At 42.0% G+C, this 72,089-nt stretch overlaps 1 protein-coding gene and 1 non-coding gene across 2 annotated transcripts; one reads left to right on the forward strand and one right to left on the reverse strand.

Annotated features, from left to right (window-relative positions):
• Positions 1-23,358: 23,358 nt before the first annotated feature.
• On the forward strand, positions 23,359-27,405 carry LOC103188154 (beta-2 adrenergic receptor). Its single transcript, XM_007908023.2, has 3 exons — positions 23,359-23,678; positions 23,806-23,906; positions 24,382-27,405. Exon 3 carries the CDS (start codon positions 24,414-24,416, stop codon positions 25,716-25,718), a length of 1,305 nt encoding a protein of 434 aa, XP_007906214.1. The 5' UTR covers positions 23,359-23,678; positions 23,806-23,906; positions 24,382-24,413; the 3' UTR covers positions 25,719-27,405.
• Positions 27,406-48,010: 20,605 nt separating this feature from the next.
• Positions 48,011-48,082, reverse strand: trnas-uga. Its single transcript has one exon. It is a non-coding gene; the product is annotated as a tRNA-Ser (tRNA).
• Positions 48,083-72,089: the final 24,007 nt, after the last annotated feature.

Below are 72,089 nucleotides of genomic sequence, written 5' to 3' on the forward strand. Positions count from 1 at the left end.
TTATATATAACAGAATATATTAATATATATAGAATATATATATAAAGAATATAAAAATGATCTAAACTTCTGCACAAAGTTACATTTTTAAGACAATTATTATAGATTTATTATAATGGCTTTAAAATTTATGACCAGGAGAATTTCAGGCCATAAGCATGGACTTGGCACCCTTCTGATAAATATCAGAGAGATTTGGGAACACAGACCAACGTCCTACGAATGTGATGTCCAGTGACCTGGGCCACAATCAGTCCAGTTGTTTTTTCTCTGATAAGGAAATGTATTCTGTGTTAATTGTTTCCTTTGTGCATTTCAATCTTTTTTAAGGTTAAATTTAGGCTTTTGAAGTGTGATTATCTTGTGTCTACACCATAAAGGTGTGCATTGGAGCCGTGTGCAAATGTGTCTTATTACTCCTATTTTCATCAGACCCCAGTCACTTTGGCCACATACATTCAAGTGTCAGGGGAAATAAATGGACTTGCAGCATATCGCAAATACAGCTGTCACTCAGTGACATGATGGTCTGAAGTGAGATTAATTGTTGTAAATGGAGGGCATTGTCATTAACATTGGTGTTTTTTTGCAGATGCTGTTACAATGCATAAAGGACAGTGGGATGGAAGGTCAGTCTCTCCAGCCTATTTTTAAAGACATCAATAAGACTCACCATCACATTAATTGTTTACAAGCCATATATTGCAGCATTGTGCCATTTGTCTGCTTCCATCACCCAGGGTCAAACCTCAGATGGCAATGTGCGATCGGGCTGAGATGAAAACTAATTAAAGAGAGGATGGCTGTGCATGTAATCTTACAATTTATGGCACAACTCAAATTCAGGGAGTTTTCTGTTATTTGTTGCTATCTTCAGACCTGATGAAATACCAAACAATGCTCTTGACAATAGTAAGAATGATTCCAGTGGTAGTAATAGTCACTCTTTACATCCCTGTTAACATAACCAGTCATTAGATTGCTTTTAGCAATCAACACCCTGTCAGAGAATAGAGTATCTATGCAGCAATCAGGTAACAACAACACTGTTTGTACTGAGGTAAGGATTCCTCAGCCCTATGTGTTGAAGATTCCAATCTCAATGGGTTCCCTCAACCCTTCATCTTTTCAAGGCCATTAATAATTACACATCTCACCCAAATCCTCTGGGAATGGTGAAGCTTGTGCCTGGGAATAATAATATTATTATTTGATATATGCGTTTGATATAGCAGCTTATCACGTCTTTGAGACGTCTCAAACTGCTTTACAGATACAACGTAACAACAATAAGATTACATTTGTACAGCACCTTCATGTTGGGAGGATGTCTCAAGGCGCTGGACAGTCAGTGTTTCGGGGAGGGTGGAGGGCACCCCTGGAAGGAGAGTGATTGAAAGCACAGTCGAAGAGGAGGATCTTGAGATGGGTCTTGAAGGAGGCAAGGAAGGGTGCGAGGCAGAGGAGTGCAGGATAGAGTTCCAGAGGGTGGGGGGAGAGTGGCAGATGGCCCGCCCGCCAATGGAGCCTGCTGAATGGAGGACTGGGTAGGATAGTAGGGGATTAGGTCACAGAGGTAGGGGGGAGCAAGAAGCGTTTTGAAGGTGAGGACCAGGATCTCGAACTGTACCCTTTGTGTGATGGAGAGCCAGTGGAGCCAGGCGAGGATGAAGGTGATAGGGTTACGGAGCCTGGTTCTGGATGATCTGCAGCCTGTGGAAGGAGGAGTTGGGGAGGCTGACAAGCAAAGAGTTTGCGTAGTCAAGCCTCGATGTAATGAATATACGAGGGTTTCAGTGGCCTGTGGGGTGAGACAGTGGTGGAGCCGGGTGATGTTGAGGAGGTGGGGGACGACAGAGTGGGTCATGGCACGGATGTGGGGTAGACAGGATAGTTGAGGGTCAAACACGAAGCCAAGGTTCCAGACTGGCTTAGTAAGGTGGAGTGGTGCAACCCATGGATGGTGATGCTGTCAGCGCCTGAGGTGTGGAGGTGCTGATGGGAGCCAATCAGTTTTGTTGACATTTAACTAAAGAAAGTTAGCTTTTCATCCAGGAATTGATGTCTGACAGGCATTCTGTCAGGACAGCAGTGGTCCTGGAGTCAGGGGTGGACGCAGACAGGGTGTGTCTGCATACATGTGGAAGTTGACCCATGTCTGTGGATGATGTCACTAAGAGGGAGCATATAGATATTGAAGGAAGGGAACCAAGGACAGAGCCCTGAGAAAACGTCGCACAAGATGGTGCGGGGGCTAGTGGAGAAACTGTTTGTGGAGATGAAGTGGAGCTGGTGTGGGAAGTGCATCAACAACAACAACAACAACAAGATTTCATTTATAGAGCGCTTTTCATGTCGGAGGATGTCCCAAGTATGATCTGAACTGATCTGATCGAAACCTTGGGCAAGTTTCCTTGCTCCATATGCCTGATAATAATCCTCCAAAAAAAAACAATATAAAAATTGGTCTTGTTGAATCCACGACTGTTTGTGTGACACTGCTGTGTGCAATTGGCTGCCGCGTTTCACCCACAAATATACGGTAAATTCACATTACAGCATATTCAATGAAGCGCTTTGAGACGTCTAGACGTGAAAAGCGCTATATCAAATGCAAAGATTATTATTATTATTACCTGTGAATTGACTGTATATTTTGTGGGAGGAATTAACTGGCCAGGCATCTCCCCAGTAATCTCTTCAGTAATCCAGGACACACTGTGTGGTGTAGACATATCTTCAACACTGCGAACCCAAGTGCTAATTGCACTTTTTTGCCTTTAGGGCTACTTTCAGCTTAAATACAATTGCCAACATGCATTAGCGTGACCCAGAGGTACATCTAGAAGATCATGTTTGGTCAATGAAAGATCAATCCATTGGATCTTTAGGAATTCAAAATCTAGTCCCAGCTCTTTGAGCACTTAACATGGGAACGCTTCACATTTTGCCTTTAGGGCTACTTTCAGGGCTATACAACAATAGCAAAATTAAATTTGTATAGCCCCTTTCACATCAGGAGGACGTCCCAAGATGCTGGACAATCAATGTTTCAGACCTGAGCTGAGGGTTGGGGTTGGGGAGGGTGGAGGGCAGGGGAGTAAGGAGGTTGACCAAAGGCACGGTCGAAGAGAAGAGTCTTAAGATATGTCTTGAAGGAGGCAAGGGAGGGGCGAGGCAGAGGGACCGCGGGATGGAGTTCAAGAGGGTGGGGCAGAGTGGCAGAAGGCCCGTCCGCCAATGGTGGGGCGGGTGAGGTGGGGGCCTTGAAGCAGGCCGGAGCCCGCTGAGTGGAGGGAGTGGGCAGGTTGGTAGGGTTTAGGAGGTTGTAGAGGTTGGGGGGAGAAAGGTCACAGAAGGCTTTGAAGGTGAGGACCAGGATTTCTAAAAGAACATAAGATTTTGTTACTTCGCCATTTCCCTTACACATTGTTTAATTATATTTGGAATAGCTCACAATCCAAAGTATTTTTTAGCCAATTTATGTACAAATCAGAAATTAACAACAACAACTTCCATTTATATAGCGCCCTTCATGGGGGTAGAGTCCCAGAGCGCTTGACAGTAGCGGTGTCTGACCCCGAGCCAGGGGGAGAGGGAGGCAGGAGGTGACTGTAAGCATGATCAAAAAGGAAGGTCTTTAGGTGGGATTTGAAATTGGTGAGGGAGGGGGCAAGATAGATGGATTGAGGGAGAGTGTTCCAGAGTTTTGGGGCACAGTAGCATAAGGCATGGCTACCTATGGTGGAGCGGAGGGCACGAGGGACAATTAGGAGGCCGGAGCCAGCTGAGTGGATGCAGCGGGTGGTGTAATGGGAGGTGAGCAATCGAATAGGTAGGGAGATGTGAGGTCATGAAGGATTTGAAATGAGTGAGAAGATCTTGAAATCGATCTGTTCAGTAATTGGGAGGCAGTGGAGCCTGGAAATGACTGATGTGATGGGGGTACAGTGCTCTGAGATGACGTCCGGCGTGGAGGGCGCTATATAAATCCAAGTTGTTGTTGTTGTTACAGAGTTTTATGGCAGGTGAGAATGTGGCGGCAGAGTTCTGAATTAGTTGTATTTTGTGTGTGGTGGAGCTGGGGAGACCAGCGAGGAAAGCATTGGAATAGTGTAGCCAGGAAGTGACGAAGGCGTGGACAAGGGTTTCGGCTGCTTTGTTGTGAGGTACGGATGGAGGTGGGCAATGTCATGGAGGTGGAAAAAAGTGGTCCTGGTCAGGGACCGGATATAGTGTAGAAGGAAAAGCTGGGATCGAACCTGACGTTTAAGTTGCCTAACAGGTATGAAGAGTCTGAGGGAGAGCTTGGGGAGGTTGAGAGTTCAGAACCCGCAGGAGAGAAGACATTTACCGGAGCCAATGAGTATGGCTTCCATCTTGCCGATATCAGCTGCAGGAAATTTGTGCTCATCCAGGCCTTGATGTCTGTTAAACAAACTGACAGGACATCAGTGGACTGGGAATCGCAGCTGGAGGAGAAGTAGATTTGGGTGTTATCCGCATACATGTGGAGGTTGACCCCATGTCTGTGGATGACATTGCCAAGAGGAAGGGTGTGGATAAGGAAAAGAAGCAGGCCAGGGTGCGGGAGGGGAAGCCGTTTGCTGAGATGTATTGTTGGTGGTTAGTGAAATATGACTCAAACCATGCGAGTGGTGTCCCACTAAAATCAGAGGCTGATTTGTGTTTTAAGACCTGAGGTAAAAAGGAACAAGACTGTAACTAATAGCTGAGGTGGTGCTTCAACCCTGAATGTATCAATGACTATGTCTGCTGATTCTATGTACGTTTTCCCAATACAAATCTAACATGGCCTTATTATTCCTCTAGTAAAGTATAGAAACATTGCATTGTCAGAGGTAAAGTATTTCATATAAAACGTTAAACATGAGGTCCTATATGCTTGTTTAACAGGACGTTACGATCCCATGACACCACAAAAAAAAATCTTACCAGAATTCTAGCCAACAGGCACCTAAATTCAATAGTCATTCACCTCATCTACCTGTGGGACCTTACATGAGCAACTGGCTGCTGCATTTGTCAGTCAATCCATGATTGTTTGTGGGACACTGTTGTGCGCAATTGGCTCCTGCATTTTGCCCAAAAAATATACAGTCAATTAACTTTACTGTCTATTCTGTGAAGCGCTTTGAGTCGTCTTGCTATATCAAAATGGAAGTTTTATTTGCTTACAATACAAATCACTAAGATTGATGGTAAACTGCTTCGAGATATTTTAACATTATAAAGTGTTATAAAAATGAAATGTTTTCTTTATTAAACAGCTTGTTTTCCTTGAAACAATTAATAAGGTTATTTTCTATCAAGCGCAGGCTGATGAATAATAATTAATGTCACTGGACTTTTGTTTGCTGTGGTGCTGAAATCAAGTGGTGCTGAAATCAAGTGAGCAGTTAGGTGTGATGTGCTGCTGCTATATAAACACCACAGCTCTCTATATAGCATTGGACGTGTTTCACAGCAGGACTATGAGCAGGAAACGCATAATATTAATAATCCTTGCATTTGATATAGCCCTTTTCGCGTCTTCTAGACGTCTCAAAGTGCTTCACAGAATACACCGTAAAGTGATAGGACTGTTTTGATAAGGCAAAGAACAAGACTTCAAGATCAAATTCATAGGATAGGAAAATATGTGATCATAATATAATAATCCTTCTATTTGATATAGATGTCATCTCACAATGCCTCAAAGCACTTCAAGGGATTGTATTGTAAGGTATAATAACTATATTTATAGGAAAGCCTGGCAGTCGATTTGTGCACAGCAAAGTCTTACAAACAGCCATGAAGTGAATGACCAATTTTATTGTTAATATTTGTCACTATACTTCACGGTAAATCTTGTGAAGGGCTTTAAGATGTTCTCTCGACGTGAAAGGGGCAAAATGAGATGCAAGAATTATTGTTACTATTATTGTTATATCTGTGAATCAGCAATTCTTGGTATGCAATGCTGAAGATAACTTTCTGTGCTTTATTTTTTCAGAAAATTAGATTGCATATTTCATTTAGTTCAAACTGCTTCTATTGTGGTTAATTCTCGAGCAAGCAAAGTGGAGACATCACTTTTAGGGATTTATTTTGCAGGGAGCCATTTATTTTCCATGCTTTGAAGGATCATTAAACAACTTTCTGAAAAAAGCTTTGCTTATCAGTGCTAGTCCAATCGCTCACCTAGACCTGAATATAACCAATGATGAATCTTCTATTTACGTGGAAATCTAAATAAATAATACATGCAAATATGCAAATATTATTGAATGCAAATATTATTTAACATAACATAACATGCAGGAGCAGGAGTAGGCCATTCTGCCCTTCGAGCCTGCCCCGCCATTCAATCATGGCTGATCTTCTAATCTAACTCCAGCTAATAACCTAACCCTACCTTATCCCCATATCCCTTAATCCCTTTTGCAATAAGAAATCTATCTATCTCAGTCTTGAATATGTTCAAGGACTGAGCGTCAACAGCCCATTGGGGGTAGTGAGTTCCATACATTCACCACCCTTTGAGTGAAGAACTTCTTCCTCAACTCAGTGCGAAAGGGCTGCCTCTGATTTTAAGGTTGTGACCCCTGGTTTTAGTTTCTCCAACCAGGGGAAACAATCTCCCACTATCTACTCTATCATGCCCTTTGATGATCTTATAGGTTTCTATAAGATGCCCTCTAATTCTTCTATATTCTAGAGAATATAGGCCCAAATTGGTCAGCCTATCCTCGTAACTCATCCCCTTCATCCCTGGTACTAACCTAGTAAATCTACGCTGCACCCCCTCCAAGGCAAGTACATCCTTCCTTAAATAAGGAGACCAAAACTGGACACAGTATTCCAGGTGTGGTCTCACCAGGGCCCTATACTGTTGCAGCAAGACTTCCCTACTCTTATACTCTAATCCTTTCATAATGAATGCTAACATACCGTTCGCCTTCCTAATTGCTGCTGCACCTGCAGACTAACTTTCTGTGATTGGTGTACGAGGACACCCAAGTCCCTCTGGACGCTAACACATTCCAATCTCTCCCCTTCTAAAAAATAACCCGCTCTACTGTTTTTGCTACCGAGGTGGATGACTTTGCACTTCCCTACATTATACTTCAAATACTGTGTGTATTTCAAATACACGCGGATAAAGATGAGCTTTTGTCTAATTCTGTTGACTTGGAAACGAGCCCATTGTTTATCCTGGTAGTGTTACTCGAACATACCAGTCAACTTTAGTTCTATATTTGCTCCTATTCTGGAACATAATCCAAGGTTTAATACAGGTGATTTCTTAAAGGTTTGGGTTTAAATTCACTGAATCACAGTGAACTTGATATCATGCATCCTTAACTCGCTCTCGAGAAGATTAAATAGACTTCTTCACACTCAGTATTAATGGTGCATCACAATCAGACTGTAGGAGTCAGAGCCATCAGGAAGTGAAAGGTGGAATCATGTTGTCCTCCCTCCAGCGCAGGATGACTCATTTTCACACCATGTGACCAGAATTGAGAGGTGATGAGATTCAGGAGCTAGTGATGGGCAGTGAACTGGATGTGACCCTACAGTATTCTGCTAAGCAGTAATCAACCACGCAACCTGTTGGTTTGCCCTAGTCTAATAAACCTTGAAAATTGAACAGGGTTGAAGTAAATGAGTCATGCATCATTGTTACCTGCATGTGCCAGGCAGTAAGCTTGTAGCAATTAAACTGTCTGAGCTTATACATCAGGTCTTGAAACCATGATGTATAAAAGTGAGTCACTTCACCCATAATGTTATACCTCAAAGTAAATAATCTCTTTGGCCATGACAGAAAGTTTTTTGGGGGTCAGCCGAGTATCTGATACATGCTGAATCCCAGCACCATGCCTTAAGAGCATCCAAACCAAACCAAGAGTTCCGTACGTCCCAAAGCATCCAATGTGGTTGTTTTTGAACAAAACACAAAATACTGCAGATGCTGGAATTTGAAACAAAAACAGGGAGAGCTGGAAAAACTCAGCAGGTCAGGCAGCATCTATAGAGAAAGGAAAGTGAGACATCGTTTTGGGTCCACGACCCTTCGTCAGAACAGGAAACTTGTTTTTGAGATGGGTTTTATAAACAGGAAGCAGGGAGAGAGCAAGTTAGACAGACCCTTTGATGGAGTTTCAGAGAGCGAGGGTCGAATAGAATGAAAGCCCATCCACAATGGTGGAAGTTACATTTATATAGCATCTTTCACATTTAAGAAACGTCTCATGGCACTGTTAATTCCCATTTTATTTTGTTATTAGAACTTTGTTATAAGTGCTCTGAGACGCCACCCCGCGTGAAAGGCTCTATATAAATGCACGTTGTTATTTTTCTGTTATGAATGAATGCAAGTTTTAGTATACTTTCAAACATTGGAATTAATGATTCATAGATGTATGTAACACGTATTAATATTTTTCTGTGCCAGAGGCAGATTATTGTATCTGAAGTGAGTTTGGGCACAATATTTATTCTGGGAATCAGCTTCTCTTTAATATTTTGTGTTTATAAATTCACAGAATTATTCTTGATAAGTTTTACCCAGGCTGCTGTTGGATATTCCTTTAAGAGTAAATCAACTATTAACAAAAGGGACAATAAGAAGAAGGGCTGGAAATACAAAAAGGCATTGGGAGTGGGGCACAGCATTTGACTTAGAGTGGTGGATTATTGAGAGTTTGGATTGATAAATGAAGCTACTAACACACCCTTATATAACACATCCTATTTAAGAATATATGAAATTTACAAAGGGTTGGGGAATCGAGCACAGAACAGCATTCCTGGGATATCCACAGAGCAATGGTATGGTGGAGAGAACAGTGCAAACAATCAAGAAAATGTTGAGGAAAGCAGAAATCACAAAAGAAAATGAACACTTAGCAACACAGATAAATGAAAGATCACTGGCATAAATGTTAATGTCAAGACAATTAAGAGACAGATTAATAGGTGTAGAAAACAGACTAAAACCACAACTACAAAGAAAGAGAAGAAATGCAAAACAAAAGGGAGAAGGAAAAGAGAAATGCTTCAAAATAAAGGAGAAGGGATGGTTCAGAAAGAAGAATATCGGAACAGAGGGGCGGACAAAAGGGAAAATAATAAAACCAGGTAAACAACCAAGATAATATTGGATAGAAGACAATAAAGAAAACCAATATAAGAAGAACATCATGGGAGATGAGAAAAGAGCTACGGATGACAACAAGGATGAACAACCAAAGATGACCAAAGATGGACCAAAATTAAAAAAAAACTATTTTAACAATTTATTAATTTCTTCAAATAATCTTTTTGTTTCTGGAGTAACATTGGGAATTCATATAATCCATGGGAGTCAGTGACAATGGTCTGATGATCAAGTTACTGACTTTGGATAATATTAATGCTGTATAATCTTATTATCAACCCAACCTACTGCCTTCCTAATCAATATCTGATTCATCCGCAGAAGTCAAATGCACCATTAGGCTTACTGCAGAATCATGGTAGTTGAATTAAAAGGCAAAACCTCATTAGTCAGTATAAAAACTGTAGAATAGTTTTACATTGTAAAGGAGAAAAAATTTAGTCACTCAATCCGTGACTTGTGGGACGCAGCTGTGCGCAATTGGGTGTAGTGTTTCGCCCACAAAATATAGAGTTAATTCACTTTACAGTATATTCTGTGAAGCACTTTGAGACATTTCGATGGTGCGCTATATCAAATGTAAGGATTATGATTATCTGCCATAGGTGTGACGAGAGTAGGATTGCTCATTAATGTGTATCCATCAATCTACGGCTCTAACACTTGCTGCAGGCTTGAGTGTGAGAATGCTCTGCATTGAGTCTTTCTTATTCCCTTCCTTTCACAACCTGGCTTTTATCAGGCACCTCCTCACTCTGGCACAACTGAAAGAAGAGATTCATTTAAAATAATTGAGAGAATGTAGAAAAAATACAGATCGCACATGGTTGAGGAACAAATGTTTTAGAAATCTTGTTTAAGACAGTAGTACAATAGCCTTATTAAAAACCAGAAGTACACCTGCGAAACACAGTTACTACACTTTATAGTAAAGTCTGTGAAGTACTTTGAGACACCTTTCCAACGTGAAAGGTGCTGTGTCAAATGTTAAGACTATATATAGCTTTATGATGTGCAGCACTACAGTCTGTGCTGGAAATGAACAGTATAGGCTCATCCTCTTCCAATATCTGGTTTGTTCAGCACCCAATTGTACAGGACGTATATTGTATCACTCGTGTTATGTCAGTGAAATAACATGTTCTAATCAGAGCTTTTGTTTCTACAGTGAAATAACACTGAACAGCAGCACTTGTCTGTTCAGTATCTGTTACATGGTGGAGATTACTATGATAATAATAAACAAAAACAGAAGTCGCTGGGAACACTCAACAGGTCAGGCAGCATCTATGGAGAAGGGAAAGTGAGTCAACGTTTCGGGTCCATGAATGACCCTTCGTCAGAACTGGGGCATGTTGGGATGGAGAGGCTTTTAAGGGCTAACAGAGAGGGGGGGAGACTGGGCAAGGAAGACAAAGGAGAAAATGGAGCAGAGGACAGGGGGTGATGAGTTAAAGAGGTGTTAATGATGTTAATGATACCAAAGGTGTGGATTGCAACAAAGCAGGGGAATAGAGGTGTTAATACTGCAAAACAAAAGGGGGGGAAAAATAATTTTCCCTCGGTTTGTTAATACTGTAAAACAAAGCCTTGAAAGCCTTTCCATCCCAACATGCCCCAGTTCTGACGAAGAGTGTGGACCCGAAGCGTTGAGTCACTTTCCTTTCTCCGTAGAAGCTGCCTGACCTGCTGAGTGTTCCCAGTGACTTCTGTTTTTGTTCCAGATTTCCAGCATCTGCAGTATTTTGCGTTTTATGATAATAATTATCCTTGGTTTCATTTAGCACCTTATCATATCTCCAAGGTGACTCAAAGTGCTTCACAGGATTTGAAGTGTCTATGTATTTTGTAGGCAAATGCGGCAGCCAATTTGCACACAGAAATGCTCCACAAACAGTGGTGAAATAACCAATCTTATCTTATGCCTGCTGTGTGCCTCTCACTAATTGAGCCATTTAAAAAAACATCTGCTTTCCTTTCTAACACTCAGTGGGCCAAATTAACAGATTCTGTAGTGCAAATGTAATATTTTACAGTGTCTTATCTTTATCCAGCTCATCACAGTTGCACGGGTTGGCTATTATGCTTGCTAGAGAAGAATGCTTTGAGGGCATAATAGACTATTGCTTTCAATTAATCTGAGCTGCTTTCCCTTGATATGTTGTGGGAAACTATTTGCTCACAGGTTTTTCCTTTTGAGTGGAGGTTTTACAGTATTTGCTGGTAAGAGAGTGGTGGTAAGAGAGTAGCCCTGTCTGCAGTCATAACGACTTTAATGGGATTGAAGCTTTGAGATGTTCACTCAAGAGGGACAGCAATTTCTACTCATTGTGAACAGAACTGAAGACTTGGGAGGGAGGACCCATAGACAGAAATGTTACCTGAGAAGCTGCAGCATTTGTGTGCTGGCCATGGTTTTTAGGTCCTTCAGCATCCTCCAAGAGTTCAGCACAATTGAAATTGTTTCTGACCAAATGCACTGATAAACACTTGGGTTTTTATTGTAAATAGAAACAGACTTTAATAGTCCTTATCCAGGAAAATGAGTGTAAGTCTGACATGTTTTTTCCAGACAGTAAGAAATAAGAAGGTATCGCAGTCCTTGTAATGCAAGGGTCACCTGGTGGTTAGATACCTTGCCCCTCCTTCCCCTCTTTTAGATCACGACTGAAGACCTTCCTCTTCGACTGTGCTCATGGTCACCTCCTCCCCATTATATCCATATTCATAGAGTAAAGTCAATTTTCATCTGATCTTCTTGATATTAAAACAGAACTATGGCTTGGATGGCTTCTCATTGAAGTCAGGACCTACTTTGAGTCTTTTCAACTAACTTGTCAGATTAAGGGAATGGCTTACCTCTTAAACGTTTCACCCACCAAATATATACAGCCAATACACTTTACAGTATATTCTACGAAGAGCTTCGAGATGTGATAAGGCACTATATGACAAGGATTATTATTATGTCACATCAGATTGGTTATGAAACGTACATTTTTCACTCCATTACATGTTCATAAAGTTTTTTTCAAACTTAATTTACTTATTCATAAATCAGTTCATAAGACTGAAACCATCAAAGTACATGTATACACATATTACTGTTCCTATGTGCCTTATGGACAGGAGAGGATGCAGCGCAGGTCTAATGGAGATGGTTGCAACAACAAACTTGCTGATCTGGTCTCTCAACTTTTTTGATCGTAAAGAAAAATCATCTGCCAACTACAGAGTCATGATAATCCAGACTCCTCACAGCTTCAGACACATCGATCTTCCTCACTTGCTGTTTATGAATTAGTTCAGCACACAAAAGAAAAAAAACACAGTATCTACAACACCAAATTCTACTTCCCAATGCTACCTGCTAAATGGTTTGAAATTGAAATTGAGATTTCATTTGATTAGTGGGATAGCTTATCTACACGCTATGTAATAGCCTATTGATGTTTTCTTTTGTTAAAATAAAGACACAATGGACCTGAATGATAATGCAATATCTTTCTTGAAGAATACTGATCCGTTTTCAGTCCCAATAATGTAGCCATCCTAAACATAGATATTGGGTCCAAGATGCTTTTAACTCCCATCTGAATCTAACTCTCGCAAAGTAAAATACATGAATTGCCAATTCTCTGTTCTCACTGAAATAATTGGATGATTGCGCTTTGCAGGTAAGAAGGTTTATTAGATGAAGAAAGATGCGAGATGATGTTGTAATCTTGGATCAATAAGAATTCTCTTAGCTTTATCCCCAGTGCAACCCCAGCACTGCGTTAGAGTGTCTGCCTCGACTGTGAATCATAGAATTATACACAAAAGGAGGCCATTTGGCCCATGGTGTCTGTGACCCGTTCTTTAAAAAGAGCTATCCAAATCAATCCCACTCCTCCGCTCTCTCCACATAGCCCTGCAAACTTGTCCTCCCCAAATGATTATCTAAATAATTATGAGAGATGATGTTGTAATCTTGGATCTTGGACTGTGTGCGTTCAAAATCCTGAGATAAGGTTGCCTGCCTCAGAGGTGAGAGTGCTACCAACTGAGCCAGGCTGTACCTAATTGCTGAAGTGATCTTAACTGTTAAGTGCATTGCTCTGTCACTGGCAATGTCTGATGGTACATCCATCTCCATAGATGCCGTCTATTGAGTGACTGTACATTGGCTGCTCATCACTTCCTTGACTGAATGTCAATGTGACAATGATGCAGTGATGAGGAAAAACTGAAAAGTGATGTGAAAATGGAGCAAAATGAAGATAAATCTTCATAAACCGTAATTTATTTCATCTGTGCATTATGGAGTAAATGGGCCAAATAAAATATCGAAGCAACAGATGTTAAATGACTGAAATTGAAATCTCATGGAACAATGTGAAAATGAATCTGCAATCATAATTGTGCTGATTGAAGCTTGGGCAGGAATTTAAAATATTTCCATCATGACAAATGGGATTTGTTAGATAGCCCAAAGTCAGGAACTGTAACACACACAATCTGGAGTGATGTCAGAATAATGGGGAAAAATATTTGATATTTGATACAGTAAACCTTGCAAATGTCTGATCTGTATAAATCGTATAATTGCCTAAGTTGTACATTTACCCAATTCCTGTTGAATTTCCTATTATTTATGTTTCACATTACTCATACTTTGGATAAATCATATTAAATGTACGGTTCCAACTGACTTCTGTGAGGTTTATTGTAGTGCCTTTTACGTCAAGGAGCTTCACAAGATTAAGTGCAACGTGTAGTGACTGTTTGTTTTCTATGAGAATGCCTGAATGCAACAGATAAATTAAGATAATTTATTTAAATGTAGTTTCCTACGAATACGCAGTTGCTGCACTTCACAATAAATCCTGCAAAGCATGATAAGACATAACAATAATAATCCTTGCATTTGACATAGCATCTTATCCACGTCTTCGAGATGTCTCAAAGCATTTCATAGAATATATTGTAAAGTGAGTTAACTATACATTGTGTGGGTGAAGCATGGCAGTCAATTGCGCACAGCAGTGTCCCATAGACAGTTGTGGATTGAGTGACCAAATTATAAATTTTTTTTTGGAAGGAATTATTACCCCCGGAAAAACTGTATCAAATGCAAGAGTTATTAATATTTAATGATCAACCTAACCACTGGCAAGGTTAACCTTGTAATTGCAAGTCCTTCTCTTTTTTTGTGTCAGTCTACATCCTGCCCCAGTTTTCAGACTCACACCGATATTTGTAGATCTGTTTTTAATTAAAAAAAAACGAAATTTGATTAATCCCAAATAAGTCACAGTAAAACATGGGCAAAATCGAAACATATCAATACACAAACGTGGCTTTGATCAATTAATTTACTACACCCCACAAAGCCACCACATTCTGCAGCCGTTAGCCTGTTATACATAGCACCAACTATAAATGATCACAAAATTGATCTATAAAAATCTTGGAGCAGTCTCTCCCCTGTAAAAATCAGTCTGATTAAGATGCAGGAGGCTGTTACTGATGACTCAACTGCATTGATTTGTTTCACACCAGTCAGGGAACATCAATTGTACATATTGAAATGCACTAAAAGTCCAGCAATGGACAGCGTGAAACTGAAATTAACCTGCAATTTGCTCGGTATAACATTGGACAATGAAGTTATTATAATAATACTTGCATTTAATATCACGCTTTATTACATCATCATGACGTCTCAAGATGCTTCACAGGATATACTGTAAAGTGGAGTTACTGTGTATTTTGTGGAAGAATTGCAACAGCCAGTTTTGCGCACAGCAATGTCCTACAAACAGCAATGGAGTGAATGACCAATTTTATTTGAGAACACTGGGAGAAACTCCCTTCTCTTTTTAAATTGCATTATGGGATACTTAACATCCACCTGAACAGGCAGACAGGATCTTGGTTTCATATCTCATCTGACAATACAGCAACTCCTCCAGCGCTGCATTGAAGTCAGCTTAGATTGTTTTTATATATTTGTGGAGTCCTGTAGCTCAGTGTTAGAGCACTCGCTTTGCAAGCGAGAGAGACCTGAGTTCAATTCCAGGCAGGGCGAAACCTTGGGCAAGTTTCCTTACTCCACACGCCTAATAATAATCCCTCCAAAAAAAAAAAACAATAATAAATTGGTCATTTTCAATGCACGACTGTTTGTGGGACATTGCTCTGCGTAATTGGCTGTCGCATTCGCCCACAAACATGCAGTCAATTCACTTTACAGTGTGTTCTGTGAAGCGCTTTGGGACGTCCTCCCGACGTGAAAAGCGCTATATCAAATGCAAGGATTATTATTATTATTATTATTATGTGATTTCATATCTGGATTTGGGATTTGAACGCACAACCTTCCGACACTGAGCCAGGCTGACACAGGTTACATTTATATAAGCAAAAAGCAAAATATGCTGGAAATCTGAAATAAAAACAGAAGTTGCTAGGAACACTCAGCAGGTCAGGCTGATGAAAGATCATCGACCTGAAATGCTAATCCACTTTCCTCTCTCCGTAGATGCTGCCTGACCTGCTAAGTGTTCCCAGCAACTGCTATTTTATTTTCCATTTTAATAAGATTTGTTTGTAAGATGCGAGAATCTATCTGCCCTGACACACAGCAACTGCCCTGGGACTGTTAAGAGGCAACAGAATTTTCTTGTCTTTGATACACTTACAGAAAACCCGATCATGACAAAAGATGCACTGTTTTTAATCAGTTAATGCAACACCACATGATGGATAGAAAGAAACATTAGCTATATGTATGGACGTGGAGTTTCGTACATCAGTTTTCTGAGAGTAAATAACTTTACTCAAAATGCCCCCCTCCCTGCAAATCTCCCGCTCTGTCCTGCTCTCTCTCCGCCCTCCCCGCCTCCTATCTCTGCTTGACCCCCCCACTGCCTCCCTCTGTTCCAGCCTGGAAACCTCCGCCGGGCTCATCGAGGCACTCGGCGTTGGCTGTCCAGCAGCAGCCACACCGACTGCTTAATTCCCCACTATCGCCGCAAGCCACCCCGGACCCTGACTCCGGGGGCTAACCTCTCTTCCCTCATCTGCATCCCAACCCTTCCTGCCAACCATTCCCCTACCACCTCCCATCCCACACACCCCCCTGCCAACTTTTCACTCCACATTGGACTTCAAAATACCTACTCCATCTCCAACAAGACCCTGGCCATCAATGAACTCATCCTCGATGAGAACATTGACATCATGGCACTAACAGAAACCTAGATCACCCCAGGTGACACCTTCCCCCTCACTGAGGCCACACCACCCGGCTACACTTACCACCATGCCCCATGCCCCAACCATCGTGGCAGTGGTGTAGACCTCATATCCACGGCATCACTTGCCCTATCCCCCTACTCCAACGGCTTGTTCCCCTCCTTTGAACACCTTACCCTCTGCCATCCCTCCCACCTCTCTCTGAAAATTTTCTTACTCTGCCGCCCCCCCAAAATCCTCTCCCACCTTCATCTCTGACATCTCCACTCTCTTTGCTTCCCTCTGCCTCTGCTCCGAGTGCCTGGATCACCCGGGGCCTCAGCGTCTCGGATGTCACCATCACTGACAAGGCCATCTCTAACCACCTTTTCCACGTGAATTTCCACGTGTATGCGGATGATACCCAATCTACCTCTCTGCCTCCACCCTGAACTCCAGGACTACTGGCGTCCTGACCGACTGCTCAGCATCAGCCTCCACGGCTGCACAATCATCCTCACTAAGCCACTCGGGAACCTGGGTGTCTTGTTTGACCCTGAACTGTCCTTTCTTGCTCACATCCACTCCATGACCGGCACTGCCTATCACCACCTCCACAACATTGCCAGACTCCGCTACTGCCTCACCCCTCAGGCTGCTGAAACCCTTATCCACGCATTCTTCACCTCAAGGCTTGATTACAGGAACTCCCTCCTCATCGGCCTTCCCAACTCTTCCCTTCACAAGCTGCAGATCCCATCACTCCCACCCTCGCCCAACTCCACTGGCTCCCCATCCCCCAGAGGATCGAGTTCAAGATCCTCGTCCTCACCTTTAAGGCCATCCAAGGCCTTGCCCCCTCCTACCTCTCTGACCTGCTGACTCCCTACCAACCTGCCCGTTCCCTCTGCTCATTAGGCTCCAGCCTGCTCCATTTCTCACGCTCGATCCGCCCTACCATCGGTGGCCGGGGTTTCAGCCTCTCTGCCCCCACACTCTGGAACTCCATCCAACAGTCCCTTCGCCTCGCTTCCTCCCTTGCATCCTTCAAGGCTGGTCTCAAGACCCTTCTCTTCAATCGTGCCTTTGGTCACCCTCCCACCTCTCTGCCGTCCCTCACCCCTGCAGCACCCCTCCCCAATACTCGGGCCCCGACATCTGACTGTTCAGCACTTTGGGACGTCCTCCCGATGTGAAAGGCACTCTATAAGTGTAATTTTGTTGTTGTTGTTGTTGTTTCTATGATATCTGCGCTGAGATGAGTGGGCAAATGTCAACTTGTCTACAGTCATATAATTCAATATCCTAGGTAAATCTCAGGGCAGTGGTGAATCGTGATAATGAAATCAGTCTTCTGTGATAGAGGTAAAAACACCAATGTCCCCAGTCATTGCAAAGCAACTGTACCTTATATACGCACTTCAACATACACTCTCTCACTCACACACACCTTACGCCAGTTTCTTCATATTGAGACCAATCTTATTGAAATGTAACTTCATTGGAGGTTTTATACTCATGCCAGACAGGTTCTGCTGTAAATATTGGCAGGAATGGAAAGATAAACAAACTATTTTCTAACCACCATTTTCTTCCTTCATTTCATCTATTCCGATGTACACACATCGATCTTTGACTTTTGATGTGTCAGCAATAGATTATAGGTGGTACATTCAGATAAAAGAAAGTATGTATGTGTGTGAGAGACTGTCTGTGCGAGAGAAAATGTGTGTTAGAAAGAATGAGAATGTGTTTGTGTGAGGGTGTGTGCAAGCGAGAATGAGTATGTGTGTGTGAGAGATGTGTGTGAGACACAGTGTGTGAGGGTGTGAGCGTGTGTATGAAAGTATGTGAGAAAGTATATGCAGTCTGTGTATGTGGGAGAAAGTATTTAAAAGAATGTTTGTGTGTGTGAACAAGAATGTGTGTGAGAGTGAGTGTCCATGAGAAAAAGATAGAGTATGTTTAGTCCTTGTATCTTTATATATGTTTCTTTGAGCTCAGTTCAGAAATTCACTATAGCCATTTTCCTCCTTGGAGTTAGGTAAGCAGGGACTCCTTTGAACTGAAGTGGCTGAATGTTGGAATCGAGCCAACTATCAGTGGCGGTCTCGGGAGTCCGGTTCCTGAGCCAGATGGGTCTGCAGTATTCTAGGGCACTGCTGATAACAGCTCAACCAGCCGGCCTCATCAGGAGGACCTGGAAGGGCAGACCAGTCACCTGGGGGCAGGGAGTCATCCCCCTCAGATTCCGGTAACCCTGTAATAATAACAAATACACTTGTATAGTGCCCTTTATGTCGGAAAGCCATCCCAGGGGCACTGGATAGTCAGGGTTTTTTGTACCCGAGCTAAAGGCCTAATGGGTAGGGCGGTCCCAGCTGGACAAGCAATGGGGAAGCAATGTCAATGGCAAGCTATGCGGATTTAGCTGGTTAGATACCAGCAGTATCCGAACATTCACTCTGGGGTACCCAAGCCTTGGCTCTTGCCAACCTGCACCTAATACTTTCCGGGATTAGGTAATCAGGAATCGTCCCTCCAGGGAGAGAGTAGACATTCCATTTCAACAATCTATCTCTTTATGTTTATGTGAACAAGTAATGCTCCTGGGCCTAGGTACCAGAACTGACATGATTTTGATTGATGGAGCGGAAAGGCTGAGTGAGTGTGTGTATAGAACAGGATTGTAGACACAAAAAGTGAGTGAATAATCTGGAGTTGTCCCCAAAATCTCAGTTTTGGTCCTGTGATTGTAGTAACTGTTTATATATGGCATTTGTTTATTGTTGTGTTCAGTCACTACACTTGACAATTACATGTGAAGTACTTTGAGACATTTGACGTTATCCAAAATTAAAAAAACAATATTATTTATGTTAACATATAATAAACAATATGTTGATGCAATAAAAACAGAAGTCGCTGGGAACACGCAGCAGGTCATGCAGCATCTATGGAGAGAGGAAAGTGAGTTAACATTTCAGGTCAATGACCTTTCGTCAGAACTGGTTGAGGTTGGATGGGAACAGATTATAAGGAGAAGCAGAGAAGGAGGCAGAGAAAGAAAAAAATGTAAATGGAGGACAGGAGATGATGAGAACAGAGATGTTGATAGTGCAAGGTAAAGAAGGCAATAGTGGGAGATTATAGAAAGAAACGATGAGTCTGAGACCCAGAGGATATGTTATGGAAGAGGGGGAGAGGGGAGGCAAGGCTGAGAAAAGATGGGAACTGTGTTTAAGGTCTGAAGTGGTTAAAATCAATATTGGGGACAGAGGGCTGTAAGGTGCCTAGGAGGTAGATGAGGTGCTGTTCCTCAAGTTTGCGTTGTGCTTCGTTTGAACAGAGTAGGAGGCCATGGACAGAGAGGTCAGAGTGGGAGTGGGAAAGGGAATTAAAATGGCAAGCGACTGGAAGCTCAGGGTTGCACTTGAAGATGGAACAGAGATGTTCGGTAAAGTGATCACCCAATCTGCGTTTGGTCTCCCCAAATGTAGAGACCATGCCATGAGCAGCAAATACGTTGTATATGTTGGCATGGGAAGGTGCCGGGGAAAGAGAGCAGGTGCTAGTGGTGATGGAGGAGTACGCCAGGGAGTCATAGAGGGAGCGGTCCCTTCGTAATGCTGAGAGGGGAGGGGATAAAAACTGTGTTTGGTGGTGGGATCGCACTGGAGGTGGGGGAAATGGCAAAGGATTATTCATTGAAGGTGGAGGCTGGTGGGGTGTGTATTATTTGTCAATCCACAACACAGTTTAGATTTAATAGCTCCTTTATTTCAACATACACTTCAACACTGTACCCAGTCGCTTTCCCAGAATCATTTTATGCTTGCTGCTTGCTTCTCATTGGTCAATGTCCAATTGCCAATTTAGCCTTAAAGCAATATGCAACATCTTCCTTTTAATTTCTTTTCTTTTTTTCAATCTTGTTTTATCATTGAATTTCAATGTGGAGAAATGTGAGGTAATGCATTTTGGTAGAAAGAATGAGGGGAGGCAATATAGGCTGGTAATACAATCTTAAGGGGGGTGAAAGAACAGAGATCTGGGGGTGCAGGTAAATGAATCCTTGAAGGTGGCAGGACAGGTAGATATAGCTGTAAAAAGGGCATATGGGATACGAGGCTTTATAAATAGGGGCATAGAGTACAAGAGTCAGGAGGTTATGATTAACCTATATAAAACACTGGTTAGGCCTCAGTTAGAATACTGTGCCCAGTTCTGGGCACCACACTATAGGAAGGATGTTAAGGCATTGGAAAGGGTGCAGAGGAGATTTACGAGGATGGTACCAGGAATGAGGGACCTTGATTATGAGGAAAGGCAAGTGAGGTGACGATTATTCTCATTGGAGCAGAGAAGGTTACGAGGAGACCTAATAGAGGTCTTCAAAATCATGAGGGGATTTGATAGGTTAGAAAGGGAAAAACTGTTTCCACTGTGTGTCGGTGACTTGAGGTCACAGATTCAAAATAGTCTCTAAAAGAAGCAGAGGGGAGGTGAGAAGAAATGTTTTCATGCAGAGAATTGTTCGAATCTGGAACACATTGCCTGAAAGGGTGGTCGAGGCCGATTCGATAACTACTTTTAAAAACGTGGTGGACGGGTATTTGAGGAGGACGGGTCTGCAGGGTTATGGGGAAAGGGCTGGGGAGTGGGATTGACATTACATTGCTCTTTTCAAAGAGCCTGCACAGACTCGATGGGCCGAATGGCCTCTTTTTGTGCTGTACGATTCTATGATTCTATGTGGTCTTTTTATTTCTCTTCCGCACCTTGATCTTCCTTCTGCTTTTCCTATTCTTCAGGTATTTTCTTTATTTTTCTTTGTTTGATCTCCCATGAGATTCGTCTACAAATCTTTCCTTTTTCATCCTTTGCCCAGTGTGATCTGGGGTTCTTGTCTTTCCCTCAAACTTTTCCCTTCATCGTTTTGTTTTTAAGTTTTTCCTCTGAAACCATACGACTTCTCTTTTTTTGAAAGTTTTTTCCTTCTGTGACTCTTGCTCTTGTTTCTTCCAATTTCTTTTTCTCTGTACCTGTGGTCTTGATTTTCTTTCCTCCCATATTAACCCATCTCTTAATCTTCTGAATATCAACACCTATGCCAGTAATTGTCCCTGGTCATCTATCAATATATTTCTGCAGGCTAGCAACGCCAAATGTTTATCTTCTTTTGAGTCCTCTGCTTTCTTCCACATTTTCTTTTTTGTCTGTTAATTCTTTCCATCATCCCATTGCTTTGTGGATATCCTGGTGACGATGTTCTGTGGTCTATGCTCCACTGTTTCGTGATTTTTTTATATTCAGCACTGGCAAATTGTGGCCTATTATCACTTATTGATCCCTTGGTATTCCATACCTGGCTAATATTTCTTTAGTCTTGTCTATTACTGTTTCTGCAGTAGTATCATTTAATTCTGCATATTCACTATATCTCAAGGTATAGTCTGTTATTAGTAAATAATTTTTCCCATTATAACAGAACAAATCTGTTCCTATTGTTGTCCATGCTCTGTTTGGTCTCTGATGCCCCATTAAAGGTTCATGCCTTTCTCTGTTTTGATGTCTCACGTATGTCTCACACTTTCCTCTGTAGAGCTCGATATCTTTACTTACGATTGTTTACTTGTGATTTATTCACTTGTGATTTATTTATATATACCCGGCCAAAATACTACTTTTCTTGCTCTACTTTTAATGTTCCATAATTGCAACTTTTGCTTCGGGATCTCAGTACCGCACAGTACTGATTGAATTATTCTGTGGGTCCTTGCTTTCTTGTTCCAAATTTAATTTGGTCAATTGTTATGTTATTTTCCCCACAGCATCTTTCCTTTATAATAATCATCATCTCCTCCACTGGCATGTCCACCTTGGTCCTCTCTAGGGTTGCAAAATCTTCCCTTGCTTCCTCATCTGCCACATTCAAAAAGATCGCAGATGTGCCGTCTCTGTGGCAGTTTCATTATATTTGATGCTAATCTGAAAAATTTAAAGTCTCTTTCAAACCGTTGCCAATTGTGCCGTAAACTTCCAACCAACTTCAGTTGTCTTGGTATCTGCACATACAGCATTCACTTCTGCTTCTCTCTGCATTTTGCTTTTCAATCCGTATTCAATCTCGTAGTCTATTTCACCGCAGGTTCCATTTTCACTTTAAACACTATGTAATGTTTGTTAATCCACTACAGTTTATATTCAATAGCTCCTTTATTTCAACTGTATACTTCAAGACTCTGCCCAGTCCCTTTCCCAGAATCATAGAATTATGCAGCGCAGGATTATGTCTGTGTCCGCTTTCTTAAAAGAGTTATCCAAATCAATCGCTCTCCCCATAGCCCTGTAAACTTGTCCTCGCCAACCCGTGTTTCCTGCTTCTCATTGGTCAATGTCCATTTGCCAATTTAGCCTTAAACAATATGCAACAGTGTGGAAGGTGAGGACTGGGATGACCCTATAATGGTTCTGGGATGACTCCCTGGTTTACTCCTCCATCACCACTAACACCTGCTCTCCTGCCCCGTCCCGGGCCACCGCAGATGTTACACCTGCCCATTCACCTCCTCCCGTACCACTGCCCAGGGCCCCAAACAGTGCTTCCCGGTGATACAGCGATTTAAGTGGACTTCCACCAACCTCGTTCATGGCATGAATTGGTTACTGGTGGAAACTAGATTTGAAATGTTCACCACACTCAGGGTAACAGTAAGTGACCAGCGGCGGTGCTTTGGTGAATGCATATCCCAATGACACTGCCTGTCTGCCTGTCTACGTGGCTTCACAGCTGACTGACCAGGGCGTGGATCATCGGTTGTGAAATGTGACCCTTCAGTGATAAAGCGGCCAATAGTGTCTGTGCTGTGTTTTGAGTCTGTGCACTCGCTCCCTCTCATACACTCTCTCAACACTCTCGCGTTCTCTCACACACTCTCCGTCTCTCTCTCTCTCCCTCTCACAATACTCTCTAATACTCTTTCTGTCACACACACATTCTCTCTCACACGCACACATTCTGTTCCACGTACCCTGTGTCGCACACACGCTCAGATACACGCTCTTTCATACACACACTCTCATACTCACACTCTCTCTCTCTCACACACACACACACTGGTATTGTTAATCCAACGTGGGAAATCTTTTGGAACAGGACCTTTGTATTGCGAAATGCCGTATAAAGGGGGACGCGGTTTCAATCGACTGATATTCGGGCAGCGAGTGAAAGTAACGCCAGGCTGTCTCGTTTTACATCGGAATTCAGAACAAACCTTAGAGGCCGGTACAGTATACGGCGTGTCGGTCACTGTATATCTTTCTAAACATCTGACTTCATCGCCCTTTGACATATATCCAGTAGTTCCTGTTTTCTGTCTCTCTCGCCCTCTGTCTTTCTCTCTCTCACACAGACGCTGTCAGAAAAAATCTCTAAGCACCAATGTCACAGGTTGGAGGAAGCGATAATGTAGATTTACAAAATCAAACAAAAAAATCTGATCAAAAAGCACAGGTATGTGTTTCACTTTGTGACTGAATCCTTAAAACTGAAATAAGGCAGCTCATATTCTGTGCTTGAATTGCAACAGTCGACTCGAATTCCTCCTCTGAGCAATCAATCTTTTGCAATATAATAATAATAGGAAAAAAAAGAAAAATATTTGCCAGTTTTTGAAGGTTGGCTTATTAGCAATTTTTTTTACCAGGTAAAGCGGATGTAATAACACACACAATGATGTGTTGAGTGTTTTGAAGCGGACAGCGGTACACTGCGATTGGTCAGGAGCCGACCTGACGTTCCTTATTCGCTCTTATAAATAAGCGAAAAAAAACGCATTTTCATAATAACTTCCGTCACCAGAGAGAAGTGCTATGTGCGAGAGAGAGAGAGCGAGAGGCTGGTGGGGCGTTCGGCCGGATACTGCAACTTCTTTAAAAATGTTTTTTTCTTTTTAATTAAATAATCGATTTTTTTGCGAATACTTTAGAGAAATATAAGGAGAAATAACACCTGTGGAAAATGGGATCGCAGGTTACAAACGCTGATGTGCAACCGACAACTGAGGGTTTCTACTTCAACGCTACTCAGAGTGCAACCAATAGCATCAACATCACCTCCTCCTCTTCTAATGACGGTTTAAGCCCAGATTTGAAGATCGTGGTCAGTCTCGTCATGTCCCTTATCGTTGTGGCCATTGTCTTCGGTAACGTGCTGGTCATCGTGGCGATCGCCCGCTTCCAGCGGCTGCAGACAGTCACCAACTACTTCATCACCTCTCTGGCCTGCGCCGACTTGGTGATGGGGCTGATCGTGGTGCCCTTCGGGGCGGTGCGGATCGTCACGGACGAATGGCATTTCCACAACTTCTGGTGTGACTTCTGGACGTCGCTGGACGTGTTGTGTGTGACCGCCAGCATCGAGACCCTCTGTGTGATCGCTCTGGATCGCTATCTCGCCATCACCTCTCCCTTCCGCTACCAGAGCCTGTTGACCAAGTGCAAGGCCAGGCTGGTTGTGTTGTTGGTGTGGATGGTGGCGGGGCTGACCTCCTTCTTGCCCATCTACATGCGCTGGTGGCGCCTGAGCGATACAGAGTCGCTGCGATGTTACGCCGACCCCAAGTGTTGCGAGTTCCTCACCAACCGCGAGTTCGCCATCGCTTCGTCCATCGTCTCCTTCTACCTGCCGTTAGTGGTCATGGTCTTCGTGTACGGGAGAGTCTTCCAGGAGGCTCGGCAACAGCTGAAGAAGATCAGCCGGTGTGAGGGGAGGTTTCACGGGCCAGCGGGAGACCAAGGCTCGGCGCCTCTCGCCAACTCCAATGGCAAAGGAGGCGCTGTCAAACAGGCGCCAAAGAGGACTTCCCGCTTCTTGAACCTGAAGGAGCACAAAGCCCTCAAGACGTTGGGGATTATCATGGGCACCTTCACCCTCTGTTGGCTGCCTTTCTTCATCGTTAATGTGGTAAATGTCATCTCCCAGGACAGCGTGTCCAAACCCGTCTTCGTGTTTCTCAACTGGGTGGGTTACTCCAACTCGGCTTTCAATCCGCTTATCTACTGTCGCAGCTCGGATTTCAGACGGGCTTTTCAGTCTCTGCTGTGGGGTTGTCGGGATTCACACGGAGCCGCCGCCTGTGCTTCCCACCCCGCTCCAGGCGGCCCCGCGGGCGGCCTCCCCAGCGACTGCACCGGCGGACAGGCGGACGAGCGCTCATCACAACACAACGGCTGTGCTCTGCTCGGCGGCTCAGTCACACACAGCCCCGGAGACAGCCCCGAGCACAATGCGAACCACCGGCGGCTCCTCGATTCTGTTATTTAATATTAAAAGCAAAAGAGAGAAACAAACAGAAGAAAAGGAGAGAGCAAATGGATAAAGAGAGAGAGAGAGAATGCAAACTGATAAAGGGAAAGAGAGAGACCACTTGTGAACTTTGCCCAAGTTTCTTCTCGCCATCTCTCTCTCTTTGAAGAAGAGAAACCGAAGGAAAGGAAACGGATAAAAGCAGAGACGGAAGGAATGCAAACTGATAAATGGAAGGAGGGGAGAAACGACTTGCAAACTTTGCCAACTTCCGTCTTTCTCTCTGTGCGTCCACAGTACTTGTCATTTGCATCCACCTACCTCATTGTTTTAGTCAAACCACATTGTGACACACGCGATATTGTATAATATGAACAGATCATTTTTTAAACATAATTTTTTTTAATAGTCAACTTGTTCATGTTTACAGGCAGCATTGTCTACACCTCCTACAAAGTCCATGCCCATTTTATTCGATAACGTTTGCACTCTGCTTTCCTTTATAATTAATGCAAATTGGGTTTTGTTTTCATTTTTTTTAAAAGCGTTAACGTAAGCAATAGTTTGTCAAAAGTTGGAGTTGAGGCAAACCCCTCAAAAAAAATGTTGATCGGTAAAGTGCAATACATTGTTTATGGGAGTTGCAATGTGTCCTGCGAGTGAGTCATAGCTTAAAATAGGGGCAGTCACCGCAGTAACAGTCAGGAAGAGAGGTGGGTTATAGTAGAAATATATTGCAGGTGGAAATGAATGGTTGATGATCAGTAGAGTTTGAGAGAAAGAAAAGCAGTGAGAAAGTGTTCATGTTGTGTGCATGTATGTGTTGTGTGAGTGAGAATGATACCTTTATCTCCCAGTTAAGGGGCAATTGAATGAACCTGTTAAACCACAAATAGATTATTCCCACTTGTAACAGTTGCTTAAGCTTCAAGCACACAACAAAGTTTGTGGGGAGGTGTGGTTTTATAGGGAGACCCTTTTTTAACTTTTTTTTCCTTTTACGAGATCCTCACAGAGAAAATCGTGTATGCGTCGCTAATTGTCCAAACGCGCTTAACCCGTGCCAGTCTGTGTGTTTATGTAGGCGCTGGTGCTCTGTGTAACCTCTGAACTCAGAAGTTATCTATTGCAGTATTGCACAACACGACCCTTTGTCAAATCTCCCTTAAAAAAAGTTTATTAAAATTAAATGAAGATAAGGACAACATTTTAATCTGCAACTAAACTGAATCCTGTAGCGTTCTGGTGAGTCCTCCAGAGCCTGGTTTTAAACTGTCTAAAATGTCAACATCCTATGAGTTGAAAGCAGACACATCAGCTGTTTGTTTCACGAAGTGATGGTTGTTAACTTACATCAGTGTTCGTCAAACACAGTTCTGTTGACTCATGTTCTTTGCCACATTGTTGCTTTTTTTGTCTGTTTATTGGAATTGTCTCACCACACTGGAGAGTAGATATTTGTGTGTTTTTTTTTAATGTGCAATATCAATGGTTATTTCAGTGCCGAATAGGCCTGGGCAGTTCATGTTTACTTGATGTCTTGATATATATTTTTCGGACGAGGTTGATACCAAGACACAAAGCTAAATTTAGCTTTTCAGATGAGTCCAAGAAACAAGTGAATCTTTTTTTGTTTTGGATATTTATTTCGGTTTAAGTGTTGGTTATTATTCGTGTACGAATAAAATTACTTCTATATTTAAAATCATTTGGTTGTGATAATTTACTACAATAAAGACCCTGTTGCAGTTTTCTATACTCCCATCCAAATACAACCCCTCCCCCCACCGAAAATACAATTCTGCATGAGGGTTAAATAATCTTGGTGTGGGTGGGTGTGTCAGTTTATCTTATCTGAGGATCAGAAAGTTATGGGTTCCAGCTCCATTCACGTGAAGACATGAACTCACGACCACTCCCAACACTCCAGTCAACCTGAGCTGATAGTTCAGTTTAATAATAATAATAATCCTTGCATTTGATATAGCGCTTTTCACGTCTGGAAGACGTCCCAAAACGCTGCACAGAACACACTGTAAAGTGAATTGACTGTATATTTGTGGGCGAACGCGGCAGCCAATTGCACACAGCAATGTCCCACAAACAGTTGTAGATTGAAAATGACCAATTTATTATTGTTTTTGGTTACCTGCAAACTACAGCTTATAATATATTTGAAGTGCTGTCAGAATCTCAGATAAGCCATTGTATCAAATGCAAAGATTATTGTGTTAGGCCGATGCACAAATGCTTGGGGGAAGACAAGTGTAATGGTCATTCCAATGAAATTCTGTCTTGATCTGGGTACTGTTTATGATTGAAACAAAGGGAAATTATGAGATAACTCAATCCTGCATTCTCTTCCACAATAAAATCCAAATAGACTCTTTTTATATAAAAAAACCTTTTGACACTGACATCTGTAAATGCTGGAGAGAACATCTGGACTGAAAACATTAGTCTCGAGGCTACTGTTCCCCTGCAAATTTCAGAACAATGAACAAGACTGCATTTATAACCAAAGTGCTGAGGCTTTCCTACACCCAAGTCTAAAGTGTTCACTGATTTAGTCTCCAAAGAAAATGCTTGCCCCCAATTATAAGCAAAGATCAGCTGTTTTTATCTCAATTGTTCAGTAACATCTGTAGCGTAATGGTTAGCGCACTTGTCTTGCATGGTTCGATTCCCAGGCAGGGTGAAACCTTGGACAAGCTTCCTTACTCCACCTGCCTCTGTTTGGTCACTTAATGACACTGTGCGCAATTGGCTGTCACATTTTGCCCACAAAATACACAGTCACTACACTTTATTACACTGCAGTATATTCTGTGAACCGCTTTGAAACGTCTCAACAATGTGATAAGGCACTATATCAAATGCGAGGATTATTATTATTATTTGGAACTAATTCTTGAAGATTTCTTAGCTTATTGGCATCTCAGAGAATTTCTGTGGCTTTATAGGCTGACAATGTATAGTTTATTTTTACAGAACAGAATAACGGATCCATAGCTCATCCATACACATTTTGGGAGTATTAATTCACAAAACAGGTCTTTCTTATTCCCTCAGTCAGTGAAACACCACATGTGATAGTGTAGAGTTTCTCCGATCAGTTTACTTGCCAAAATCTGCTCTCTTGAGCAGCATGAGGAGGGAACTGAATGAAGTGGAACAGAGTGAGAATTCTATTAAGGAATTTGGTGAGAGTGGGAAAAAGGTGCATAATTATAAAATATATAAATATATTAAAATAATATAAAATAAGCCTGGGAATATGACAGGGTAGCTGAGACAATGTGTGCTATGTGGGAACTCCAGGATGCTTTGTGTGCCCTGGACACACACGTGTGTAGGAAGTGCCTCCGGCTGCTCGAGGAGAGACTGGTGTCACTATATAGCATAAGGGAGGCTGAAGAGTTCATGGATCGAACGTTTCAGGAGATGGTCACCCCACAGCCACAGAGGGTTCAGAAGGAGAGTCAGTGGGTGACCACCCGGCATGGTAGGAAGAGGGGACGGGCAGTGCAGAAATTACCTGAGAGTGTGGCACTCACAAACTGGTTCTCTGTACTGAAGGTCAGGGTGATGACACCTCTGGGGAGGGAGTCAAAAACAAATGGATGCACAGCAGGACACAGGGAAGAGCGTCAATGCAATTGTCACTGGGGACACAATGGTGAAGGGAGTAGACAGGTTTTTCTGCAACCAAGGACGTGATTCATGGTATGTTGGCTCCCTGGTGCCAGGGTTGAAGACACCACAAAATGGGTGCAAAACGTGCTACAGGGGGAAGGGAAATATCCAGAAGTCGTGGTCCATGTTGGAATCCACGATGTAGGGAAAAAATGGCTGAGATCCTACAGGAAGAGTATCAGAAACTAAAGAGTAGGACCTCAAAGGTGGTGATCTCTGGATTACGCCCAGTGCCTTGTGCAAGTGAGTATCAAAAAGAGCAGGTTCAAACACATGAATCCATGGCTGGAGAAATGATGCAGAAAGGAGGGCGTGAGGTTCCTGGATCATTGGGACCAGTTCTGGGGCAGTTGGGACCTGTACAAGGTGGATGGGTTACACCTGAATAAGGCTGGGATCAATGCCCTCACAGGGAGGTGAACTTGTGCTGTGAGGAAGGGTTTAAACTAATTTCGAGGGGGGAAGGGAATCAAGATATAGCATTAGAGATGACAAATAAGTTACATAGAGGGCTGGGAGAGACAAGTAGCAATGTAATAAGGAGTAATCCAGAAAAAGGAGGGGTCTGACGGGGGAGAAATGCAGAACAGATTTAGTCGGTCTTGGAGAGCATGTGTTTAAAAGCACGGATCGTGACAAATAAGATTGGTGAGCTGCAGGCTCAAGTTGCCACATGGGGTTATGATGTAATGGTAATAACAGAGACCTGGCTCAAACAAGGGCAGGAATGGGAGCTGAATATTTCTGGCTACAATGTATTCAGGAAGGATAGGGAAGGAATAAAAGGGGGCTGGCAATATTGATGACGCTCAAGGTTAGTGTTCTGAACCCATCCATTCTGTACTATTCTCACTGTCCCACTGTTGCTTGCCACCTCGAATAACACATTAGAAGGAGGAACGACAATTGTATCTGTTACTATAGTCTGGAATTACTGCCATGATACATGCCAACAACAATCTCAGCAATGTGTATACTTCATACTCCTGTGGATTAAAGATTCATGCAAATCTTCGAAACACATATAACTGTTAAGAACTGGCAGCTAATTGTGACTCACAAGTGTCATCTATAGGAAAGAAGGTGTAAAGGATGGCAGGATCTGATACAAACCTCAAGAATTCATTCAAATTATTTCTTAAAGTTCGGCAACACAGCTGCCAATCAAACTAGCTGGCAAGCAGCAGACATATGGAAACAGAAATTAATATAATAATACTCCTTGCTTTTGATATTGCAACTTATTATGTCTTCAAGATGTCTCACAATGCTTCACAGAACATACTGTAAAGTGAATTGACTGTATATTTTGTGGGCGAAACATCCCCCAATAATAATCATTTATTTTTCCTGTAATCTAATCTGATCTCCTTCAGGTGCTTCCACAAAGAGTGACCTTGTTATTGAAAGATCAGTGACTGCAAGGTTCGAGTTAGCTTGGTTTGATTTGANTTTTTACCTCTGCCATTACTGTAGCTTTACCACTGTAGCACAATCCGAGTAGACAGAAACTGTGTGAGCCCAGCCTCGCCACACAGAGGCCTCTCTCTTGCTGCAAATTTATAATTCCAGCCGGAAAACAAACAGACAACTTAAATTGTCCCTGAGTGGTCATTTTTAACATTTGCGTTTCATATTGATGTTGGCTGTCCCTGGCATAAGCTGGGTCTTCCGCTAGCATTTTAATAAAAAATAGATTCACTCTCAGGAATTGGTTATCCAGAGAAATGTGTACAAATGCAATCCCTTATTTAGTAGCGTATTAGTTAGAGCACTCACCTCGCAAACGAGAGGACCCAGGTTCGATTCCCAGGCAAGGCAAAATCTTAGGCAAATTTCCTTACTCCACACGCCTCTGTTTACCTAACAGTAAGTAGGAAACTGATTGTTAGTCGATTGGCAGATTGTTTTCCAGTGGCAATAATCACTCCAAAAAAATCTACAAAAATGAATAATTTGGTCACTCAATCTATGACTGTTTATGGGATGCTGCTGTGCGCAATATATTTCTGTAAAGTGCTTTGAGATGTCTCAACGACATGATAAGGCACTACATGAAATGCAAGGATTATTATTAAATTAGAAATAGCACTATATATTTGTATTCTTCCATTTACCTTGCCTTGCCATGTCAATCCTCACTGGTGTTCAAAATCAAATCCACTTGGCTGTCTCAGCTTTGTTCACCTTCCCCTTTCCCTCACCCCACTCCCTACTCCACCTCCTATTCCTCTCCACACCTGATTTTTCCAATGCTCTCCTGCAGGCTTTCCTAGCTCACCAATCCACGAGCTTTCGCCAGAACACATGTTTGGTTTGGATGAAGAAGGCTCTTATGATTATTCGATCTTATGCTTCCAGAACACCAACCGAACCCTCTTCCCATCAAAATATCAAGCTGCTTTTTAAGTGAGTCCAGTGTTCTAGCCACAACCAGAACATTTGTTCAATTTAGACAATTTAGTATGTTCTTTCCCGGAGCAGAATTGGTGACCCCATTTCCCGCATCCTTGCCAGACTCCACTGGCTCAATAATCTCCAGAGGGTTAACTTCAAGATCCTTAAATGCCTTCATGCCCTTGTCCTCTATTATCTGATCTCCTGCAGTCCTACTTTCCTCTGCATTGCTAACTGAGGCTTGCGTCATAACCCCTGCCCACCCCCTCCACCCTACCATTGATGGGTGAGCTTTAAGACCCTTTGTTCCCATTCTCTGGAATTCTCTCCCTGACAGCCTCCCTCTCTGCTTTCAAAACCCTTCTGAAAACCTACTTCTTTGACTGTGCCTTTGGACACATCCCTCCTACCCTTATATCTGTCACCTTGCTTGGGTCCCTGTTCTGTCTCTGTTTTTCTACATGAAAGATGCTGTATCCTGCAAGTGCAAGTCATTGTAGTTGTGTACTGGTGAAAGATGTCACTCCATGAATAGTGGGATGGGAATTGGGGAGAAGAATTTATAACTAAGTGGTTGCAGGGCAAGCTTTTTATTGATATTGCAAATAGATCCTTAAAATTCATCGGACCACACAAAAAATCTTTAAAGGATTATTTATTCTGAGTGGAAAGGCGAGCTATTCCCTTGCTTATAATTCAGTTATACAAATACAGGTCACATGAAAATCATCTTTTCACCATGGTCTCCGCAGCTGTGCTCCAATGTGGTTAACATCCTGATCTTCCTATCTATCAGCTAGTGATCAGCGCTGTCCGGTTTTCTGATAGATAACATGAGGTGCAGGAATATGATGGTATATAGATATTGAGGAGAAATGGGTGAAACAGATGCAGAATTACAGTCGTAGTAGTTCTAGTAACTGCGTCAATTTTATTTTGTGTCTTTACTACGTGATCTCATGTATCTTCATTTACTACATATTTGATTGTAGATATGATAATAAGTGTGTCTGAAGAGAATGTTCCAGACCTGAACAGCTCCGATTTTGTCTAAAGTGTATTATGTTCTGTAACAGTTGATAACATTTGTGATTTGTTTTCTGGTTTCACAGTATATTCCAGGAATTGTATTTTGAGTTATGCTCATTGTTGTCTGTCTTCAGTTCATCTTAAAATCCCATGGTACTATTTGAAGACAGAAGAGAATTTCTCCCAGTGTCCCAGCCAGCAATACCACAAATAAACTTACCTCATGGCTATTTGTGAGACATAACTGTGGACAAATTGGTTGCCACATTTGCCTGCTAATATCCAGTGACTACACTATTCCTGTAAAGAGTTTTGAGATTTCTCAATGACCTGATAAGATAATGCATCAAATGCAAGGATTATATTATTATTGTAATAAAAAAACCTTGTATTTGATAAAATACCTTTCACATTGGGCGGATGTCTCAAAGCGCTTCATAGGTTTACTTTAAACTGTATTTTGTAAGCAAATCTTGCTGCCTCTTATTGCAAAGCCTTTTTCAGATGTTTCTTAACATAAATACACAATTCTACTGTGTTCAGTTCTTTGCTCTTGTATTATTTTTATTACTATTGTATGAAACTACAAAGAGTTAGATGCCTGAACACGACATTAATACTGAACGACACCAATTGGCTGTTGATAGATGTTACTATCAACATGAGGGGTGGTGTAGGGGTGAGGGAAGGCAGAGAGGTGGGAGGGAGACCAAAGGCACGGTCGAAGAGAAGGGTCTTGAGACCGGCCTTAAAGGAGGCAAGGGAGGAAACGAGGCGAAGGGATGGAGTTCCAGAGTGTGGCTGAAAGCTCGGCCACCGATGGTAGGGCGGGCTGGCTGGAGACATGGAGCAGACCGGAGCCTGATGAACGGAGGGAGCGGGCAGGTTGATAGGGAGTTAGCAGGTCAGGGAGGTAGGAGGGGGCAAGGCCATGAATGGTCTTAAAGTTGAGGACAAGGATCTTGAACTCGATCCTTCGAGTGATGTGGAGCCAATGGAGTCGTGCGAGGATGGGAGTAATGGGGTCGTGGAGCCTGGTGCGTGAGGGTACACGAGCCGCAGACTTTTGGATGATCAGCAGCTTGTGAAGGGAAGAGTTGGGAAGGCCGATGAGGAGAGAGTTCCCGTAACCGAGCCTTGACGTGACGAATGCGTGGGTGATAGTTTTGGCAGCCTGAGGGGTGAGGTAGTGGTTGAGTCTGGCAATGTTGCGGAGGAGGTGGTAGGCAGTGCCGGTCATGGCGCAGATGTGAGGGAGGAAAGGACAGTTCAGAGACAAACAAGATACCCAGGTTCCTGATTGGCGTAGTGAGGTTGAGTGTGCAGCTGTGGAGGCTGATGCTGCCAGAGCCTGATGTGCGGAGGCGCTGGCGCGAGGCAATCAGGAAGGCCTCGCTCTTGCTGACGCTGAGTTGTAGAAAGTTGTCCTTCATCCAGGACTTGATGTTGGTCAGGACACCAGTAGTCCTGGAGTTCAGGGTGAAGGCAGAGAGCTAGAGTTGGGTGTCATCTGCATACATGTGGAAATTTATTTCAGATAGATTCATGTCTCTGATGTTTGTCCAATATTGAAGCATTTGAAAATAAATAGCAGTCTGTCCTGAAACCCTTGATGTGGTCTTGATTTAAACAAAAAAAGTAATATTTGGTGCAGGCAAGCGATGGGATTTTGGCTTTGCTCAGAGCGAGGAATCTCTCTTTAAGTCGACTGAAAATTCTTCAAGCATGAAATCAGCTGCTCCTTCGTTGGCTCAGGGTTATAGAATCATAGAATTAAACAGTACCGAAGGAGGCCATTCGGTCCATCATGTTTGTGCTGACTCTTTGAAAAGAGCTATCCAAATCAGTCCCACTGCCCCGCTCTCTCACCATAATCCTGCAAACTTCACCTCCTCAAATAATTATCTACTTCTCTCTTAAAAGTTGTTATCGAATCAGCTTCCACCATCTTTTCAGGCAATGCAGATGCGAACAACTTGCTGTGTGAAAAAAATTGTCCTCACCTCCCCTCTGTTTCCCACCCACCAGTGGAAATAGTTTATCCTTGATCACCCTATTGAATCCCCTCATAATTTTGAAAACTTCTATTAAGTCTCCTCTTAACCTTCACTGCTTCAAGGAGAATAATCCGAGCTTCTCTAACCCCTCCTCATAAATAAAGCCCCTCAGTCCTGGTATCATCCTTCAATGCCTTGACATCCTTCCAAAAGTGTGGTGCCAAGAGCTGAACACAGCTGAGGCCTAACCAATGTTTTATAAAGGTTCATCATAACATCCTGAATTTTGTATTCTATGCCCCTATTTATAAAGCCTAGTATCCCATATGCTTTTTGAACACTTTTATCTACCTGTCCTGCCACCTTCAAAGATTTACTCATATGAACCCCCAGGTCTCTCTGTTCCTTCACCCTCTTTAAGATTGTATCATCGGCTTATATTGCCTCTCCTCATTCTTCCTCCCAAAATGCATTGCTTTGCATTTCTCCACATTAAACTTCATCTGCCACGTGTCGGCCCATTTTACCAGTCTGTCTATGTCCTCTTGCAGTCTGATTCTATCCTCCTCACTGTTTAATACTCTTCCTAGCTTAGTATCATCTGCAAACTTGGAATTTGTACTCCCTATACCCAAGTCCAGGTTATCCCCTGGGGGACACCACTGCACACTTCCCTCCAGTCAGAAAAACAACTGTTCACCACCACTCTCTGCTTTCTGTCTTCCAACCAGCTCTGTATCCATACTGCCACTGTCCCTTTAATACCGTGGGCTTCTATTTTGCTTACAAGTCTATTATGTGGCACTTTATGAAACACCTTTTGAAAATCCATATAAACTACATCAACTGCACTACCTTCATCCACCCTCTCCGTTACTTCAACAAAAAACTCTATATCAGGTTTGTTAGACACAATATGCCTTTAACAAATTCGTGTTGGCTGTCCTTTAACCCATCTTTTTCTAAGTGAAAATTTATTTTGTCCTGGATTATAGTGTCTAGAAGTTTCCCCACTGTAGTTCCCTGGTTTATCCTTTTGCCATTTTTACACAGTGGAGTAACAGTTGCAACCCTGCAGTCCTCTGGCACCACCTCGGTGTCCAACGGAATTGAAGATGGTTACCAGAGCCTCCACTGTTTCCACCCTTACTTCCCTCAGTAACCTAGAATGCATCCCGTCTGGACCGGGTGACTTACCTACCTTGAGCACCATCTCCTCTCTGTTTAGTAGCCTCTCCTTTAGTATCTCCTCTCTGTTTATTCTTATCTTATCCAATTTCTCTCCCCTCCCCTCTGATACTGTGGCATTGGCTGCATCCTCTTCTTTTGTGAAGACTGATGCAAAGTATTCATTCAGTATGTCAGCCATGCCCTCTACCTCCACAAGAAGATTTCCTCTTTGGTCCCTAATTGGACCATCCTACCTTTGACTGACCTTTTTTTCTCTATATGCTTATAAAATACCCTTTTATGTTATCCGCTAATCTTTTCTCATACAATCTCTTTGCCCCTCTTATTTCCTTTTTCATTTCTTCTCTGCATTTTCTATGTTCTATTTGATTATCTTTTGTATTTTGGATCTGACGTTTATCATAAACCTCCTTTTTCTGTTTCATTATAATCCCAATTTCCTTATTCATCCAGGGAGGTTTGGATGCCCTACCTTTCCCCTTTGTGAGAATGTATTTGTTTTGTCCCTGAACTATCTCCTTCTTGAAGGCTTCCCGTTGCTTGTTAGCTGTTTTTCCTGATGGTCTTGCTTTTCAGTCCACCTTGTCAAGGTCCCTTTTTAACTCACTGAAATTAGCCCTCTTGCAGTTGAGTATCTTCACCTTTGATTGCTCCCCTATTCCTTTCCATAAGTACTCTAAACCTAATGGTGTTGTGATCACTGTTGTCCAGATGCACATCATCCCTTTCGAAGGCCATAACTGTGTCTTTAATCAATATTGCCACCCCCCCTCTCCTTTTTTTCTTTCCGTATCCCTCCTGAATACATTGTAGCCAACAATATTCAGCTCCCATTTCTGCCCTTGTTTGAACCAGTCTCCATTATTGCCACTACATCATAACCCATGAGCCTGCTGCCTACCAATCTTATTTGTCACACTCTGCATTTAGGCACAAGACCGACTTAGTCTGCTCTGCATTTCTCCCCTGTCTAATCCCTCTTTTTTCTGGATTACTCCTTATTACATTGCTATTCATCTCTCCTAGTCCTCTATGTTTCTCCTCTGTGATGCTACATCCTGATTCCCTTCCCTCCTCAAAACATTCAGGCCATATAGTTTGGGAGCCAGGTACATGCACAGCGTTAGTAGTACCACTAAAAGAGGCCTTACACACCACATCACACATGTGCCAAGTGGGAACAATTTCTAAAACATTCATGTGAAATACTGCATACGTTTAGAATACCAATGATAACAATCCTTGCATTTGATGAAGCACCTTATCACACCATCGAAGCATCTTTGATGGTGGAGTCCTGTAGCTCAGTGGTTAGAGCATTCGCCTTGCAAGCGAGACACCTGGGTTTAATTCCAGGCAGGGCGAAACCTTGGGCACGTTTTCTTACTCCACACGCCTCATAATAATCCCTCCAAAACAAAAAACAATAATAAATTGGTCATTTTCAATCCACGACTATTTGTGGGCCATTGCTGTGTGCAATTGGCTGTCGTGTTTCGCTCACAAATATAGTCAATTCACTTTTAACAGTACATTCTGCGAAGCGCTTTGAGACGTCTAGAAAACGTGAAAAGCACTATATCAAATGCAAGGATTATTATTATTATCTCAAAGTGTTTCACAGGATTTATTATTGTAGAGTATAGTGACTGTATTTTGTCAGCAGATTCTTTAGCTATGTTTGCACACAGAAATGTTCTACAATAGGCGTGAATGGATATGTAACTGGTTGACCGGAAGAACCCAGAGGATGGTGGTACAGGGAATGTCTTCAGCCTGGGAAAATGTTACCATTTGGAGTCTCACAAGAGTCTGTTTTGAGACCTCTCTTGTTTAATATTTTTATAAATGGTCTGCAACTAGGAGTCACAAGCATAGTGACTAACTTTGCAGATGACACCAAGCTATTGAAGGTGGTAGATTGCAAACCTGATCAAGATAAGGTTACAGGAGAATTTGAACATACTTGGGACAGATTGGGCAAACGAGTGGCAGATGAAATTGAATGTGGACAAATGTAAAGTACTTCACATGGGGACAAAAAATCCAGGAAGGGACTATTATTTGAATGGAAGGAATATAATATATGGAAAATAAAAAGGACCTGGGGATCCTGTTTGATAATAAATTGAGGCTCTCGCCACAATGCTCTGTGGCAGTGAGTAAAGTAAACCAGATGTTGTGATGTATCAAAAGATTAATAGTAAGCCGAAATAGTGGAGTAATCCTGCCACTATATAAATCATTGGTCAGAATGCACTTAGAGTACCGTGTACAGTTCTGGTTGATGTAGTACATAAAAGGATATGAAAGAAATCAAGAGGATACAGAGGAGAGCAACCAGAATGATTGAGGGAATGGGGGGACTTAACTATGAGAAGAGACTAAGTAAATTGGGCATGTACACGCTAGAAAAGAGAAGATTGAGAGGAGCTATCATTGCTGTCTTTAAGATTCTAAAGGCTAGGCAATGTAGATCAGGACAGGCTGTTTCAAGCGTCCAGAATAGTAAAACCAGAGGACACAGCCTGCGATGGAAGCGGATAAATTCAGACCAATTCTATGGAAACACTATTTCAGTGAGCGAATAGTAAACCTGTGGAAAAGACTCTCTGGGGAGACGGTTGAAGCAGGAAATATTGATTCCTTCAAACTCAGATTAGATAGTTTTCTTTTAGGAAATAACATTATGGGAAAGTACATAGGTTGTTTGGGACATATTCGTTCAGCATTTCTTATGTTCTTAAGTGAGTGATCAATTTTTAGCTGGAGGGTTGTTGGCCAGAGCACTGGGAAAAACTCCCTTCTCTTTTCAATTAGGGCCATGAGATCTTTAATATCCACCTGAACAAGCAGACAGGAGTTCGGTTTAATGTCTCACCCAACGGATGGCATCTCCATCAATGCAGCGCTCCCCCCAGCACTGCATTGGAGTTAGCTTACACAGTAAGTTCAAAACTCCAACATGATTCGAAGATGCAAGTGCTTCCAATTAAGCCAGGCCAACACCCTTCCTTTCATCAGTTTACAGATCACTAGTTGTTAATAATTTGCTTCTTCACCAGTAGCAGTGGATTTCCTTCGTTTTTCAGAAGGTATCCAAGTGACAAATTGTTCTGTCCTTTACTGTGCAGAATGAATTGATGATGTGCTGGTTCACTCACTTACCTAACCCAGTAGGTGCAATGGTGAATCAATTAAACACGTAGATCAGTAAATCGTTGTAGAATTATTTAACCTGTTTACCTAGGAACAGTAGGAACCTGTTTTTTAGTTGATGGGCGGATCGCTTTTCCAGAATCACTTTTAAAAAAAATTCACAACTGTTTGTGGGACACTGCTGTGTGGAATTGGCTGCCGTGTTTCACCCACAAAATATGCAGTCAATTCACTTTACAATATATTCTGTGAAGTGCTTTGAGATGTTTTGAAGACGTGATAAGGCTCTATATCAAATGCAAGAATTATTATTATATCTAATTCCTGTAGATATAGCAATCCATCCATATTGTACAAGTGATAAATGTGCTTTTAGAGTTTTTTATTGATCTGAATCATTCAGCCAATTAATAATTTTATCAAAATTATTACCATCTATTCCTCAATATAGGGAAGCCACATTGACAAAGCTCCTCAGATATAATAATAATAATAATCGGGAATTTAATCTAGTGCCTTATCATGTCACCAAAGTGTTTCATAGGATTTACTAAAAGTGTAATGACTGTGTTTGTAGGTGAATGTAACAGCCAATTTGCATGCAGCAATGGCATACAAACATCAATGAATTGAATGGGGATTTTATTTGAGGTATTGTTGGCTAGGTCCCCAAGAGAGAGAATCTCTCCTCTTTTTGAATAGTGCCATGGCATCTTTAACAGGCCCGCAGCCGTGAACTTGGTTTCACATCTCATTCAAAGGATTGTACCTCTGAGAATACAGTGCTTCCCCAGCACTGCACTATGAGCTCAAAGCCTTGACACTGTATCCTTCTGACTCAGAAGCGAGAGTGTTATTGACTGATCCAGTCTGATACCTAGGATTGAAACCATGATTCAGTTACTTGATCGAAAAATCTCTCTTCAGGAAAGCAGTAATGTGATTGCTCTCTTCAGGAAAGCAATAAGTGACTTGTGATGCAAACTGTATTTTCTGCAGGGAGAAGTCAATGAGACCTTGGCTCTGACCTCTGACCTCAGGCTGCAGTGAAGTAAATTTGCCTTTCAAGGATTTTCACCACCATAAGCTTTGCTAATCAGTAAATTTATGTGAATGTTGAATGTTGCCTGAGGTGCAAATAATGACATCTTTCCACGATCGACACACCAATTGAAAATAGTTATTCCATTGCCAATGTACTTTTCAATGCTGAAAACGCTCTGCGAGAAATAAACGTTTGCACTCATCTGGCAGATGATATGAATCTTGCTCAGAACTGATTTTTTTTATAATAATAACATTCCTTGCATTTGATATAACGCTTAAGGATTTTACTGTAAAGTATAGTGACTGTGTATGTCCTTTACTGGAGAATGTGGCAGCAAATTTGCACACAACAATGGCTCGCTAAACAGCCATGAATTGTTATTATGAAGTGAGTTTATTTGGCGTATTGTTGTCTACAATTCATATCTCATGTTCTTTCCCTTGAAAGAACGTGCTTTGGGACGTCCTCCTGACGTGAAAGACACTCTCTAAATGTAATTTTGTTGTTGTTGATGTATGTCACAACACAACAGCCTGCATTTATATAGCGCTCTTCACATGGGATAACGTCTCAGAGCTTAACAATTGCGGAGCTTGACGTCGAGTCAGGGAGAGGGAGACATGTACACGATCGTACTCTGATGTTTGAAAGTGACTGCCTCACCCCTCAGGCTGCCGAAACCCTCACCCATTCATTCGTCACCTCAAGGCTTGATTACAGGAACTCCCTCCTCATCGGCCTTCCGAACGCTTCCCTTCACAAACTGCAGCTCATCCAAAACTCTGCAGCTCGTGTACTCTCACGCACCAGGCTCCGTGACCCCATCACTCCCACCCTCGCCCGACTCCACTGGCTCCCCATCCCCCAGAGGATCGAGTTCAAGATCCTCGTCCTCACCTTTAAGGCCATCCATGGCCTTGTCCCCTCCTACCTCTCTGACCTGCTGACTCCCTACCAACCTGCCCGCTCCCTCCATTCAGCAGGCTCCGGTATGCTCCATGTCTCCCGCCCGATCCGCCCTACCATCAGTGGCCGGGCTTTCAGCCTCTCTGCCTCCACACTCTGGAACTTCATCCCACAGTCCCTTCGCCTCGCTTCCTCCCTTGCCTCCTTCAAGGCCGGTCTCGAGACCCTTCTCTTCGACTGTGCCTTTGGTCGCCCTCCCACGTCTCTGCCTTCCCTCAACCCTACACCACCCCACCCCATGCTCGGGCCCCAACATCTGACTGTTCAGCGCTTTGGGACATCCTCCCCACGTGAAAGGCGCTCTATAAATGTAATTTTGTTGTTGTTGTTGTTGACCCAAGGCATGGACTAATTGGTCCAAATGGTTTGTTTCTGTGCTATATCATTGTGCGTCATTCTCTGTAGTGCGGAATTCACATGTACAGATCTGGAAAGGATTGAGTACAATTTCAATAGTTCCAAAAATTTGTTGTGGAGCGACCAGTGGTCTGACCTGCAGCAAATTGTAATTCTGTTGACAATTCCTTGCTTATCAGCACATGCGTTCAATGTTTCATTTCCCAGCACAGTCTCAACGCTCCTGTTAAGAGACACAAAATGAAATCTGAGGAATCCATTATTATGGAGTCCTGTAGCTCAGTGGTTAGAGCACTCGCTTTGCAAGCGAGAGACCTGAGTTCAATTCCAGGCAGGTCAGGGCGAAACCTTGGGCAAGTTTCCTTACTCCACACGCCTAATAATAATCCCTCCAAAAACCAAAAACAATAATAAAATTGGCATTTTCAATCTACGACTGTTTGTGGGACATTGCTGTGCGCAATTGGCTGCCGCGTTCGCCCACAAATTTACAGTCAATTCACTTTACAGTGTGTTCTGTGAAGCGCTTTGGGACGTCCTTCCGACGTGAAAAGCGCTATATCAAATGCAAGGATTATTATTATTATTATTATATTTGATCAATTCATAATAAATTAACATATTTGAATAATGCAAGCTTAATAATATTAGAAGAGAGAATGGAAACATTACAGAATCACAAGATGTTTCCTATTTTATGAACAAGCGAGAAAGGGTTTAAATATTTAGGAATTGCATTGCAATCTGTGAAGGATTAAAAAAGCTGGTTATATTACTCCGTTTTAAATTGGCTTTGATTATAAATTACATTTGATTTTTGGTGAACTCCACTGTGCTACCAATCCAGAACAAGTCACCCGGACTTTGCTTTCACTCTATTAAGGACCATTTTGGAATGAAATTCATGAGTTGTTGAAGCAACGAGAATCATTTCCAGAGACGTAGATAAGAGGCACATGGTCTCACATGGTCAGGCAGAATTATGTATTTTGTACTTTTTCCCTACTGAACTCAGCCATGTTATCAGGAGCTGAACAGCTCCTCACACATTGAGAGAACGTTTTGGGGAATCATGCCTCAAGGATCGTGCACTTCAAGGTCTGTCTCAAGATCTTCCTCTTTGACTTTCCCTTTGGCTACAGTCTAACCCCCATTCCCCCACCCTCCAGCCCTCTTGATTCCAACTCTCAGCTTGAGTGCAAACCTTTAACTGTTCAGCACCTTGGAACGTCTTTCCAACATGAAATGTTCAATATAAATGTAATTTGTTGTTGTTATGGAACAACAGAGTGGGTCATCGCAGCTCATTAAATAATAATAATAATAAATGTGGCTATGGAAGGTAGGATGGGAAGGGGGAAGATGTAAAACTAAGGGATGGTAAGGCGTTACATGTGACTTTAATTGGATTATTGATACTCACATTAATATACATAAGTTACATGTTATATCAAGGTGTTTTCAACCATGTTCTGTGCTTTGGCATGGCACTATTCAAGAAAAGAAGGGAGTTTTTCCCGGTCAGCAATCCCCCAAATAAAATTGGCCACTCCTTCCAAGGCTATTTGTGGGATACTGCTGTGCGTAAACTGGCTGCCGAGTTCATCCACCAAATACACAGTGAATCCATTTTACAGTATATCCTGTAAAGCGCTTTGAGTCGTTTCGATGCTGTGATAAGGTACTATACCAAATGTGAAGAATATTATTATTTGGTTTTCTCTATTCTTGTAGATTCCCTGGAGTCCCATAGCAGCAAATGACAGCACTCACTTTTATCTATTTATTTATTTATTTATTTTCATTGTGGAAGTAAACACTAAAATCCACTTAATATCCCTTTCCCTTTCCAAGCCCTTAAAATGTGGGAAGTGAGAATAACAACTTGGTTCTATTCCAGTTCAATGTGGTTTTCCTTAGATAAATGTCCAAGAGGAACCATGTTGCAACCAAGTCACCATAATGTTATGTTTTACAGTCGCTCCTAAGACCAGTGGTAATGCAATAGGTGCTATGGCAGCCTTGACTCAATGTTAATCCAAGACTCTAAGGGGAGATTTTCATTAGAGTGTACATATTCTACATTGTACATTTTAATTAAAGTGTTCATTAGAGTGGCATGCGCAGCAAGAACAATGGAGTAGCTCTGTCCTTGAACATCAATGTGTTAAAATACAAATTAATACCACTTCCAGATTCAGCAAACCTCTTCTCGCCCTCCTCTTTCACCACCACTATAACCCGCATGAAACTGATCATCTGTTATTCAGCCCCCACCCTCTCGAACTCCGTCCCGCAGTCCCTTCGCCTCGCCCCTTCCTTTGCCTCCTTCAAGACCTTTCTGAAGACCCTCCTCTTTGACCATGCTTTCAATCATCCTGCTTTCCCCCCCTGCCCTCCACCCTCCCCAAACCCAACCCCCAGCTCAGGTCTGAAACTCTGTCTGTCCAGTACCTTGGGGTGTCCTCCCGAAGTGAAAGGCACTATACAAATGGAATATTGTTGTTGTTGAAGGCATTTTTGGATATATACCAATGCATATTGCATTACAAAGATAGCACATATTAACACAGTAATAAATTCAGGCAGGAGTAAACAGTTGGTCAATCAAGCAATTCATCCAACTTCCCAAACAATTTTTTCAACACAACTGTATCTCATCATCAAATAACAATGAATGCTCTTATTTTCCAGGGGCTTCACTAGTTCTTTTTGGAAATTCTTCATAATTTCGGCCACAAAGTATACAGGCAATTCACTTTACAGTATATTCTGTGAAGCACTTTGAGATGTCTCAAAAATGTAATAAGGTGCTATATCAAGTGTTAGTTTTATTATTATTATAATTTCATTGTGTTACCGCCTATGCTAGTCGCTTGCTCCATAAATTCTCTTACACTTACACTTCCCGGAAAGGGTGAAAACTTAGGCAAGTTTCCTCATTACTCAAGCCTCCGTAGTGATGCTTGCATCCAGTTAATGCTCAGGGACAGGATGGTTTCATCAGTCCTGCAGATAATGGGACCCCTGAGCGTTGATGGAGCCTTGGGTTTCAAACTTGATCAACAGATGTGAGTGCTCCCAATTGTGCAGCATTCTCAAATCAGTATTCTGTACTGAACACTGAGAGTGTGGATATCTCCAGGGAGGACAGTATAAACCGATTGGTGGAACAGGGGGACATAGGTAACAGGAGTAATGCTGTTGTCATAGGGGATACAACAGTGAGAGGTATAGACCGACGTTTCTGTAACAGAAGATGGGAGTCAAGGATGGTGTGTTACCTCCCTGGTGCAACAGTCTCAGACATCGCAGAAAGAGTGAATAAAATTCTTCAGGGGGAAGGAGAACATCCAGAAGTAGTAGTCCAAGTGGGGATCCCTGATATTGGTAAAAAAAAATGGCTGAGACTCTACAGGGTCAATATCAAAAGCTGGGGAACATACTAAAGAATCGAACATCCATGGTGGTGATCTCTGGATTACTCCCTGTGCCTCAGTCAAATAAGTACCAAAATTGCAGGATCAAGCATATGAATGCTTGGCTGGAGAAATGGTCCAGAAAAGAGGGCTTCAGGTTTCTGGATCATTGGGACCAGTTCTGGGGCAGGTGGGATCTATATCATATGGATGGGTTGCACCTAAACACGGCTGGGGCGAATGTGCTTGCAGACAGGCTAACTAATGCTGTTGGGGGGGGGGGGTTTAAACTAGTTTTGAGGGGGGAAGGGAATGCAAAAAACAAAGAGCTAGAAAATGGAGAAAAAAAACAGGGGGGAAGTGCAGAACAGGTTAAGTTGGTCTTGGAGTGCATGTGCCTAAATGCACAGAGTTTAGCAAACAAGATTGGTGAGCTGCAGGCTCAAGTGGTCATAGGGGTATACAATGTAGTAGCAGTAACAGAGACTTGGCTCAAGCAAGGACAGGATTGGGAGCTGAATATTCCTGGCTATAATGTATTCAGGAGGGGTTGGGAAGGAATAAAGGAGGGGGCGTGGCAATGTTAATCAAGGATATTGTCGTAGCCGTGCAGTTTCCTCACAGAAAGCTGCCTCTTTCCCCAGGGAAAAACTTCCCTGTCCTTCATTCCCCTTCCCCACCCTAACACTATGACCTCCCAACCCAGTCATTCCCTTTCCAGAGCAAACACCAGTTTGCTTCACGTACACCGCAACCCATTTGCCCCACCATCCACCATTTTACCCCCGCTGTCTGGAGTTCCATTCCTGGAGTTCCTCTGACTTGTTCCTTCCCTCTTTAAAGCACATCAAGACCTAACTCTTTGACCATGCTTTTGGTCATCTTTTCCCCTCCCCATCCCAACCTCCCTTGGCTCCCACCCCCAACTCAGGTGCCCAGCCGACAGTGTTGAATGCTTTGAGATGTCCTTCCAATATGAAAAACGTGCTGTGTAAATGTGGGTATGTTTCTGGAAGGAAAACACAAAATATTGCTTAAGCAGCCTGCGGACCTTTCTCTAATAGGAAATCCAGGCCACAGGAGCCAAAAGGTTTGCACCCCCCCATATATTAAGCCCATTGATAAATGTCTCTGTTACTTGTGCTTTGAGGTGTGGACCTTTGGCATAGCACAATTTATTGTGAAGCCGACAAATGATTACATTAGATATTTCCATTATATATATCCAACCCAAAATGGGATGAGCTCCCAGTATAATTTTGAGTCTATATTTTTCAGATTTGCTAAGAAATCATGACAGAATGATGAAAAGTATAATCTTTTAATTTCTTTTCATCCTCAAGGTTAAAAAAAATAGATTTACTAGGAGGAAGTAATGTTTGCAGTATCCTTGAGAACAACATGTGAACACCCATAAAAGTGACAGTTTGGTTTGATGTTGACATTATGAGTCTGTGTTTTATGGCTCCATGTTTGAGCATCGTCTTATTTCCACCTGCAGCAAAACGTATGACACCACACAGGCCATTGCAACAACAGCAGGAATTACCACGTAAATAGCATCTTTCATGCTAGGAGAATATCTCAAAGTGCTTTATAAAGACTGGACGGTAATAATAATAATAATAATCCTTGCAGCCCAAGTTTGGAGGAAGCTGGGGGAGGGGAGGAGGGGATGTGGTGAAAAGTGCTGTCAAAGAGGTAGATCTTTATCAGTTTGAAGGAAGAAGGCCCTTCGGCCCATCTGATCCCATCCCTCCAGAACTCCCACCCTACTGTCCCCCCCATCACAGCATCAAACTGCCTTCTGGCCTGGCCTCAACTACCCTTCCTAGCATCCTGTTTCGGTTGCTTTATGCAGCTGAAATCAATGTCGGAAGGCGCAGGTGGAGAGATTTCAGGAAAGAATTGTGGGGGAGAAAATCAGCTTACTTTACGATGAGGAGACAGAGCAGGCGGGGGCACGAAGCAGGTAGCAACGGCAGTCAATTTATGCATAGAAATATCCCACAAACAGTCATGAAATGAATGACCAATTTTATATGGGGAATTGTTGGTCAGGCATTTGTAGGCACAGACTAGCTATCATATTTACTCCCAACTAAAATTGGTCATTCAATTTATGGTAACTTTTGAGAAAATTTGATGTAATATGGTTCTATCACCTGTGCAATTTTTTTTTGTTGGTGGGGGTAGGACATGAAAAAAGTGGACTTTCATTCTCCGGGAAAATTGCTGACATTGTCAGTATTACACGTGTTGGTGGTTCTCAACTGTTTTGACATTTTCTGACTACCTGCATGAGGGATGGTCTTGATATCCTTACTACTCTCTGTGCTATGCTGGCTGCAAATCTGTCAGTTACATGTCAATCCTTGTTATCCAGGATAAATGTGCTGTCACCTCCGTGGTTCCCAAAGTCACTTCTGCAAACATGAAACATCGTTTGACAAAATAAGTGGCTCAGGAATAATCTGCGGACTCGGATGGGATTTTCCTAGATGCCTACTTTGCTAGCAGAGCATTTACCCCATTCATCATGGATTTTGTTTGGCCAGTCTAGTGTCTAACACATGTGGAAACCCATCACCATGCTTAAGAATATCCAAACCAAGCTGAGATTTCCATGCATCCCACCTACACATGGAAATCCCAGATAGATTGTTGGAGTGGAATGCGGACTCTCTTTTGGACAGATGCATTCTGTTTACCTAATGCTGGAAAGTATTAGGCCCAGGTTGGCAAGAGACATCCTGTGCTGCAGTTTAAGCCAGGTTTAAAACAGTTCTCATCTTCATTTCTGTACAACAACAACAAAATTACATTTAATAATAATAATCCTTGTATTTGATATAGCGCTTTTCACGTCTTCTAGACGTCCCAAAGCGCTTCACAGAATATTCTGTAAAGTGAATTGACTGTATATTTGTGGGCGAACGCGGCAGCCAGTTGCGCACAGCAATGTCCCACAAACAGTTGTAGATTGAAAATGACCAATTTATTATTGTTTTGTTTTTTTGGAGTGTGGAGTGAGGAAACTTGCCCAAGGTTTCGTCCTGCCTGGAATTGAACTCAGGTCTCTCGCTTTCAAAGCGAGTGCTCTAACCACTGAGCTACAGGACTCCACATTTCAAGAGCACCTTTCACATCAGGAGGATGTCCCAAGGCGTAGAGAGCAGTCAAGCTGTAATAAGATTACTGCAAATCTAAGCACAAATATGAACCAATAGAATAAATTGGCAGCTGCGTCACTCTACAAAATACAGAGAAGTGCAGTGAGCCACGCTAAATAGTCCAACTCACTCAGATTTAGCTATACAGAGGCTGTGGCCTGACTGCAGCTGATGCAAAGGCAAATTTGTAAATGTAAAATTGGAAGTTAAAAACACTCCTGGGAAAGGGCTGGATTATGGAGGTTTTAGTGTTAATAACGAGGCAGTAAAAATTAATGGGTTTTCACTGAGCCCAGAGCGAGCTGAATGTAGATCCAATAGCGCTGTTCCAGTTTCTCAGCTTGTGACATTGTATTGCGTGCAGCATGAAGCTAATCAGTCTGCGCAGTGGAACCAATGAATTTACAGTCTGAATTTCTCCTACATTCACTTAAAACTCTCACATTTATTGGAATCCAAGTGAAATACACGTTGCAGAAACATAACATTTATTATTCAATATTGAATAATAAACCCGCTCTGGGAACCAGACAGAGAAATTTGCATTTTAAAAAAACTCGTCATTTTATAGCACCTTATATCAATATGTCTTAAAGTGATTTGCAGGTAATTACTGTCAAGTGGAGTGATCATCTTTATATAGGCAGATGTGATAGTCAATTTGCATTAGTAATATTCCACAAACATAAGTGTTTGAGATGAAGAGATGAACCGTTATTTCAACTGGAGCATTATTTGTCAGCAGACTCGGAGAAATTCCCTTCTACAGGATGGCTAAGTAAGATCATGGGATCCTTTAACACTAACCTAAAACAGGCAGGACTGGACATCATCCTTTCTATTGTTGGGAATCTCTGGTGCTTGCACATCACTGTGAATTATGATCAAGCTGTGATCGACCTTAGGAGCCTTTGAGAATATCTCCCACTCCCTACCTTATCAGGCCCATTGTTGCTTTGGGTTTTATCACCATGGCTTCTGCCTTAGCACCCGTAAGAGAACATTTGAATGAATCTCAATTTAAGAATAAAAATATGAAAATCTTTAGGAGCCAATAAGAATTTGCAGAAATTGACATGACTTTTAATGCCTTCAGCCAGTGAAAAACTTGATCCTTATAAACATCCCACCCACCTCCAAGCTGGCGGGTGAAAACAAGCCCTCTTAAAATCAGCTGGTTCACTCTCTGCACCTAATCAGAGCATTGCAGCAAACCAAGGGTAGACTGGGACTGTTTCATTTATTACCTAATAACATAAAAACCAATGCCAGGTCTAATCAATTTGGTGATTCAGACAGAACATCTGCAACCAAGAATAGGGGAAGGACCTGAAATAGTTTTGATGTTTTTGATTAGATGAATGGCTTACAAAGAAAGCATTGCTGGCTCATGCCTAGCGAAATATTTATATGCACATGCTGATTTGTATAAAACTTCAAGTCACTTCTTTTCAAATTGTGACCCTAGAAGCAAATGGAAATTCATTCATTATTTTCCTAATTTCTAAATGTAGACTCTGGAGTCAACCACAACAATAAGTTACATTTACATGTGGGGTAATGTCTTGGAGTACTTAACAATGGTGGAGCTTGATGCTGAGGCAGGAGAAATTGGAGGTGACCATAGGCACAGTTGAAGAGGGATATCTTCAGATAGGTTCTCAAGAGTGAGGGAGAGAGGCTTTGTTATTTATCTACTGCAGCAGAAAGAAATTAGACTTGAACCTCCACCGCCTCTCCCCTCAACTGCAACAGCATAAGAAAAAGTAAAGATGACAGCGCAGAATAGCATGCCAGATAATAGGAATATGTTAACTAGGGGCAAGAAGCTTTGCAAAGCAGATAAGGAATCAGAGAGGAAATAGTTGGAAATTAAAAAACTGATGAATTAACAGCACAGATGTAAATATAAGTTATTGTTGTGGTACATATGGGTACGATCTAGTAGCCATCACTTAAACATGGTTACAAGGAGATCTCAGGTGCGAGTTAAATATTCCAGGGTTCTCAGTTTACAGGAAAGATAGGCACTGTGGGAAAAGACGTGGGGGTGTAGCCTGTTAATTAGGGATGAAATAAAAGCAGTGGAGAGGAAGGATCTGAAATCCGATGACCAGGAGGTCGAGACAATATGGGTGGAAATAAAAAATAATAAGGGGCAGAAAATATTATTGGGAGTGTTTTATAGACCCCCAAACAGCGATCACAATATAGCACAGGGTATCAATCAAGAAATCAGTGGAGCATGTAGGAAAGGTAAAGCGATATTAGTGGGTGATTTCAATCTCCACATAGATTGGGAAAACCAAATCAGCAAAAGTAGGTCAGAAGAAGAGTTCATTGGGTGTATGAGAGATAACCTTCTAGAGCAGCATGCCGAGGAACCAACTAGGGGACAGGCCATCCTAGATCTTGATTTGTGTAACGAAACAGGGCTAGTCGGCAGTGTAGGTATTAAGAATCCTCTAGGGCAGAGTGATCATAATATGATTAAATTCTGCATTAAGTTAGAGAGGGATATAGTTAAATCCAAGGCAAGTGTTCCGAATTTAAATAGGGCAAATTTTGTAGGTATGAGGAAAGATTTAGGTAAAATAGACTGGAGAATAAGATTAAGAGGTAAAAATGTAGTGGCAAATATTTAAGAATGTAGTGCATAATTCTCAGCGGTCGCATATTCTCTTGCAGAATAAGAGTACCACAGGGAAAGCAATTCATCCGTGGCCAACTAGAGCAGTTAGGGAAAGCATCAAATTAAAAGAAAAAGCTTATAAAACTGCCAAGAAAAGCAGCACATCTGAAGATTGGGAGAGTTTTAGAAACCAGCAAAAAAAAACTAAAACACTCATTAAGAGTGAGAAAAATGAGTATGAGGGTAAGCTCGCTAGGAACATTAAGTCTGATTGTAAAAGCTTTTACAAATGCATTAAGAGGAATAGGCTAGTGAGGGTAAATGTAGGTCCACTTCAGTCAGAGATGGGAGAAGTTGTAATGGGGGATAAGGACATGGCAGAGTCCCTAAATGGGTACTTTGCATCTGTCTTCAACCTAGAAGACACAACAAGTCTGCCAACAATAGAGATGCACCAAGAAGATAAGGACAGGGAGCAACTTAAGGAAATTTTCATAGTAGAGAATTGGTGCTCGGGAAACTGTTAGCACCAAAAAGTGACAAATCCCCTGGTCCAGATGGCTTGCATCCCAGAGATTTTAAAAGAAGTAGCTTATGAGATAGTGGAGGCCTTATGTCTGATCTTCCAAAATTCCTTGGATTCTGGAATAGTCCCCATGGATTGGAAGATCGCAAACGTCACACCACTATTTGAAAAAGGTGGAAAAAAGATGGGGAACTATACGCCAGTTAGTTTCACATCAGTGATAGGAAAAAATTTAGAATCATTGATTAAGGATGTGGTAGTCTGGTATTTAGGGCACAATATAATTAGGCCAAGTCAACATGGCTTTACAAAACGGAAGTCATGTTTGACAAATTTCATAAAATTTTTTGAGGATATTTCGAATAAACTAGATAAGGGTGGATGTGGTCTATTTGGACTTCCAGAAGGTATTCGATAAGGTGCCCCAAAATATAGGGGCTCACAGAATTGTGGGGAGCATATTAATGTGTATTAGGGAATGGTTAATGGGCAGGAAACAAGGAGTAGGGTTAAATGGGTCCTTTTCAGATTGGTAGGATGCGACTAGTGGAGTGCCACAAGGATCAGTCTTTGGGCCTCAGCTATTTACCATCTATTTCAACGATCTAGATGAGGACATCGAAGTTAATATACCTAAATTTGCGGATGACACACAACTAAGAGGAAGTGTCAACACAGAGGATGACATTAAAAAAATGCAGCGAGACATAGATAGGTTAAGTGATTGGGCAGGTAGGTGGCAGATGAAATATAATGTAGGGAAGTGCGAAGTCATCCACCTCGGTAGTCAAAACAGTAGAGCGGGTTATTTTTTTAGAAGAGGAGAGATTGGAATGTGTTAGTGTCCAGAGGGACTTGGGTATCCTTGTATACCAATCACAGAAAGTTAGTCTGGAGGTGCAGCAGCAATTAGGAAGGCGAACGTTATGTTAGTATTCATTATGAAAGGATTAGAGTATAAGAGTAGGGAAGTCTTGCTGCAACTTTATAGAGTCCTGGTGAGACCACACCTGGAATACTGTGTGCAGTTTTGGTCTCCTTATTTAAGGAGAAGGAAGGGGGGTGCAGTGTAGATTTACTAGGTTAGTACCAGGAATGAAGGGGATGAGTTATGAGGATAGGCTGACCAATTTGGGCCTATATTCTCTAGAATATAAAAGAATTAGAGGGGAACTTATAGAAACCTATAAGATCATCAAAGGGCATGATAGAGTAGAGAGTGGGAGATTGTTTCCCCTGGTTGGAGAAACTAAAACCAGGGGTCACAACCTTAAAATCAGAGGCCAGCCTTTTCGGATTGAGTTGAGAAAGAACTTCTTCACTCAAAGGGTGGTGAATGTATGGAACTCACTACCCAAACATATTCAAGACTGAGATAGATAGATTTCTTGTTGCAAAAGGGATTAAGGGATATGGGGATAAGGCAGGGTTATATTATTAGCTGGCATTAGATTAGGAGATCAGCCATGATTGAATGGCGGGGCAGGCTCAAAGGGCCGAATGGCCTACTCCTACATGTTATGTTAGCAACAAAGTTACATTTGTACAGTGCCTTTCATGTTGGGTGGACGTCCGAAGGCACTGGACAGTCAGTGTTTCGGACCCAAGCTGAGGGTCAGGATCGGGGGTGGGTGGAGGGCAACAACAACAACTATGCACTTATATAGCACCCTCCACACCAGGCGGCATCTTAGAGTGCTTAACAATGGAGGAGCCCAAGGCCGAGCCAGGGGGAGGGGGAAGGTAGCCACGGTCGAAAACAAAGGTTTTCAGATGCGACCTGAAGATGGGAAGGAGGGGGTGAGGTGAAGGGGTTGAGAGAGGGAGTTCCAAAGTTTTGGGGTGTAGTGGTTGAAGGCACGGCCGCCAATGGTGGAGCGGAGGATTTGGGGGACACGGTGGAGGCTGGATCCAGTACAGCAGAGGCAGTGGGTACTTATGTGGGGAGAGAGGAGGTTAGAGAGACAGGGGGGTGCCAAGGCATGGAGGGATTTAAACACTAAAGTAAGGATCTTGAAGTCGATCCACTCTGTGACAGGGAGCCTGTGGAGTTTGGTAAGGAGTAATTGGGGTATGAAGTTTGGTGTGGGTGAGAATGCAGGCGGCGGACTTTTGCATGTGCTGGATTTTGTGAATAGTGGAGGAGGGGAGATCGTCGAGGAGGGCATTATAGAAGTCCAGCCGAGAGGTGACAAAGGCATGGACAAGGGTTTCAGCAGCTTTTGGGGTGAGGTATTGTTGGAGACGGGCAATGTGGCGGAGATGGAAGAAAGTGTTGCTGGTCAGGGACCGGATGTGGGGGAGGAAGGATAGCTGGGGTTCGAATCTGAATCCTAAGTTGTGCGCGGGTTCAGAGAGTTTTAAGGACAGGTCGGATAGGTTTAGGAGGTCGAAGGAGGGCAGGGTGATCGAAGGCACGGTCGAAGAGAAGGGTCTTGAGATGGGTCTTGAAAGAGGCAAGGGAGGGTTGAGGCAATGGGACAGCAGGATGGAGTTCCAGAGGGTCTGGGCAGAGTAGCTGAAGGCTCTCCCACCAATGGTGGGACGGGAGAGGCGGGGGACGTGAAGCAGGCTGGAGCCCGCTAAGCAGAGGGAGTGGACAGCTTGGTAGGGGGTTAGGACGTCGCAGAGGTAGGAAGGAGAAAGGCCATGGAGGGCTTTGAAGGTGAGGACCAGGATTTTGAACTGTATCCTCTGTGTGATGGGAAGCCAGTGGAGTTGGGCGAGGATCGAGGTGATAGAGTTATGGAGCCTGGTGCAGGAGAGGACATGGGTTGCAGAGTTCTGGATGATCTACAGACTTTGGAGGGAGGAGTTGGGAAGGCTAATAAGCAAGGAGTTTGCATAGTCAAGCCTGGATGTCATGAATGCGTGTGTGAGGGTTTCGGCGGCCTGCAGTGTGAGACAATAGCAGAGCCAGGTGTTGTTGCTGAGGTGGGGGAAGCAGAGCAGATCACGGCACGGATGTGGGTAGAAAGGATAGTTGAGAGTCAAACTAGATGCCAAGATTCCAGACTGGCTTAGTAAGGTGGATTGTGCATCCATGGATGATGATGCTGTCAGCGCCTGAGGTGTGGAGGTGCTGATGGAAGCCAATCAGGAAAGCCTTGGTCAGCTGAAGAAAGTTAGCTCACATCCAGCATTGAATCACAATACAACAATTTACACTTATACCACATCTTTCACGTTGGGACTTTGTCTCAAAGCACTTCACATAGCTGAGTGGGAGCCTGAGTTTTGGGGGGATAAGCAATCGCTTTCTGTTAATCACAATCTCTTCCTGTGTCCATATTGGTGTCAGACATGGTCATTTCGGTCCAATAGGGCACGAGGGAGACGAGAGAAAAAACACAGCCAATTTAGGGAACAAAGTCATCATTTGTCATTAACTTGTTAAGTAGGCTGGCTATCAATTGCAATACTAGTTGGTCATTGGCTTGCGTTTATAAATGTATTGCATTTAATAAAGGAATATCTTATAATATAAAAAATAGAAGTTCAATTTTACAGTATTTATAATAATAATAATAATCCTTGCATTTGATATAGCGCTTTTCATGTCTTCTAGATGCCCCAAAGCGCTTCACAGAATATACTGTGAAGTGAATTGACTGTATATTTGTGGGCGAACGCGGCAGCCAATTGTGCACAGCAGTGTCCCACAAACAGTCATGGATTGAAAATGACCAATTTATTATTGTTTTGGTTTTTTGGAGGGATTATTATTAGGCTCTGTGTGGAGTAAGGAAACTTGCCCAAGGGTTCGCCCTGCCTGGAATTGAACTCAGGTCTCTCCCTTGCAAAGCGAGTGCTCTAACCACTGAGCTACAGGACTCCACATATTTTATGCATGCATGTATAAAGTAGTGAGATCTGTGTGTGAAATCTTTTGGAAAAGGGAGAGAAAAAAAGCCTGTAGAAACTAATAAATCAAAGAAAGCTTCAATCTCATTTCTAATTCAAAGGCTCACTGTGATTCCAATTACCTTGTAGAGGATGATTATAAGTTCAACACAACACAATACAGAAACCGGCTCAGGACAGGCTTGTTACTGGGTCTGACAATGACCTCGCTCCATTTGCCAGGACAGACTTTTCAAGCCTTCAGTTTCTATGAAAAACGTTTTTTTCCTGTTACTGTGTTCAGTTTGGGGAACTCAATCATAGGAAGAATATATTATGTTTGGACGATGTCTAGCAACTGTTCACTGGATGAATATTTGAGCTGAAGGTGTTTAGCTGCAAGACGTTGGGTAGACAGATTTGGGTTATTTCCTTGGAGCAGAGGGGTTTAAAAGGTGATTTGATACAGATATGTCAAATAATGACCCGCTAAATCAGGGGTGCCCAACCTTTTTTGGATGAAGGGCTACTGGGAGAAGGTTTGAATACACAGCTGACACTCTATTAATTTATGTGTATGAACCAAATGGAGTAGTACAGAACAAAAGGGAATAAAATTCTCAATTTAAAAATTCGGGACATTATGTACATGCATATTGTATACTATGAATGTGTATAACCTTTAAAATCAAACAGAAAGTCAATTTAGTTACAACAACAACAAGATTACATTTGTACAGCGCCTTTCACGTCGGGAGGACGTCCCAAGGCGCTGGACAGTGCACAGCATTTCAGAGCTGAGCTGGGGTCGGGGGGAGAAGGGAGGGGAGGGGAAGGTAGGTGACCGATGGCATGGTCGAATTTTGAGGGGTACTTGAAGGAGGCTAAGGGGGAGGGCGAGACAGAGTGATTGGGGGATGGAATTTCAGAGGTTGGAGGCAGAGTGGCTGAAGGCTCTCCTGCCAATGATGGGGCGGGTGGATCGGGGGACATGGAGCAGGCCGGAACCGGCTGAGTGGAGGAAGAGGACGGGTTGGTAGGGGTTTAGAAGTTACTCTTAATGTGACACCTGGCACTGCATTTCTTCCACCAACATGTTGAAATCTAAATTGTAGGATGAGCTTGCAGCTCGCAGACAATCATTTAGATGTGAATCTGTAAGTCTGGATCTGTATTTTGACTTAATATACTTCATATTGGCAAACAGTGACTCGAGAGGTACGTTGATCCGTAGTAATAATTTATCCTCAATGCTGCACTTCTTAGAAGAGCATACTTATTTTTGTCAACAAGTTTCCAAAAGTTATCATCTATTGCATGGAACTGTAGAATAATGCCACTTTGAATGTTTATGATTTCAAGCTCAAGTTTTCCGATGTCAGCTTGAAACAATTTTTCAATAAATGTTGCAATCTGAGAGACATCAACTTACTGAATGGGTTTACAATTAATTTCACAATTGGTGCAATTGTATTAAATTCTTGAAATCTCCGACTGAATTCTTTTTGTAGCTTCTCAAGATGTCCCACAAAAGGCTGAGGATCAAAAAAAGTTTTCATCAGTAGTTTCAATAATTACTTTCTACAGACATGAGATATCCATAAGTTCAGTGTACGTTTGAATGCACTTACTGAACTGATCATTTCAACAGTATGTTTGTCTTTCCCCTGAAGTTCTAGATTTAACATGTTTAGTTTCAGAGTTAAATCCGTGAGAAATGCTAACTCAAACAACCAAGACTGGTCATTCAGTTGTTCGTATTTTTATTTTCTGGACTCCAAAAACACCTGAATCTCTGGTATGAGCTCTAGGAATCTTGCAAGAACTTTCCCTGTACTCAACCACCGAACTTCAGTGTGCAGTATCAAGTCTGCATACTCAGCATTAACTTCTTCTGGAAGAGCTTTGAAAAGGCTGTGCTGCAAACTTGCAGCACGGATAGACTTTATTATTTTAGTCACCACATTCATCACATGTTGAAAATGAATCACTTTTGAACAGAGCTTCCTGGTGGATAATGCAGTGGTAAGTGATGAATGCCAGGAATGACTGGTCTTTCTTGCAGAGTCCAATAAAACCATTCCTGCTACCTACCATCGCAGGTGCTCCATCAGTAGTCACAGACATAATTTTTTTGAGAGGAACGTTGTTTTCCAAAATATAGTCTTTGAAGGCTTTGTAAATATCTTCACCTCTTGTTTTGCCTTTGAAAGGAAGAATTGTTAGAAGCACTTATATTATCACTGAACACCATCCTAACTAATACTGGGCAGTGTCTGACATGTCCATGGACTCATAAATTGTAATGAAAAGTAGTCATATGTTTGAAGGTCACTCAACAACTGAAATCGTATATTTTGTGAAATAGACTCTATTCTCCTTGTTACAGTGTTACGTGACATTTGCAAATCATTTATCGACAACACGATTTCCGTTTTATTGCTAAAACCTTCAAAAAGAAAGTATGCAGTAGCAGCTTCGCCTCCTTCACCAGTTCTCCATCTTCAAAAGGTTTGTTCCTTTTAACAATCACTCACTCTTCTTTCTTACAACAGAATTGTGTGGGAAATCTGTGTCAAAGTCCTTGTGATTCATTCAAAAGTATCTTTCGACATTATGTTTCTTGGATACTGCCACACTAGCACGACACAATAAAATTAACGAAACAGAACTGCTCTTCCCATTCACTGTTGAAATAGTATGCTGTTTGTTTTTTGGTAGATCCACTCATTAACTGAAAACACGAGAGCTACACTGACTTTTAACAATCCAGTAAGAAGGCCGAAGCTCTCCGAGTGCAGCCTAGGGCGACTGTTAGTGACCGGCGGTCATTGGTAGGTAATTGGACCAGCCAAGCAGGTTCTTGTGCGAGAATCGAGCCCAAGAACCGGATTGGTTGACTGTTGTGATTGGAAACCAGGAAAAGGGGTCATGCGCAGAGGGAAGAAATAAACAGTTTTCTTTCAGGTGACACACCTTAGGACTGATAAGGACGTGTCCGTATAAGAATGGGGGAGTAAGTCAGACACGTGCACTGCTAGTCACTGTGTAATACATAGATTCCTAGAAGGATGGGCAGAGCCAGCGGCATGTTTGTAATAGGCAAATTAAACTTCTTTCATGTTATGATTATTTTCCAATTCACGCAGGAACCTAAAAACCCTTCCGCAGGCGCCTTGGTGCCAGCATACAGTTGGGCACCCCTGCGCTAGATAGTTAGATTGTGATCCATTATGAAAGGGGCACAGACTTAAAATTAGACAGAACTACGGTCAGGAAGCATTTCTTCACACAGAGGCCTGTGATGATGTGAGGCACTTACCTCCAGAAAGCTGTGGAGATGGAATCATTAGGGATATTTCAAAGAGAAATAGGGAGAGACTTGGATAACAGAGATATTTGAAGAGAGAGTGAAAGGATGTGTAATTGGGATAAAAAAAATCTGCAAATTTTAATAAAATGTTGGAGCAGGCTTGATGGGCTGAATTACATCCGCCTGATCCTTTTTTGCTATGGTTATATTTGCCAATCTCTATTTGTAAAATTATATGAAGACTTCGAAACATCTCAAAGCGATTCACAGAATTTCCTTTAAAGTGGAATGGTTGAACAGGACAGCCAATTTGTGCACAGTAATGTCCCACAAACAGCCTTGGAATGAATGACCAATTTTATTTGGGGAAACATTGGCCAAGATGGCTGGAGAGAGAAACTCCCTTCTCTTTTTGAGTGGTGAAGTTACTTGTGGGACAACTAAACAAAATAATAATAATAATCCTTGCATTTGATATCGTGCCTTATCACGTCATTGAGACATCTAAAAGCGCTTCACAGAATATACTGTAAAGTGGATTTACTGTGTATTTTGTGTGTCAGACACAGCTGCCAATTGGGCACAGCAGTGTCCCACGAGCAGCTGGGCAAAACTGACTGATTGAGTGAATTGAATTTGAGTGATCAAATTTTTTCTTTTTTTGGAGCGATTATTACTGGAATGCGATCCACCAATTGACTAACAACTGGGTTCCTAGTTGCTGCTAGGTAAACAAAGGAAACTTACCTAAAGTTTTGCCTAGCTGGAAATCAAATCCAGGTTGTCTCGTTTGTGAGACAAGCACACTAACCACTACACTATGAGACAAAAATAGCGACGGTTTATCTGAGATTACTTTTTTCATTCTGTTCTGACAGGAGAACAATCTTTCAGAAAGCGTACGTGACTGGACAGCAGCATAAGATGGGCTTTAAAGTAAAATACAATAATATCCACTTTGATTGCAGATCATAGTTTAGTTGATAGTGATTGCTGCAGTGAGCAGCTTAATCATAGCCTTTCCTTGATAATGCATAAATTAATGGCACATTCACAGATCACAAAGAAGCAGACCTGACTCAGATCTTTAGGGGCCGAGTTGTAAACATTTAAATGAAGTAGTTACTGGAGCGAATAGCTAAAATGGGAAGAAGCAGATCAGAGATTGGGCGTAACACTGAAGCTTCTTGTGGTTCATTCCACAATTTACTACAAAAGTGCTTATGACTGTGTATTTTTGTAGGCAAGCGTGATAGCCGGTTTGTGCACAGCAATGTCCCACAAACAGCCATGAAATTAATTGAATATTTCCCATTGTCTGTTCTGAAATTGCCCCTTTGCAACCGTAATCCTGTAGCCTCTTGTTCTGCCACCTCACTGCATCCAAAAGTATTGTTCTGGGTTTACTTTCTCAATCCCATTTAAAATCTTGCTATAAGGTCCCCTCTGAGAACAATATCAACAACAATAACAACAGCAACTTGCACCCTTTGCATGAGGCAGTGTCTCGGAGTGCTTAAGTATCCTTTCAAGACTAAATGTGTGCTGGAAACTTTCCATTGCCCGTCTTGTTAATAATCTCCACTGCTGCATAATCAATTGATAAAACACTTCTGTGTTACACTTCAATCTTACACAGAGCTCCTGTGGAGATGTTATGACCACGGGAGGCTTTTTATAACTAATTTCCACATTCTTTTGAATCTCTGGTCAATGACCTTCTTAATTGTATGTAGGTTTCTTGGAAATAGGAAAGGTGGAGCCTATTCCAACCTCGTCACCATGTGGACCCCCTGCATTGATCACTTTCAATGTTGTTGCTTGTGGCACAAGTTTTGAATTCACAAGCCAGTTTCAATAATATTCAATTGCTCAAGAGAGGAGAAAGAAAAAATACTGTGCTGTCACAAATGACACAAAGCAGAATGGCTTGGGACAATAGCAACGAGATATGAGCCATATTAGACACCACAAATTATTTAAAGAGAAAAAATTCCAATTAGCATGATTTAACTGCATGGGTGATCATCACTTTACTGTATTAGGCTTATGCTATACATGGAAAAATAAGCAATGCACTCAATCATCGTTTGAACACTGATCTTGTGCCCATTTATATAATTATTTTTACATTGGGATGCTGCCCACGTTTTCCTGATATTTGGTTTGCAAACAGCAAGTCACAAAGCAATGCAACACATCTTGCCTACAATTAGTGCTGGACAATAAGACCCAGATTTTGATGGAACCAGAGTAGTAGACAGCAATACATTGCTGTAACCTGATATTGAAGTTCGATAGACTCTATTTAAAAAAAGGTTGTCTGAGGAATAAAATCATTAGCAGGACTAAGGCCAACAATTTCCCTTCATCCCATTATCCACCAGTTTAATCCTTTGTGTGCACTTCAACAGAATCTGGCTCGCTTGCCCATTTGCAAATAAATCTGAATGATACAGATCAAGAGTCTCCTTGATTATGCTGATATCTGTCACCTCTAGCCTCTCCAATATGTCACTGTCTGTCTCACTCCCACCGGATACCAAGGATGCTCCATTGGCGAATGATGCTTTATTCTATTCCAGTGCTTTATTCAGCTCTTTGCTGTTGCCATCACATGTAATATGCTGCCCTACATCTCTTAACTCATCCCTGATTCTCTTCCTTCCTTCCTTCCTTCCTTCCCTTCCATCTGCTCTTCCGGTACACTTTGAGTTGTTAGCACTCTCGCCTCTGAGTCAAAAAGATTGTGGGTTCAAGCCCCATTTTGGAATTTTGAGCTAATAATAATCCTTATATTTGAGACCCAGATTTTGGGTGATGTGATAAGGCGCTATATTAAATATAAGGATTATTATAATGTATAGTCTTTAACTTTCCATCATCTACTTATAATTTCTCTATTTATCTCATTTTCTTTCCAATTTCTTGCGTCCTTGTGGTGTCCTGTACTTTGGTGATTGGCCACTCACCTAGATTTCTGAATGACAAACACATCCACTTTTCAAACTGAAAATTGCCGTAGTCCAGTAGTTGTTCTTGGAACAAACTCCAGTCATGACTTAAATAATCAACGAATGCTTAAATAACCTTCCCTGCTCTATAATGTGGTGGAAGGAAAACAGTTTCAAAATGCTCTTTGCCTGAATTTTTATTCACTTTATTAATATTGTGAAAAAGCTTAGTCATTTCAAATTTTATTGTCTTTTATGTACATCAGTATGCTCATCCCTCCATTTAGAATCATTACCTCAATCACTTGTTTTCATTTTCAATTTACTTCTCCTGATTTTCAATATTGAATCTGCAGGATCGTATGTAATTAATTGTGTAAAACTTCCATCCACTTTGCAATAAATCCTGTGGAGCGCTTTGAGATGTCTTCCCAATGTGAAAGGTGCTGCATCAAATGTAAGGATTATTATTATTACTATTATTATTGTTATTATTATGTTATTACAGTTTAAAGCATTCTTTAGAGGTAATTTCAAAATGGTTTTCAGTGATGGATCAACCAGACCAATAACCCTGCCACATTACATATGAATGGATGCTACTTTTCTTAATATATTTAAGCTTCCTAAAATAGCTGCTATTTGGAGGAGGTTGATATTTTGTTCACCAGGTATTTTGTCAAATCTCCTTTGAATGGTTTTATTAACAATCCCAGTTGCAAAGATGTGTATAGAACTATGTTTGTTTTGCATTGCCACATACGTCCGTATTCAATTTGTAGATTGATATGCCAAATATAGGGTCACATTCAGTAGCTTTTCTGGACTGTGGACTTTGTGTCCACTGGCAACTGGAGAAAGGTTGTCCAGACTCACTTCATTTGTGAGTGGTCACACACCATCAATCTTTATCACCTGAACATGGGCAGCAATCCAATCCAGTGTTTCTCAGACCCACTTTCTTAAGCAACACACTTGTTTTTCATGCTTTATTATTAACTATTGATAGCACAGCTACAGCCAGCAAAATTGTCCTCCTGGTCCAACTCATATAAATTATGAGTTGTCATCTCACATGATAACAAAATAGGTTTGGAAGAAGAAGGCTGTTCGGTTCATCTGATTTCAACCTTCCAATACACCAACCTTACCAACTCCTCATCACTGCATCAAGCTGCTTTTTAAATGAGTCTAGTGTCCTGGCCTCTAACCCATTTGCTGGCAATCCAGTCTTCGATTACCCTCTATATCAAGAAAAACTTCCTGCTATCTGTGCTGTATTGCCTTTATAAATCATTGTTCTCTTGTTCTACTGTCTTGATTCACCCTAAAGTATTGGTGATTTGTAGTTTATTGAAGTCTTTTGTACAATATTCTGTAATAACCTACGGTGACAAAGTAATACATCATATAAAATAATAATCCTTACATTTGATATAGCGGCTTATCACATCTTTGAGACATCTCAAAGCACTTCACAGAATATACCGTAAAGTGAATTGACTGTATATTTTGTGGGAAAAACACACCGCTAATTGTGCACAGTGGTGTCCCACAGTCATGAAATGAGACCAAATAAATATTTTTTAATTTTGAAGGGATTATTACCCCTAGAAAAGTGATCCGCCAATGGACTAATAACCATGTTCCTACTTACTGCTACAGAGGCGGGTTGAGTAAGGAAACTTGCCTAAGGTTTCTCCCTACCTGGAAATCAAACCCAGGTCCTCTCTCTGCAAAGCGAGTTTGGGATTACTTGTAAATTTGAGATTAGCGACTACCTTGTTGAGCTACAACTGATGAGGGGGCACCAAGAATATTTTCCCACATAAAATCAACATTAAGTCTGAAAAAGATTTTTAAAAGAAAATGCAGAAGGAGATAAAAAATATCCCTTCACAAGTAAGTTATAGTAAGCTAGTGGATCTTCAGGCAACAATGATTCGAGAGTATGAGTTTAATTCACAAAGCATCTATTTTACTAAACTTTGGTTTACACTGGGTTTCAGCTCGAGCAGTGACACTGGAATGATGGTTCAGAGACTTCTATTTAAATTCCATTAAACGGCTTGGAGCAGCTCAGAAGGCAAAATAATCTAGATGCTGGAAATCTGAAATAAAAACAGAAATCGCTGGAAATACTCAGCAGGTCTAGCAGCATCGAAGAAGAGAGGAATGTGAGTTAACGTTTCAATGCGGGTCGCTTTCTGGGAGTACTAATCCTTCCGACGTAAGGTCATCAACTTGAAACATTAACTCACTTTCCTCTCTCCATAGATGCTGCCTGACCTGCTGAGTGACTTCTGTTTTCATTTTTGAACAGTTCATGTCTGTGCTGTGACACTCCTGGGTGAGTTAAACCAACAAGAGTTAGTAATGAAATGCATTCTATTTAAAACGGCCGTTAACATTAATGTTTATTGTGATGAACTGGCCAAAAGAGGTTCAGGTGTAGAGCCCGTTTTTACATACAAATGATTGGAACAGATTACCAGGATATACCAGCCGAATTCAAGATCCTCATCCTCAACTACAAGGCTATTCACGGCCTTGCTCCCTCCTACATCTCCGACCTACTATCCCCCTACTTACCTGCCCGTACCCTCCGTTCCTCTGGCTCCAGTCTGCTCCACATCCACCGCCCCAACTGCCCTACCATTGGTGGCCGGGCCTTCAGCCTCTCAGCCCCTAGGCTCTGGAACTCCATCCCCCATTGCCTTCGCCTTGCTTTCTCCCTTTCCTCCTTCAAGGCCGGTCCCGGTCTCAAGACCTTTCTCTTCGACCGTGCCTTCAGCTCCCCTCTCGACTCTCTACCCCCTCCTCGCTCCCTCCCTTCCCTCCCCTCACCCTGATCATATCCCCCCTGCTCAGGTCCCGACCCAACTGTCCAGCTCTGTGGGACATCCTCCCAACGTGAAAGGCGCTCTATAAGTGAAATCTTGTTGTTGTTGTATATCCTCCCATTGCTTAAAGCTGCAATGGGAGTACATAGGCTGGGAACAGTCACTACACTTTGTAGTTAATCCTGTGAAGCGCCTTGAGATTTTTTGACGACATGCTAAGGCGCTATATCAAATGCAAGGATAATTATTTTATACATCTTCCATGTATTTGGAAAGGCTTGGATCTCTCTACAATCGAGTCTTCTGTTTCAATATTAACCTGAACATTAAAGTTTCTGAAATAGACATTCATAAATACTTGCTGCAAAGTTCAGTTATGTAACTGTGTGCTAAAACACAGTATGTCCATGTGAGCAGTAGAGATTAATTTTACACCTACTAAAAGAATAACTGCACATTCCCCTCTGTTTCTAAATTTGCTCTTAACTCATCACTCAGATAACAACTGGCATGCCTTCTCTGGGCAGGAATGCCTGATGACTGGCAAGCATTTAGAGTGGAAGCTCTCTATCTCCGCAAACTGATGTGACACGTTGCAAGAAAAATCTCAGCCACTCGCATTTACTCAGGAAGTCTTGATTCAAGCACATTTAAATATCGCTGTCTGGAAATTAGTGTCGCTGGAGTAACTCCAGACCAGTTCATTTCAGAGAGAAGAGACAAGTTTCCTTACTTCACACATCTATAATAAATAAAATAATAATCCTTGCATTTGATATAGCGCTTTTCACGTCGGGAGGACGTTTACCTAGCAGTAAGTAGGAACCTGGTTGTTCTTTTTTTTAAAAAAATTTGATCATTCAATTCACAACTGTTTGTGGGACCCTGCTGTGTGCAATTGTCTGACGTGTTTCGCCCACAAAATAAATAGTCAATCAACTTTACAATATATTCTGTGGAAGCACTTTGAGAAATCTCAACAATGCGATAAGGCACTATACCAAATGCAAGGATTATTATTAGGATTATTATTGTTAGTGACATTCTAACAATAATAAAGACAGAGTGCACAACAAAGTGGAGTCCTGAAACCTGACATCCCTCACAGACATAGCCCTAAGACCATTGTCGTAAAAGTATATTGTGTAGATTTTTGGCAAATTCTGCAATTCAGTGGTAATGTGAAAGCCAATTTTCTGCAGTTCTTAAAAATACCCAACTCATGGAATTCCCTTTCTGCAGACCATCAGAATTCTGTTTAAATTGTGTGTCAGCCTAGCTCAGTCAATACCACGCTCGCCTCTGAGTCAGAAGACTGTGGACTGAAGCCCCCTGTCAGGGCTTTGAGCTCATAGCAAAAGTGCAAAAAGCCCGTGGAATAATGATGATAATAATCCTTGCATTTGATATAGTCTTATTGTGATTATTATTATTATTATAAGGACGTCTCAAAGCGCTTCACAAGATTTACTGTGAAATAAAGTTAACTGCTTCTGTAGGAAAACGTGGCAGTCAATTGCACACAGCATGCCCCACAAATAGGCATGAAAACACGAGTGACCAATTCTTTATTGAGGGGGATTGTTGGCCAGGAACCGATAGCAACTCCATTCTCTTTTCTAATAGTGCTGTGTTCTTCCCCCTACCCCTTTCTGTTCCCCTTTCCTCCTCTTTATCTCCCCTTCTCTTTCCCCCTCTTCATCCCCATTCCCCCCTCTTTCTCTCTCCCTCTCAACACTCTCTCCCGAGTTCTCCCCCTCTACTCCGCTTTCCCCTCCTTCCTCCCCACTTCCTGCCCCTCTCCCTCCCCCCTCTCTTTCCCCACCACTCTCTCCCCCCCACTCTACCAATCTTTCTCCCCTCTCTCATTCCCCCTCTCTCCCCCCCTATCTCTCCCTCCTCTCTTTAATAGTGGGACCTGATTTTCAGTGATTAACGCCAATGTATCAGGAGCTAGCTGATTAAGCATTTGCTGACTGACAGTTTGATAAAGTGGAGAAAGTACAAACGCACAACACTGGAACCTACTGCATACCGGAGGCTGTGCACGTTCAGAGCCAGTGTGCGGTTCTGGGACTCTTTCCTGAACTCTTGATGAACTTAAGCATTCTCGACTATTTCTGGTTGCGAGCCAACATTGATATGAAACTGACGACTTGTACTCAATAAAAAGTGCAATTCCTCCAAACTGTTTCCTGTAGCCAGGCTAGAACTCAGGTCTTTTTAAGTCCAACGAACATCCTTTGTGTGTGGGCAGGGATTAAGAAGTTTGTGGCTGGAGGCATCAGTTCCCATTGACTTTGAAACAAAAACAGAGATTTGGGAAAACTCAGCCGGTCAGGCAGCATCTATGGAGAAAGGAAAGTGAGTCAATGTTTCGGGTCCACGACCCTTCGTCAGAACTGGGGCATGTTGGGAGGGAGTGTTTTTTAATAACAAGTTGAGAGGGGGAGGCAGGACAAGAAAGACAAAGAAGACAAAAAAGACAAAAGAGAGAATGTGTTATTTGATGGGTTAAAGAGGTGATAGTAGCATAAAACAAAAGCGGTGGTGGGTTGAAACAAAACTGGGGAGAAAAGGTGTTAATAGTGCAGAACAGGCAACAGACAAAGAGTATCTGGGGTGATTGATGATTGTAATGATAACAGAAGATAACTCTTCTGGTAACAGAAAGAGGGGGAGGGGGGAAGGTGAGCTGTTATTGTCTGAAGGGCTGAAATTGATATTGAGGCCAAGAGGTCTACAAGGTCCTAGGAGCTTGTAGATGCTGTTCCTTAAGCTTTCGCTGTGGATCATTGGAACAGCGTAGGAGACCATGGATGGAGAGGTCAGACTGTGAATGGGAGTGTGAGTTAAAGTGGCAGGAGATCGGAAGATCAGGGTTGACCTTGCGTACAGAACGAAGGTGTTCTGCAAATCGGTCACCCAATCTGTACTTAGTCTCCCCAATATAAAGGAGACCACACAGTGAGCAGCGGATATCTTTCTTGTCCTGCCCCCTCCTCTCAACTTGTCCTTGAAAAACACTCCCTCCAACATGTCCCAGTACTGACAAAGGGTCATGGACCTGAAATATTGACTCACTTTCCTTTCTCCATAGGTGCTGCCTGACCTGCTGAGTTTTCCCAGCTCTCTCTGCTTTTGTTTCAGATTTCTAGCATCTGCAGTATTTTGTGTTTTATTCCCATTGACTTTGAGATGCTTCTGATGGGCTAGAGATGAACGATTAACTGTAAAAGTTGTAAAAGCAAAAATAGTTCAGGTTAGATGAAAGTTCGTTAATTCCCCACCCACACCCACCCCAGTGATATGTGCAATGGATCAAAGAAAAGCAGGTTAACTTCACTCAAGATCCATTTCAGTACGAATCTCATTGACCTTGCTTTGGGTCATTTTTCTTCTCCCAAATGAATTTGGAGGCAGTTTTTCTGCAGTTCTTAATAAGAATCGGGATTCCAAATTAAGATCAAATTTAAGAATTTTCCACAATTCTGCACAACCTTAAATGTTAAGATAGCACGGACATGATGGGCTATATGGCCTCCTTCTGTGCTGTATAATTCTATGAGTAAATGACTTACAAACTAAGACAAAGTGGAATCATTGACCTCAAATTCTGATCTAATTTTAACCTCAGAGTTCAAATGTCAAAGACTTAAGTTTGTTTCAGCCTCTCCCTGTTTTGTGTCCCAGATTGTCAGCGTCATTCTTATATAAAACATTCCTGGTGTAAGAGGAACTTTACGACAATTTTTATTGAAGCCTTTTTAAGCCAGTGAAAAATTGTTCAAATTGATACCAGCATCCTTCATACACAGTCAGGAATCGCTAATAATGTGTGATACAGCGTTTGGCACCATACCAGTAAGCAGTAACCTAACTTTGATGCTAAATTGAAACTGGACTGAATTGCATATATATATAAATGTATATATGTGGCTTATTCAAACCTGTACTTTAACACACTTAAATCAGACTTGATATTGTACTATTGTTCAGTCTTATTGTGGAGGACATAGATTTTTCTTGCTTGCTAGTTTCACCCACAAAATATACAGTCAATTCACTTTACAATATATTCTGTGAAGCACTTTGAGATGTCTCAAAGACAGGCTAAGGAGCTATACCAAATGCAAGATTATTATTATTATTATTACAGATCTGGTCTCTTTTGCTCTGAAAATCAACACATTATAGAATAGGTCAAAAGATCTGCGGTCAATGATGCATGGCCAACAGAGTTCAAATTCAACCCAATTGTAATTGAGATAAGAGCTATGAAAACAACAGTGATTTCAAAATTAACTAATTAGCCTAGATAACACAATTGTGACCATATAGCTCCAAATTCTTAAAATCACGATCTCACTGTGAAGACATCTCCCTGGGGATCATTGAGGGACGTCTGACAGTGCTGAAGATTATAGCCTTTTTCATCAAGCAAAAAGAAACCTACAATACTTTAAAAACAATATTTTAGAATTCACCAAGAAAGTAGAACAAGAGGACAGAGTTGCAAAGGGAAATTTCAGGGCAGGCAATGGGCAGTTTTTCTTTACCCAGAGGATAATTAATGGGGTTACCAGGAAGCGTGAGGCCAGAACACTGGGGTCATTTATAAGACAGCTTGATTCTGTGATGGGAGGATAGTAGGATGAGTGTTCTAGAGGAATACAACAACAACAACTTGCATTTATATAGCAACACTTATGCAGGGTAGCTTCCCAGCGTGCTTAGAGTGATCAGATGGGCTGAAGGGCCTTCTTCATCAAAACCTGTTTTTAAAGCAACAGAATCTAGCACTCAGTTTGACGTATTTAATATACTTGTGAGAACCTGAACCAACGTATATAGTAAAAAAACTTTGCATAACTATAAATTCAGTGCACTTTATATTGTGTGCAAACCATCTCATATGAAAGGGGAAGCAGCTCAATTATATTCCAAAAGCATCCCAGGCAGTTTTTGTATAAAAATAGTTTCAAATCTTATTTACAAGGCTACCTCCGTCAAACCTGTTGTATTCCTATTGGGACATTGCTGTGCGCAATTGGCTGCCGCGTTCGCCCACAAATATACAGTCAATTCACTTTACAGTCTATTCTGTGAAGCGCTTTGGGACGTCTAGAAGACATGAAAAGCGCTATATCAAATGCAAGGATTATTATTATTATTATTATATTATTATTCCTCTGTAAAGTGGAAACAAACAGCAATTATATTTGGCATTTCAGTTGTATTTCCTTAGTAAAGGTTGCAGGGATTGTTATCAGGACTGAATGAACGTAATAATCTTCTCGTTTGAGATAGCACCTTTCATGTTAGTAGAATGTGTCAAAGCACTTTACTGTAGAGTGTGTCATTTATGCATTTTGTGTGTGAAGATAGCAACTAATTTGTGCTTAGCAGTGTCCCAAAAACAGCCATGAAGTAAGTGACCAAGTTTTAATTGGTGGAATGTTGGCCAGGACCCTGGGAAAGTGAATTCCCTTCATTTTTTGAATAATGGGCTATGGGATCTTTAACATCCACTTGAACAGACAGAACAGTTAAACATTGGTATAACATTTCATCTGAAGGATGGCACCTCCATCAATGCAGCGCTTCCCTAGTATTGGAGTGTTAACCTAGAATATTTGAGTTCCAAATGTTGATGTGGGGACTTAACCCCATAACTTTCTGATTCAGAGGTGAGACTGTTACCAACTGAGACAGGCTGACAACTGTAATTGTGCTATTGGCGCTCTCATCACATGGGAAATAATGACATAATGACATATCTGTTTGTTCTGGTTACACCTTCAATCCACTTTGTTTTGAGAGGTTACTGAAGGCGAGATGGTGCATCACGCTTCAATTAGGTTTAACTGTGTGGCACATTGACGCACCACCTGCTATACATCTACAACATTACTGGGATTAAAATAAATCACTGGTGACGTGCTTGGAAAATTCTATGTGACAGTGGGAAAGCGTCTGATGCCAACTGTGTGCAGGACTGAATGCAGCCTTTACCCAAGCTAACTCAGAATCCAGGAAAATGTGGTTAGCTGACCTATCAAATGAAAGTCCGAGAAATATTTATAATTATTTGTTCCAACAAACTTTGAAAGTAGCCACGTTTTCTAAATAACTGGACCACATGCCAGATAATAATACGAATCCCTGCATTGAAATAGCACCTTATCACTTTGTTGAAACATTTCAAAGTGCTTTATAGAACACAGTGTAAATAATAATACTCTTTACATTTGATATTATGCCTCCTCATGTCTTTGAGACGCCTCAAACTACTTTACAGAATATACAGTAAATTAGATTGACTGTGTATTTTGTGGGTGAAATGCCCAGATACTGATCGATGCAGTGAGGACCCAAGGTGAAGCCAGTTTGTACTGTGTGCTATGTGCTCACCTGAAGCTCAACAGCATCTTTTTCCAAGGATGGTAGGGAACGATGGGATGGGAAAGAGCAATAAATAGGCCAGAGCTCTTTGTGATCTGATTTAAATCCGGATTCAGTCTCTTTCAAGTCAACGGACAGTGAAGGCTTGCAATGATTTATTGACTAAATTCATTGATTCATTGGTTTAACATAAGAACATAAGGACATAAGAAATGCTTAGACGAAAAAAGACCAAGCTCCATTGAGTTCGCCTTCCACCTTCCTGGCAGTCGCATTCACATATGTCCCAAACTACCTATGTACTCTATCTCATAAAGGTATTTCCTAAAAGAAAACCATCTAATCTGTGTTTGAAAGAATCAACACTTCCTGCTTCCTGCTTCAACTGTCTCCCACAGGTTCTCTATTCGTTCACTGAAATAGTGTTTGTGTATATTTGTCCTGAATTTAACTCCTTCAATCACAGGTCATGTCCTATGGTTCTACTATTCTGGACAAGTTGAAGCAGCCTGTCATGATCTATATTGTCTAGCCCCTTTAGAAACTTAATGACAGCAATCATGTCACCTCTCAATCTTCCCTTTTCCAGTGTGAACATGCCCAATTTACTTAATTACTCCTCATAATACAGTCCTTCCACTGCCTCAATCATTTTGGTTGCCCTCCTCTGTATCTTCTTGATTTCTCCAATATCCTTTTCGTGTAGCGGCGACCAGAACTGTACACGGTACTCTAAGTATGGTCTCATCAATGATTTATACAGTGGCAGGATAACCCCACTATTTCGGCTACTATTGATCTTTTGATACATCCCAACATCTGTTTTGAAACTCACTGCAACAGAGCATTGTGGGGAGAGCTTCAATTTATTGTCAATCAGGATCCCCAGATCCTTTCCATTTTCCATACATATAATTTTTCTTTTGTTCAAATAATAGTTCCTTCCAGGACTTTTTGTCCTGATGTGAAGTACTTTACATTTCTTCACATTAAATTTCATCTGCACTGATCTGTCCAATTCCCAAGTATGTTCAAATCCTCCTGTAACCTATCTTGGTCAGCGTTGCTATCTACCGCCTTCATTAGCTTAGTGTCATCTGCAATGTTAGCCAATGTGCTTGCGACTCCTAGTTCCAGATCATTTATAAAAAAATAAAACAAAACAGGTCCCAAAACAGACCCTTGTGGAAATCCACTGGTAACAGAGCTTTTCATTGCCTTCTGATGCCTTTTTTGAGGTCCTTGCATGTATTTTGGTATTGAGTCCGACTTATTTCCATGCCATTTTCCTTAGATGCTTAGGTTTAGATGCCTGGCTCAGTCAGAAGCACACTTGGCTCTGAGTAGAAAGGTTTGGATTCAAGCCTCAATTCAGGCTTTTGAGTTCATCGTCCCCCCTAAAACAGTTTTGGGGGTGTGCTATGTTGTCGGAGGTGCCATC

This window comes from Callorhinchus milii, unplaced genomic scaffold (genome assembly GCF_018977255.1).
Source record: "Callorhinchus milii isolate IMCB2004 unplaced genomic scaffold, IMCB_Cmil_1.0 Scaffold199, whole genome shotgun sequence".
Classification (NCBI taxonomy): domain Eukaryota; kingdom Metazoa; phylum Chordata; class Chondrichthyes; order Chimaeriformes; family Callorhinchidae; genus Callorhinchus; species Callorhinchus milii.

Bases quoted from the DNA above. Each gene is read 5' to 3' on its own strand.
- LOC103188154 (XM_007908023.2), top strand. From the start codon at position 24,414: ATGGGATCGCAGGTTACAAACGCTGATGTGCAACCGACAACTGAGGGT.